The sequence below is a fragment of the Ranitomeya variabilis genome, chromosome 4 (genome assembly GCF_051348905.1).
Source record: "Ranitomeya variabilis isolate aRanVar5 chromosome 4, aRanVar5.hap1, whole genome shotgun sequence".
NCBI lineage: Eukaryota > Metazoa > Chordata > Amphibia > Anura > Dendrobatidae > Ranitomeya > Ranitomeya variabilis.
In genome coordinates this window covers 664,317,812-664,389,900 of record NC_135235.1, presented here as the reverse complement: position 1 = coordinate 664,389,900, position 72,089 = coordinate 664,317,812, and the positions used below count along the sequence as shown (strand labels likewise).

General features: G+C 44.5%; 1 protein-coding gene across 1 annotated transcript; it reads right to left on the bottom strand.

Moving 5' to 3' along the window:
* Positions 1-12,659: 12,659 nt before the first annotated feature.
* LOC143766227 (uncharacterized) lies at positions 12,660-67,846 on the bottom strand. The gene is made up of 7 exons (XM_077253739.1): positions 67,727-67,846; positions 59,321-59,477; positions 59,023-59,202; positions 58,819-58,942; positions 58,638-58,735; positions 51,915-52,005; positions 12,660-16,043 (listed from the first exon to the last, which is right to left on the bottom strand). The coding sequence occupies exons 2-7, from the start codon at positions 59,396-59,398 to the stop codon at positions 14,950-14,952; spliced, it is 1,665 nt and encodes a 554-aa protein (XP_077109854.1). The 5' UTR covers positions 59,399-59,477; positions 67,727-67,846; the 3' UTR covers positions 12,660-14,949.
* Between the last annotated feature and the right edge of the window lie 4,243 nt (positions 67,847-72,089).

Sequence of the window (72,089 nt, the reverse complement as noted above, 5' to 3'; positions counted from 1 at the left end):
TTGATTTTGATTAGTGGTATATTGTCCACGATGTATGTGTTTTTATCCTATACCTCTTACAAAGGTTTTTTGTACAGAGGGTTTTAGGTTTCACTTTTATAACTTTGCACCATGACAGTGTCCGTTTCACTATTTAAAATTTCCCCCCCCCCTTTTCTTGTTATCACTCCCTAGCACTAATAACACGATCGTTGTCTAGGGCTTCACTAATATGGATATCAAGGCGCGCACGCGCAGTTTAATCTGCACATTATTTACTTATTTATTCAATTGTGGTATGGGGTGATCTATTTAGAGTTGTGCACATTCCTTCACAGTTCCCCTCTCCCCCTTTCTTTCAGTGGGCGCACCTATTCGGACACTAATACTCTGCTTCTATTTATGCTTTGTCCTTTGCTTAAACCCATATATCCTTTTATGCCTTAGTGCGCATGCGCCATTCGATCAGCGCATTACTAAGCCATTCCTGTGGTTATCTCCTCATACGATGTGCGCCTGCTCCATGACGTCACTCGGCAAGCTTTTTTGCCTGCAGCCGCGCACCGTACTGACGGCCACAGTATGAGATGGACACTTCCGGTTTGCGCTCCTCGGGGCTCATGCGCCGCACCTGTTTGGCAATATGAGGTATTTCTATTTAAACTAAGGGGACACAACACACGCTACTCCCCTTCTTGAAGAAGCACTTACGCGAAACGCGCGTCAAGGGGTCACAGCAGGCGTGACCAAGGATACCTGTAACTATGGGTGAGTGTTGGCAACCTATTGATGTATGCAGGGGGTTTTGAGGGGTTTCATTGGTGGTGATATCCATAGGGCCTTATGTACAGAGCCTGGTCCTTGGTCTTATTTGGGACTTATTTGGAATTTATTTTCTCCTCCCCCCTCTCTTGGTTTTGCCAGACTAGCCCTTGCAATTTTTACCTTTTTGGTCCGTTTTTGCCTGCTGTGCTAGCAGGTTCCTTACTTTTTCCTCTTATTTGTAGATTGCCCATTGTTTGGGCTGTCTTTGTATTTTGTATATTTTAATGTATCAATAAAATTATTTCTTTTATTCTTGAAATTTGTTAGTTTTCTTGTGCTCCATGTTCTTTAATTTATTACATGCTTTGGGAGTAGTACACGCATGACCAGTGTAGTTTCATTTATGTATATACGGAGAGAGCAGGGCTTCGGCCCCTCTCAGTCTGGATATTTTGTTATATTTGTTGTGATTTCTGTTATAATAAAGTGAATACAACCTGGAACCCGGTCACACAGCCGGCATGGGAATGAGGACCTCAGGAAAAGCAGGAAGAAATATACGGTGCTTATAAATAAAAGCAACAAAAGTGCCAGTCCAGAAATCACCCGGGCACATCAGGGCAGAGAAGATCCCACACGTATCGCCAGTACCACCTCAATCTTTGGCCTGCAGAAAATCTTCTGTAATGAAAGAGGGGGTGACCGACGTAGACTCCTCCTCCAACATGAAGCCCGCTGGATCTTTCGCCTGAACTCTATGGCGCCTTCTGGATTAAACGAAGAACTATTATACACAGGATTCTTGGGCTGACTTGTATATTTTCATATGGCTCTGTTCCTCTATAGGTGTTCTTTGATCCTTGGACATTGCCTTCTTGTTGTGGTGCCCTGTTGTGTGATTCATCTAGGGAGCACATATCTCCTTGTGGGCAATTTTTTTACATTACTTGGGAAGCACTGCATCTCCTGGACTTGAATACACATATTTGATGCGCTATGGCTCCCTTCCTTTGGACCTCTATTCTGGAATATCCTTGGAATACACATGTGGACACTGTGCACCTTTTTATTACATACATATTTGTTAATGTATTTAACTACCAAAATTCTTGTGTGTATATCATGTATACCTTCATGTGGGTTTTTGAATGCATTTTTGCCTTCAGGTATTTATGTGCTCTTATTGTGAGCTTTATTCTTTATAATCTCTACCCCCTTTTATATATATTTTTTATATATATTTTTGTTTTGTGGGTATTATATATATGCATATTGTCATCTATATGGTGGTTCTGGCTACATTCAACAGCCACACGTATTTATCTAACAATCATGCAGTTTGTCCCCAGGTCTCTATTCATATGGAGTTTGCTTTTACTCTACATGTGTCCAGGTCTGCAGCACCACCCTCTTTCCATTCTCTTACTTTGCCCAGCTCTATTTTTTGTTGTGCGGCCGCACACTGCGCCAGCCTTCCTCTCTCGGCCGCAGCGCTTTTTTCAGCGGTCCTTCTTTCCTCATCCACGCAAGCGCATTTAATTGCTGGACTTTTCTCTGCATTTGCGCATGCGCCGCCCTCCCTGGCTGACTTCCGGTCCTTGCCCACGGACCCAGCACACCGGTAAATCATCTTCTCCATTATACCTAGTATATAAAGCGGATACTTTCCCATGGGTAACTACTTTCCCTGACGAAGCTGCTTTTCAGCAGCGATACGCGTGGGATCTTCCCACACCCCATATCTCTGCCCTGATGTGCCCGGGTGATTTCTGGACTGGCACTTTTGTTGCTTTTATTTATAAGCACCGTATATTTCTTCCTGCTTTTCCTGAGGTCCTCATTCCCATGCCGGCTGTGTGACCGGGTTCCAGGTTGTATTCACTTTATTGCCTGGTTTATTTGAGTCTTTCTCTCCATTCTCAGTGGTCCTCAGGGTATATTTGCAGGCTCGCATACTGCGATTTTTATCCTGTTTGCAGCTCCTTTCACCTTTATAGGGCCATCAGTACATTCCACATATCTACACGCCACATGCCTGCTCTGGGCCATTATTTATGACACATATAGGGACGCCTATAGTGTGTCTTGTACAGGACTTGATCTGGTTATTATTATTTTCTATTAGAACACTTCATGTTGATTCATTTTCTATTATTTGATATATTTTGTGGGTACCTTGTCCAATGTATATGTAGCGTGTTCATTACAGATTTTGCATCCTTTATATAGGCAGGTAGATAGGGGTGTTGTGTGTGTTTTTGGTACAAGTTTTAATTGATTTTATATTTGTATTGTGTCCTTGCTTATAATAAAATTTATTGTATATTTTGTTATATATTTTGTAGCAGGTGTGCATGTTTTTATGCATTGGCTCTTTTCTTCTTTTTTGGTCAGCCCTCTGACTGAACTGTCACAGGCAGAGGACCCGGAAGATGGAGCGGCACGCAGCACTGGATCAGGGCCAGGTGACTATAGCAAGTGCTGGGGGCCTGAAACAGCGGCGACTCCGGCACCTGACTCCCACAGTGCGCCGGTGTCCCCACCTGCTCAGGCCCCCCAAGACTTGGCGCCCAGCGATGATAGGTGAGTATGTTATTTTTTTTTTTATTGCATCAGCATACAGGGCATATAATCCTATGGAGCATCTTATGGGGGCCATCAACCATAATGGATCAGCATACAGGGCATATAGTACTATGGAGCATCTTATGGGGGCCATCAACCATAATGGAGCAGCATACAGGGCATATAGTACTATGGAGCATCTTATGGGGGCCATCAACCATAATGGAGCAGCATACAGGGCATATAGTACTATGGAGCATCTTATGGGGGCCATCAACCATAATGGAGCAGCATAAAGGGCATATAATCCTATGGAGCATCTTATGGGGGCCATCAACCATAATGGATCAGCATACAGGGCATATAGTACTATGGAGCATCTTATGGGGGCCATCAACCATAATGGATCAGCATACAGGGCATTATAGTACTATGGAGCATCTTATGGGGGCCATCAAACATAATGAAGCAGCATACAGGGCATATAGTACTATGGAGCATCTTATGGGGGCCATCAACCATAATGGAGCAGCATACAGGGCATATAATACTATGGAGCATCTTATGGGGGCCATCAACCATAATGGAGCAGCATATGAGGCATATAATACTATGGAGCATCTTATGGGGGCCATCAACCATAATGGAGCAGCATGCAGGGCATATAATACTATGGAGCATGTTATGGGGGCCATCAACCATAATGGAGCAGCATACAGGGCATATAATACTATGGAGCATCTTATGGGGGCCATCAACCATAACGGAGCAGCATATGAGGCATATAATACTATGGAGCATCTTATGGGGGCCATCAACCATAATGGAGCAGCATATGAGGCATATACTATGGAGCATCTTATGGGGGCCATCAACCATAATGGAGCAGCATATGAGGCATATACTATGGAGCATCTTATGGGGGCCATCAACCATAATGGAGCAGCATATGAGGCATATACTATGGAGCATCTTATGGGGGCCAACAACCTTTATGGAGCAGCGTATGGGGCATATGGATGGGAGCAGCAAATTACAGAACGGTGGCGCAGGATGGGAGCAGCACATTACAGAACTGGCGCAGGATGGGAGCAGCACATGACAGAATTGAGCAGCACATGACAGAACGGGGGTGCAGGATGGCAGCAGCACATGACAGAATGGGGGTGCAGGATGGAAACAGCACATGACAGAATGGGGGGGGGCGCGCAGGATGGGAGCAGCAAATGACAGAATGGAGGCACAGGATGGGTGCAGCACATGTCAGAATGGAGGCGCAGGATGGGTGCAGCACATGTCAGAATGGGGGTGCAGGATGGGAGCAGCACATGACAGAATGGGGCCACAGGATGGTAGCAGCACATGATAGAACTGGGGCGTAGGATGGGAGCCGCACATGACAGAATGGGGGCTCAAGATGGGAGCAGCGCATGACAGCATGGGGGCACAGGATGGGAGCAGCACATGACAGAACGGGGGGGTAGGATGGGAGCAGCACATGACAGAATGGGGGCGCAGGATGTCAGCAGCACATGACAATCGGGGCTCAGGATGGGAGCAGCACATGACAGAACGGGGCGCAGGATGGGAGCAGCACATGACAGAACGGGGAGCAGGATGGCAGCAGCACATGACAGGATGGTGAGCAGCACATGACAGGATGGGAGCAGCACATGACAGGAGCAGCACATGGCAGGATAAGGGCGCAGGATGGGAGCAGCACGTGACAGGATGGGGGCGCAGGATGAGAGCAGCACATGAAAGGATGTGGGTGCAGGATGGGAGCACCATATGACAGGATGAGAGCGCAGGACATGACAGCATGGGGGTGCAGGATGCAAGCACATGACAGGATGAGGGCGCAGGATGGGAGCACATGACAGGATGAGGGCTCAGGAAGATAGTAGCACATAACAGGATGGGGGTGGAGTATGGGAGCACCACATGACAGGATTGGGGTACAGGATGGGACCACCACATGACAGGATTGGGGTACAGGATGGGAGCATGTGACAGGATGAGTGCTCAGGAAGACAGTAGCACATCACAAGATGGAGGCACACAAAACAGGATGGGGGCTGCACATGACAGGATGGGGGCGCAAGATGGTAGCAGCACATGACAAGATTAGGGTGCAGGATGGAAGCAACACATACCAGGATGGAGACCATATACCAATATAAATGCTCGCCACCTGGGCGTAGAATGGGTTCAATAGCTAGTATATGTACATTATATATATATATATATATTGTATATATACTGTATATATATATGCTGTATATATGTTTTCAAGAATATTTGAGCCCATGGATCCATTCTATGTCCATTTTGCAAGCCGGCGAGAAAGTCTCGCTGTACGGATGCCATACGTATTACATACGGAGGTTTACATGTGCAAAATACACAGCCACACCTTGCCTACGGATGACATACGGATCACTGTTTTGGGATCATTTCTGTGTATTACGCCTGTAAAAAACGGATCGTATTTCCCTACGCTGAGTGTGATCCCGGCCTTAGTAAGATTGTTACACTGTGTTCCAAATTATTATGCAAATTGGATTTAAGTGCCTTAAAGATTTAATTGTTTTGTTTTTCAAATAAACTCGTGGATGGTATTGTGTCTCAGGGCTCAATGAATCACCGAAATCAATCTTAAACACATGTGATAATTAGTTTTCCAGGTGATTCTAATTAAAGGAAAACTACTCAAAAATGATGTTCCACATTATTATGCAGGTCAAAGGTTTCAAGCAATATGGGAAATAAAAAGGATCTCTCTGCTGCTGAAAAGCGTTAAATAGTGCAATGCCTTGGACAAGGTATGAAAAAATTAGATATTTCACGAAAACCTAAGAGTGATCATTATACTCTGATGAGACTTGTGACTGAAACAGAGCACAGACAGAGTTCATGCAAATAAAGGCATAATGAGGAAGTTTTCTGGCAGACAAATTCATTGGATTAAGAAGCAGCTGCCAAAATACCATTACAAAGCAACAAACAGTTATTTGAAGCTGCTGGTGCATCTGGAGTCCCTCGAACCTCAAGGTGTAGGATCCTTCAAAGGCTTGCTGTGGTGCATAAACCTACTATTCGGCCACTCCTAAACAGGGTTCACAAGCAGAAACGGTTGCAGTGGGCCCAGACATACATGAAGACCAATTTTCAAACAGTCTTGTTTACTGATTAGTGTCGAGCAACTCTGGATGATCCAGATGGATGGAGTAGTGGGTGGTTTGGTGGATGGCCATCATGTCCCAACAATTCTGTGACGTCAGCAAGGAGGTGGAGGAGTCATGTTTGGGGTCGGAATCATGGGGAAACAGCTGGTAGGGCCCTTTAAGGTTCCTGAAGGTGTGAAAATGACCTCAGCAAAGTAAATAGAGTTTCTGACTGACAACTTTCTTCCATGGTCTAAAAAGCAGAAACGTGCCTTCAGGAGCAAAATCATTTTCATGCATGACAATGAATACCTCTGAGTAATTGGCTGCTATGGGCATAAAAGGAGATAAACTCATGGTGTGGCCACCATCTTCCCCTGACCTCAACCCTATAGAGAACCTTTGGAGTATCATCAAACAAAAGATCTATGAGGGTGGGAGGCAGTTCACATCAAAACAGCAGCTCTGGGAGGGTGTTCTGACTTCATGCAAAGAAATACAAGCAGAAACTCTCCATAAACTCACAAGTTCAATGGATGCAAGAATTGTGAAGGTGATATCAATGAAGGGTCCTATGTTCACACGTAACTTGGCCTGTTAGGATGTTTTGGCGTTAAATAGCTTTTTGTTCAGTGAATGTGACCTCCTAATGCTGCAAAATCCACAAATGAGCATTTTCAGTTCTTTAAAACATATCAAATGTTTAGAAATTCTACTGTGCCTAATAATTTGGAACAGTGCATATTGAGTTTTTATTCATTTTGGAGATTATACTGTTATCATTGGGAGGTTTCTTCAATAAAAGTTGATGTATACTCTAACGGGTGATGACTTTTATTAGACTGACTGTCATTTGCACTGACCATTTAGGAAAATCCGAGAACAATGTCATTTGCATAATAATTTGGAACATAGTGTAGAGGGGCTGTCAGGAGCCTCCACTTCAGAAGTCCTTCCTCTCTCCTCTTCATTATACAACCAATTAAGTCATAACTATCTTATCCTAATCTGCCGCCCAATATCTATATATTATAATAACTATCTGATGCCGTGGAGTATGTGTTAATGCGTTACAACCATGACCATCATGGTGGTGCAAAGCCACCATGTCCTGATACAGTAAGACAAGAAGAGTTCCACCTGTCCCAAATCTTATCAATCTTCTTTAAACAGCCTGTTTTGATATAATGTCCGCTCATACAGTATGATTGAGTTTACCAATTCTATCCACGTCCGGAGAGAGGGTTGTACACTACCCATCCAACGCAATGCCAGCACCTTCCTAGCCAGAAAGAGTGTCTCACGTAGAAAAATTTTAACATAGTGTGCCCAGGCTTCATCATCTAGCACCCCAAATAAGCAAACTAAGGGATTGAGAGGAACAGGGGATTGTGCAGAAGTCACCAGCGACGTTATCTGGCTCCAGTAAGATTGAATAATGGGGCAACCCCATACCATGTGTATAAAGTTTGCTTCCAGTGAATGACATCTCAAACATTCTGATGTTTGAAACTGACCCATCTTAAAGAGCCGCAATGGAGTTAAATATGACTGATGTATGAAATATAATTGGGTCATTCTATTATTGACTGATGGGGACACTCCAATAGGAGATTCAAGAATTTCCTCCCAATCCTCATCTTGAGCATCAGGAATGAGAGCTTCCCACCTTCCCTTAATTGACACAATAGCAGAATTGGTTCACACTGATAACATGTATGTGTATAAAGCTGAGATGAGACCCTGGGGACCTTGTGATTTAAGAATTCCTATCAAAGGGAAAGATGAGATAATTTGAGTAAAACTCACAGAACGTAGATGTGACTGGATAGCTGATCTGAGCTGAAGAAAATGAAAGAACTGGGACCTCGGGACAACAGCACCGGAAAATAAGAGTTGTTCCACAGTGGCATCTCTGCTATGATATCTTCAATGTGGATGACTTTTTTGTCTCCAAACTGACCGTGCTAATTTAAGTAGAGGTAGTAATCTGAGTTGGGTAGGTGATTGTCGGGCATCCACTTACTCAAAGCCTTAATTTGTCCGGCTAGGTAATATAAATAAAAATCCGGCAATGCTGCTCCCCCCATCTGTTTGGACCTCTGTAGAGTAGAAAGTTTAAGTTTGGGTCTGCCTTTCCCCCATATAGCAACTTATATAGTCAATTATCATGGTAACATATAAATAATCCAATATCTGTACCACTAATAACAGGGACTATGGAGACCTATCATCAACTACTTGATACCAACACTAAGAAATAGATGACACATGGTCAGAACGATAATGTGCAAAAATATACTTTATTAATAATAATTAAAACAAGTGTACGGAGGGAGATATGGCTACACTGAAGAGACATTGTAAAAGCTGACAGGGAGGCACGTACACAGAATGACAGTCCTTCATGATTGTACCAGAATCATATGTTAATAATATATTGCCGTAGAAGAAATAATCAAAATATGCAAAGTAATCTAAAAAAAGAACAAACATAAAGAAAAATAGAAATATACGTGGAACAATCCTTTAAGGGTGGGAGCTTGGAATGCAGGCTGCAATAAAAGACAATCTATAAGCCATAGCAATCTAACCATAAATGGTACACTGAATCTCGAAGGTAATCCTGGTTTATAACCTGGTGATAGCGGAGATATTTAAATCAAAATGCCGCCACAGCAAAGTACCCACCGCAAAAAAGGACTGATGATCCTGGGGACGTGCCTCCACCCCAACGCGCGTTTTGGTGCTCACACCACACGAAAATCAAAGTGGAAAATGAAGTTACATGCTGATCCAACTTCAGTAGAAATGGCTCAAGACAAGGAAATGATGCTCAGTAGTGTGTGTGGCCTCCACGTGCCTGTATGATCTCCCTACAACGCCTGGGCATGCTCCTGAGGAGGTGGCGGATGGTCTCCTGAGGAATCTCCTCCCAGACCTGGACGAAAGCATCCGCCAACTGCTGGACAGTCTGTGGTGCAATGTGACGTTGGTGGATGGCTCGAGACATGATGTCCCAGATGTGTTCAATCGGATTCAGGTCTGGGGAATGGGAGGGCCAGTCCATAGCTTCAATGCCTGGCATTGAGGTCTGGCATTGTCCTGCATTAGGAGAAACCAGGGCCAACCGCACCAGCATATGGTCTCACAAGGGGTCTGAGGATCGCATTTCGGTACCTAATGGCAGTCAGGCTACCTCTGGTGAGCGCACGCAGGGCTGTGCGGCCCTCCAAAGAAATGCCACCCCACACCATTACTGACTCACTGCCAAACCGGCCATGCTGAAGGATGTTGCAGGCAGATCGCTCTCCACGCCGTCACCAGACTCTGTCACATGTGCTCAGTGTGAACCTGCTTTCATCTGTGAAGAGCACAGTGGCGAATTTGCCAACCCTGCTGTTCTGTGGCAAATGCCAATCGTCCTGCACGGACTCAGACCATCCTCGTGGTATCGGTTTCTAACCGTTTGTGCAGACACATGCACATCTGTGGCCTGCTGGAGGTCATTTTGCAGGGCTCTGGTAGTGCTCCTCCTGTTCCTCCTTGCACAAAGGCTGAGGTAGCGGTCCTGCTGCTGGGTTGTTGCCCTCCTATGGCCCCCTCTACATCTCCTGGTGTACTTGCCTGTCTCCTGGTAGCGCCTTCAGCCTCTGGACACTACGCTGACAGGCACAGCAAACCTTGCCACAGCTCGCATTGATATGCAATCCTGGATGAGCTGCACTACCTGAGCCACTTGTGTGGGTTGTAGAGTCCGTCTCATGTTACCACGAGTGTGATAGCACAACCAACATTCTAAAGTGACCAAAACATCAGCCAGAAAGCATTGGTACTGAGATGTGGTCTGTGTCCCCAAATGCAGAACCACTCCTTTATTGGGTGTCTTGATAATTGCCATTAATTTTCATCTGTTGTCTATTCCATTTGCACAACAGCATGTGAAATTGATTGCCAAACAGTGTTGCTTCCTGAGTGGACAGTTTGATTTCACAGAAGTTTGATTTACTTGGAGTTATATTCTGTTGTTTAAGTGTTCCCTTTATTTTTTTTGAGCAGTGTATATGTGTATATATATATATATATATATATATATACATACACATATATACTGTATATGAAATATTCAATGCACTTAGGATATTGCTTTTTATCTGCTTATGAGATGAAAGATATTAGTAACTGCAGATATCTTTAATTCTTATTATAATTCTGACTATAAGACACTATTTACCCTAAGGCTGCTTTCACACTAGCGTCGGTACGAGCCTGTCGCAGTACGTCGGGCCGAAGTACCGACGCATGCTGTGAAATGCCCGACGTGGGCAGCAGAAGCAGTCTTACGACGCTTCTGCTGCCCCATTGTAAGGTCCGGGGAGGAGGGGGCGGTCAAAAATGGCAGACACGACGCGTAAAAAAAGTTACATGTAACTTTTTTTGTGCCGACGGTCCACCAAAACACGACGCAACCGTTGCATGACGGTTGCGACATGTGGATATACGTCGCAATGTGTCGCTAATGTAATCTATGGGGAAAAAAACGCATCCTGCACACAACTTTGCAGGATGCGTTTTTTCTCCTGAACGACGCATTGTGACGTATTGTAAACGACGCTAGTGTGAAAGTAGCCTAAGGCCCCTTTCACACATCAGTTTTTTGCCGTCAGTCACAATCCGATGGCTGGACGGATCGGTCGACGATTGTGAAAAACTGATGCAACGGATCCGTTTTTTGGACAGATCCGACTAGCGGATCTGGCTAATTGGATCGGAGCATGTGCAGCGCCCCAGAGTCCTGGTCGTTGCAGTAACGTTGCTTCTCCACCAGGGGGAGTGAGAGTATGTCTGATTGCACTAAAAGAGTTCACCTGACCAGGTATCACAGTCACACAGTACATTTCACACTCTGGCCACCAGGGGGAGCAAAGGGTTCTATGTATTAGGCCACTCCTCACACTCTGGTAAAACTGGGGGTCGGATAGGAAGTTAGACAGAAAGCTGACTGGGTGAGAGCCAGGGAGGTCCTGTCAGGCGTGGGACCCTGACAGCGGCCTAGCACGAGACAGAGCGTTACGGAGCTGTGCCTGCACTTCATTGCGGTAGCATCCTAAGAAAGGACTGGAAGCGAAGTATATTGTGGAGAAGTGAGAAACGAGATCACAGCACAAAGGAGAAAGTACCAGGAGGAGTCGTGCCTTAAGATCGGCAACATCCTTCTGAGGCGCGTAGCCGGCGGCCGGAATGCCGAGGGAGTAATAGGCTCTACGCATTACTTCGAACTACAGCAGGGCAGTTGACTCTGCAACCCACACAAGTGGCTCAGGTAGTGCAGCTCATCCAAGATGGCACATCAATGCGAGCTATGGCAAGGTTTGCTGTGTCTGTGAGCGTAGTGTCCAGAGGCTGGAGGCGCCACTGCCAGAGCCCTGCAAAATGACCTCGAGCAGGCCACAAATGTGCATGTGTCTGCACAAACGGTTAGAAACCGACTCCATGAGGATGGTAGGAGTGCCCGATGTCCACAAATGGGGGTTGTGCTCACAGCCCAACACCATGCAGGACGCTTGGCATTTGCCACAGAACACCAGGATTGGCAAATTCGCCAATGGTGCACTGTGCTCTTCACAGATGAAAGCAGGTTTAGACTGAGCACATGTGACAGACATGACAGAGTCTGGAGACGCCGTGGAGAGCGATCTGCTGCTTGCAACATCCTTCAGCATGACCGGTTTGGCAGTGGGTCATTAATGGTGTGGGGTGGCATTTCTTTGGAGGGCCGCACAGCACTCCATATGCTCGCCAGAGGTAGCCTGATTGCCATTATGTACCAAGATAAGATCCTCAGACCCCTTGTGAGACCATATGCTGGTGTGGTTTTGCCTGGATTCCTAATGCAGGACAATGTCAGACCTCATGTGGATGGAGTGTGTGAGCAGTTCCTGCAAGATGAAGGCATTGAAGCTATGGACTGGCCCTCCCGTTCCCCAGACCTGAATCCGATTGAACACATCTGGGACATCATGTCTCGAACCATCCACCAACGTCACGTTGCACCACAGACTGTCTAGGAGTTGGCGAATGCTTTAGTCCAGGTCTGGGAGATCCCTCAGGAGACCATCTGTCGCCTCATCAGGAGCATGCCCAGGTGTTGTAGGGAGATAATACAGGCACATGGAGGCCACACACTACTGAGCATCATTTCTTTGTCTTGAGGCATTTCCACTGAAGTTGGATCAGCCTGTAACTTCATTTTCCACTTTGATTTTGAGCATCATTCCAACTCCAGACCGACCTCCGTGAGATATTAGTTGTGATTTACGTTGATCATTTTTAGGTTTTATTGTTCTCAACACATTCCACTATGTAATGAATAAAGATTTACAACAGGAATATTTCATTCAGTGATATCTAGGATGTGAGATTTTAGTGTTCACTTTATTTTATTTGAGCAGTGTATATATATATAAAAAAAAATACACATTTGATATCACTGCATTCAGAAATGTCCAATCTAAATATAAAATGAATTAATGTGAACGGACGGTAAAAGGCATAACGATAAAAAAATCAAAACACAAGAATTATGTTTTTTTGGTCGCTGCAACATTGCAATAAAATGCAACAGGTGATCAAAACATTGTATATACCCTGAAATGGTATCAATAAAAACATCAGCTCAGTGTGCAAAAAATAAGTCCTCACCTAGTCCCTGAAAAATGGAGACGCTATGGGGCTTGGAAAATGACGCCATTTTTAAATTTTCCTTGAAAAACAAGGGATTTTTTTAGGTCACTTAAGTAAATAAGAAACTATACATGTTTAATATCTGCAAACTCAAAATGACGCAAAGAATTATAGTGACAGGTCAGTTTTAGCATTCAGTGAACATGGTACAAATAAAAAAAAAAAAAAACACATTTGTTGAATTGCATTATTTTTTTTTTTTTGCAATTTAACCGCACTTGGAAATTTTTCCCTTTATTCCACTGCACTATATGGTAAAATCAATGGAGTCATTGAAAAACACAACTCATCCCGCTATAAATAAATCCTCATATAGCCATATTGACACAAACAATAAAAAAAGTTATTGCTTACGTAAAAAGGGGAGCAAACAACGAAAACGCAATAATGGAAAATTGCAAGATTGTAAAGGGGTTAACAAAATATGTTTTCTAGGAATTAAATTTTTACATTTCAGATATGATAATGGCTTCTCCTCATGAGGGATTTTAGATATTTAAGAAAATAGCATTATTGTTCCAACCAACCAACATTTCCCACATTGTTAATATGAACACTGCTTCTCACCTGTGTGAATTTTCTGGTGCTTAACAACACTTGATTTATCTGCCAAACATTTCCCATATTCTGAACATGAATATAACTTCTCTCCTGTGTGAGTTCTCTGGTGTCTAACAAGCAACGACTTCTGTATAAAACATTTTCCACATTCTGAACATGAAAAAGGCATTTGCCCTGTGTGAGTTCTTTGATGACTAACAAGCGATGATTTATGTACAAAACATATTCCACATTTTAAACATGAATATTGTTTCTCCCCTGTGTGAGTTCTAGTAACATAGTAACCGGTGCCCAAAACTGGACACAGTACTCCATGTGCGGTCTAACTAGGGATTTGTACAGAGGCAGTATAATGCTCTCATCATGTGTATCCAGACCTCTTTTAATGCACCCCATGATCCTGCTTGCCTTGGCAGCTGCTGCCTGGCTGTTCCAGGTAAGTTTATCATTAACTAGGATCCCCAAGTCCTTCTCCCTGTCAGATTTACCCAGTGGTTTCCCGTTCAGTGTGTAATGGTGATATTGATTCCTTCTTCCCATGTGTATAACCTTACATTTATCATTGTTAAACCTCATCTGCCACCTTTCAGCCCAAGTTTCCAACTTATCCAGATCCATCTGTAGCAGAATACCATCTTCTCTTGTATTAACTGCTTTACATAGTTTTGTATCATCTGCAAATATCAATATTTTACTGTGTAAACCTTCTACCAGATCATTAATGAATATGTTGAAGAGAACAGGTACCAATACCGACCCCTGCGGTACCCCACTGGTCACAGCGACCCAGTTAGAGACTATACCATTTATAACCACCCTCTGCTTTCTATCACTAAGCCAGTTACTAACCCATTTACACACATTTTCCCCCAGACCAAGCATTCTCATTTTGTGTACCAACCTCTTGTGCGGCACGGTATCAAACGCTTTGGAAAAATCGAGATATACCATGTCCAATGACTCACCGTGGTCCAGCCTATAGCTTACCTCTTCATAAAAACTGATTAGATTGGTTTGACAGGAGCGATTTCTCATAAACCCATGCTGATATGGAGTTAAACAGTTATTCTCATTGAGATAATCCAGAATAACATCCTTCAGAAACCCTTCAAATATTTTACCAACAGTAGAGGTTAGACTTACTGGCCTATAATTTCCAGGTTCACTTTTAGAGCCCTTTTTGAATATTGGCACCACATTTTCTCTGATGTTTAACAAGATGAGATTTCTCTACAAAACATTTTCCACATTCTGAACATGAAAAAGGCTTCTTCCCTGTGTGAGTTCTCTGGTGTCTATCAAGGTGTGATTTCCGTACAAAACATATTCCACATTCTGAACATGAAAAAGGCTTCTCCCCTGTGTGAGTTCTCTGATGTGTAACAAGATGTGATCTCTGTCCATAACATTTTCCACATTCTGAACATGAAAAAGGCTTCTCACCTGTGTGAGTTCTCTGATGTGTAACAAGATGAGATCTCTGTCCATAACATTTTCCACATTCTGAACATGAAAAAGGCTTCTCCCCTGTGTGAGTTCTTTGATGTTTAACAAGAGGTGATTTCTCTACAAAACATTTTCCACATACTGAACATGAAAACGGCATCTCCCCTGTGTGACGTCTCTGGTGACTAACAAGCAATGACTTCTGTAGAAAACATTTTCCACATTCTGAACATGAATATGGCTTCTCCCCTGTGTGAGTTTTCCGGTGTATAACAAAGTGTGATTTCCATGCAAAACATTTTCCACATTCTGAACATGAATATGGCTTCTCCCCTGTGTGAGTTTTCCGGTGTATAACAAAGTGTGATTTCCATGCAAAACATTTTCCACATTCTGAACATGAAAAAGGCTTCTCCCCTGTGTGAGTACTGTGGTGACTAACAAGTGATGCTTTCTGTACAAAACATTTCCCACATTCTGAACATGAATATGGCTTCTTTCCAGTATGCATTCTCTCATGCCTAATAAGATTTGATTTGTGGTTAAAATATCTCCCACATTTGGAACAAGAAAATATCTTCTCCTCTGTGTGAATTTTTTGATGTTTAACAAAAGAAGCTTCGAGGGCACAACTATTCCCATATTCTGAATGTGTGACTGGCTTCTTTGCTTTAAGAGCAATTTGTTTTTTCATGCCTCTTTTCTGACTTTTATTTTTCTTAGCATTCACTTCAATTGTATCCTGTGTGATCTCAAGTTCATCTGATTTAAAAACTGAAGATGTCAGCTGTCCCTCTGATCTCCTGGTACAGTCATCTGCCAAGAATAAAACCAATAATTTATTGATAAAATATCCTTTAAATTTATATTTTTGAACATTTCTACTCAAAATTACTATAGAAAAGAGAAGTTATGTAGCAAAATTTAATTATTCACTAAGACAATAACAGTTCGCAGACTAATAGAAGACGTCATAGCATGAACATGTAGAGCATGACGTTCAACTCTTTGTTCATTCTGCCTCCAAAATATTTTTTAAAAAGCCATCAAAAAATGTTAACCATGCAAAAAATTGATTTTTTTTTTACTTACCGTAAAATCTGATTCTCGTAGCCCTCATAGGGGTCGCAGAAACATGGGATAGTTTGCTGCCACCTGGAGGCTGACATTATTACGGCAATTAAATAAAAGTGACTCCTGCCCTGCATACTATTCCTCGCCTGTTGGAGCAGGCTTCCTCAGTTTTGTAAGAAAGCAGTAGAAGGCGAAAAGAAAAGAATTAAGGCAAGAAGAAACAAAACTGTTCCCCCAAAAGGAAAATCAAGGGAGGGAACTGTATCCCCCAGTGGCATAACTAGAGTCTTATTGACCCCCGCTGCAAGATTTGGACTGGGCCCCCTGCCATCCTGAATAAATTATAGATATGCACCCTCCATCCTGGTATATATGTGCCTTATCCTGACCCCATTCTGGTATATATATTGCCCATTCTGTTATATATCCCTTATCCGGTGCCCCATCCTGGTATATATGTGTCCCCCATTCTGCCATTGTTCTGTAATGTATAAAAGAAAATAAACCATTATACTCATGAGGGGCTTAGGCTACTTTCACACTAGCGTTTGTAGCAGCTGCGGACTTCCTCCGTGAAGCCCCGCCCTTGGCCGCACCTCAGCCGCTAGCTCCGCCTATTTCTGCATGCGGCCGGCATGCGGCCTGTGTACCTATCTTTAACATTAGGTACGCAGGTCGTGCCGCAGTATGCAGATGCTTCCGCATGCGTCGTTTTGACGATGCGGAAAAAAAATTGCTACAAGCTGCGTCCTACGCTGGTCGCCGCATTGTCAAAACGACGCATGCGGAAGCATCCGCATACTGCGGCACGACCTGCGTACGTAATGTTAAAGATAAGTACACAGGCCGCATGCCGGCCGCATGCCGAAATAGGCGGAGCTAGCGGCCAAGGGCGGAGCTTCACGGAGGAAGTCCGCAGCCCTCCGCAGCTGCTGCAAACGCTAATGTGAAACTGGCCTTACACAGAAGTCATGGGGATCCCTATAAGAAGGATAATGCACCCCCATAGTCCTCTATATAATATTATGCACCACCATAGTCCTCTATATAATATACTGCACAGTTCATAGTCATCCATGTAGTATAATCAAATGCACCTCCATAGTCATCCATAAAGTATAATGCACAGCCCATAGTCCTCAATAGAGTATAATGCACCCCGCAGAACTTCAGAGTAGTAAAATGCACTTCATAGTCCTACTACAAAGTATTATGCACCCACATAGTTATCTTATTAAGTATAATGCAATAGTCCTACAAAGTATTATGCACCCAGTCATCATATTAAGTATAATGCAATAGTCCTCCTACAAAGTATTATGCACCCACATAATCATCTTATTAAGTATAATGCACCCTGATAGTCCTCCATAGTAGTATAATGCACCCCATAGTCATATATAGTATAATGCAAAGCCCCATAGCAGTAAAAAATGCGGCAGCCCTATAGGAGTATAAAATGCGGCAGCACCATAGCAGTATAATGCATCCCCTTCCTCCCCCCCATAGTAGTATAATGCACCCCCATACCTGTATAATATGCCCCATACTGTGGCTTTACAAAAAAAAAAAAAAAGAAAAGTTTTTCCTTACCTGGCCGAGCTCCAGCAATGTCCTCACCCACGATTCGGCTGAGGCGCGTATCGTCGTTCCGGCATATGACAGTGACGTCCTACGTGCGCGCTGACATCAGCTGGCGGCTGTTAACTGTTGCCGTGCAGGAGGAATCTCCTGCACTTCAACAGATTTTAACTGATCGTGCGTCGGAGGACGTGCGATCAGTTACCGAAGCAGCAGAATCCGCTGCAGGCCCCCACTGCTCATCGGGCCCCATACGCCAGTAAGGACAGTAATGCCCTGATGGCGGCTTTTGCTGGTGTCGGCGTGCCTCTTACCAGCCGGGCCCCTGACCCACTGGGCCCAGTCGCAGTGGCGACCGCTGTGATCGTGGTAGTTACGCCTCTGGTGTCCTCCAATGAATACGAGAAACAAATTTTACTGTAAGTAAAAAAAATCAGATATTCTCATTTGTCTTATTGGGGGGGACAGAACCACGGAGCATCCTAAAGCTGACCCTAGTGTGGGATATTAAATTCCATAAGGTCCCCATCTGGTCTTCTGCCACAATTTAGAGGGAACCTGTCAGCACAATTGTGCACAGTAACCTACAGACAGTGTCAGACTAGCACCGTTATACTGATTAAAATGATACCTTGGTTGATGAAATCCATCTTATGATTGTTCTTTAATCTTTATTTTCAGTTTTTAGCTAACGATATGCTCGTGACCCAGGGTGGGCCAGGAGGGGGGGTGGGGGGGTCTTTATGTGGTGCTCTGATCAGATATTCATAATGCAGACTGCTGACAGGAACAGAAAACTGGCTGCGGGAAGTGGCTAAATCAAAGTATTTTGGTCGCTAATTGCTCTGGTAAAAAAATGACTACCGACAATAACACATCTACTGACATTATCACACTCAACAGACTTCATTAATAAAAAATAGTAACTAATGATGAAACCTCTCTAAAGAAATTAGAGTATGCGGTTCTGTGGCTTTTGGCAATCTAAACTATCTTAGGGCCAATAATTTCTGTCAGATGAGTTACTTGAAGAAATATATAGTTAAAGAGAACCTTTTAAAATATTGCAGAGCCGAGGTGTCTTAAATTTAGATCTTGGACATTTTGGAGAGACAAAGGAGACTTTTTTTTTTTTTTTTTTAACACCTTCAGTCCTCATCTTGTTTTCACATTCCTCAAGAGGCCAATTTTTTCAATTCTCAGTGTCAATTTATGAGGCTATACCTCTGGAATGGATCAACGGATCCCAGTGATTCTGAGAATATTTTCTATGACCTGTTGTACTTAACTCGTTTCTGCCATTCGACGTACTATTCTGTCCATGTGACTTGGGACTTAATCCCCATGGGCTGAATAGTACGTCCAATGTGATCCCAGGGGGAGTACGGCCGGGTGTCAGCTGATTCGCACAGCTGACACTAGCCACTTTAACCTCCGGAACACTGAGATCAAACAAGAATGCAGCTTTTCGGTGCCGGCAGAGGCATAGAGAAGCATCGCGCAGAGAGGGGGTTTCCTGTGTGCTTCCCTCAGAACAACGTGATGTGATCGCGTTGTCCTGAGGTTCTCCTTTCAGACCCCCGGCTCCAAAATGGACACGGGGTCCTTCCGGGTCCTGCAGGGAGGTGGCTACTCAGTGCCTGCTGAGAGCAGGCACCGGCAAGCCTACTTCACTGCCTGTCAGATCGCTGATCTGACACAGTGCTGTGCAAAGTGTCAGATCAGCCATCTGACATTATAGTGATGTCCCATCCTGGGACAATGTAAAAAGTTTTTAAAAAAATATTATAGTGTGTAAAAATATATATTTTTTAACCCCTTCACCCCCAAGGGTGGTTTGCACGTTAATGACCGGGCCAATTTTTACAATTCTGACCACTGTCCCTTTATGAGGCTATAACTCTGGAACGCTTTGACGGATCTTGGCGATTCTGACATTGTTTTCTCGTGACATATTGTACTTCATGTTAGTGGTAAAATTTATTCGATATAACTTGCGTTTATTTGTGAAAAAAATGGAAATTTGGCGAAAATTTTGAAAATTTTGCAATTTTCCAACTTTGAATTTTTATGCCCTTAAATCACAGACATATGTCACGCAAAATACTTAATAAGTAACATTTCCCACATGTCTACTTTACATCAGTACAATTTTGGAACCAAAATTTTTTTTTGTGACGGAGTTATAAGGGTTAAAAGTTGACCAGCAATTTCTCATTTTTACAACACCATTTTTTTTTAGGGACCACATCTCATTTGAAGTCATTTTGAGGGGTCTATATGATAGAAAATACTCAAGTGTGACACCATTCTAAAAACTGCACCCCTCAAGGTGCTCAAAACCACATTCAAGAAGTTTATTAACCCTTCAGGTGTTTCACAGGAATTTTTGGAATGTTTAAATAAAAATGAACATTTAACTTTTTTTCACACAAAATTTATTTCAGCTCCAATTTGTTTTATTTTACCAAGGGTAACAGGAGAAAATGGACCCCCAAAGTTGTTGTACAATTTGTCCTGAGTACGCTGATACCCCATATGTGGGGGTAAACCACTGTTTGGGCGTATGGCAGAGCTCGGAAGGAAAGGAGCGCCATTTGACTTTTCAATGCAAAATTGACTGGAATTGAGATGGGACGCCATGTTGCGTTTGGAGAGCCCCTGATGTGCCTAAACACTGAAACCCCCTACAAGTGACACCATTTTGGAAAGTAGACCCCCTAAGGAACTTATCTTGATGTGTGGTGAGCACTTTGACCCACCAAGTGCTTCACAGAAGTTTATAATGCAGAGCCGTAAAAATAAAAAATCATATTTTTTCACAAAAATGATCTTTTCGCCCCCAATTTTTTATTTTCCCAAGGGTAAGAGAAGAAATTGGACCCCAAAAAATGTTGTGCAATTTGTCCTGAGTACGATGATACCCCATATGTGGGTGTAAACCATTGTTTGGGCGCATGGCAGAGCTTGGAAGGGAAGGAGCGCCATTTGACTTTTCAATGCAAAATTGACTGGAATTGAGATGGGACGCCATGTTGCGTTTGGAGAGCCCCTGATGTGCCTAAACACTGAAACCCCCTACAAGTGACACCATTTTGGAAAGTAGACCCCCTAAGGAACTTATCTTGATGTGTGGTGAGCACTTTGACCCACCAAGTGCTTCACAGAAGTTTATAATGCAGAGCCGTAAAAATAAAAAATCATATTTTTTCACAAAAATGATCTTTTCGCCCCCAATTTTTTATTTTCCCAAGGGTAAGAGAAGAAATTGGACCCCAAAAAATGTTGGCCAATTTGTCCTGAGTACGCTGATACCCCATATGTGGGTGTAAACCATTGTTTGGGCGCATGGCAGAGCTTGGAAGGGAAGGAGCGCCATTTGACTTTTCAATGCAAAATTGACTGGAATTGAGATGGGACGCCATGTTGCGTTTGGAGAGCCCCTGATGTGCCTAAACATTGAAACTCCCTAAAAGTGACACCATTTTGGAAAGTAGACCCCCAAAGGAACTTATCTAGATGTGTGGTGAGCACTTTGACCCACCAAGTGCTTCACAGAAGTTTATAATGCAGAGCCGTAAAAATAAAAAATCATATTTTTTCACAAAAATGACCTTTTCGCCCCCAATTTTTTATTTTCCCAAGGGTAAGAGAAGAAATTAGACCCCAAAAAATGTTGGCCAATTTGTCCTGAGTACGCTGATACCCCATATGTGGGTGTAAACCATTGTTTGGGCGCATGGCAGAGCTTGGAAGGGAAGGAGCGCCATTTGACTTTTCAATGCAAAATTGACTGGAATTGAGATGGGACGCCATGTTGCGTTTGGAGAGCCCCTGATGTGCCTAAACATTGAAACTCCCTAAAAGTGACACCATTTTGGAAAGTAGACCCCCTAAGGAACTTATCTAGATGTGTTTTGAGAGCTTTGAACCCCCAAGTGTTTCACTACAGATTATAACGCAGAGCCGTGAAAATAATTTTTATTTTTTTTCTCAAAAATGATTTTTTAGCACCCAGCTTTGTATTTTTACAAGGGTAACAGAATAAATTGGACCCCAAAATTTGTTTTCCAATTTGTCCTGAGTACGCTGATACCCCATATGTGGGGGGGAACCACTGTTTGGGCGCATGACAGAGCTCGGAAGGGAAGGAGCGCCATTTGGAATGCAGACTTAAATGGATTGGTCAGCAGCCGTCACGTTGCATTTGCAGAGCCCCTGATGTACCCAAACAGTACAAACCCCCCACAAGTGACCCCATATTGGAAACTAGACCTCCAAAGGAACTTATCTAGATGTGTTTTGAGAACTTTGAACCCCCAAGTGTTTCACTAAAGTTTATAGCGCAAAGCCGTGAAAATAAAAATTCTTTTTTTTTTTCACAAAAATGATTTTTTAGCCCCCAGTTTTGTATTTTCACAAGGGTAACAGGATAAATTAGACCCCAAAAGTTGTTGTCCAATTTGTCCTGAGTACGCTGATACCCCATATGTGGGGGGGAACCACTGTTTGGGCGCATGACAGAGCTCGGAAGGGAAGGAGCGCCATTTGGAATGCAGACTTAAATGGATTGGTCTGCAGGCGTCACGTTGCATTTGCAGAGCCCCTGATGTACCCAAACAGTACAAACCCCCCACAAGTGACCCCATATTGGAAACTAGACCTCCAAAGGAACTTATCTAGATGTGTTGTGAGAACTTTGAACCCCCAAGTGTTTCACTACAGTTTATAACGCAGAGCCGTGAAAATAAAACATCTTTTTTTTCCCACAAAAATGATTTTTAGCCCCCCAAATTTTTATTTTCCTAAGGATAACAAGAGAACTTGGACCCCAGAAGTTGTTGTTCAATTTGTCCCGAGTACGCTGATAACACATATGTTGGGGTAAACCCCTTTTTGGGCGCACGGGAGAGCTCGGAAGGGAAGGAGCACTGTTTTACTTTTTCAACGCAGAATTGGCTGGAATTGAGATTGGACGCCATGTCGCGCTTGGAGAGCCCCTGATGTGCATGGACAGTGGAAACTTCCCAATTCTACCTGAAACCCTAACCCAAACACACCCCTAACCCTAATCCCAACGGTAACCCTAACCACACCCCTAGCCCTGACACACCCATAATTCTAATCCCAACCCTAATCCAAACGTAAATGTAATCCAAACCCTAACCCTAACTTTACCTCCAACCCTAACCCTAACCCTAACCCTACCCCTAACCCTAACCCTAAACGTGACTGAAATACGTGGCACTGAAATACGTGGCACTGAAATACGTGGCACTGAAATACGTGGCACTGAAATACGTGGCACTGAAATACGTGATACGTGGCACTTAAATACGTGGCACTGAAACACGTGGCACTGAAATACGTGATACGTGGCACTGAAATACGTGGCACTGAAATATGTGATACGTGGCACTGAAATACGTGGCACTGAAATACGTGGCACTGAAATACGTGGCACTGAAATACGTGGCACTGAAATATGTGGCACTTAAATACGTGGCACTGAAATATGTGATACGTGGCACTTAAATACGTGGCACTGAAACACGTGGCACTGAAATACGTGGCACTGAAATACGTGGCACTGAAATACGTGATACGTGGCACTGAAATACGTGGCACTGAAACACGTGGCACTGAAATACGTGATACGTGGCACTGAAATACGTGGCACTGAAATACGTGGCACTGAAATACGTGGCACTGAAATACGTGGCACTGAAATACGTGGCACTGAAATACGTGGCACTATGACTGTCAGAAAATGTTCATTAAACGGTTAGGGGTGAGGTTAGGGGTAGAGTTAGGGTTAGGGTTTGGATCCCTTTATCACCTTGATGGTGGTGGGTGGCTTTTCAGTGTGTTTTCTGTTTTTTTCGATAAAAATGCATGCGTTTTTAACGCAAACAAACGCATGTGCTTAAAAACGCAAGAAAATACTGCAGGTTGTATTTCTGAAAATGAACGCATGCAGAAAAAAACCGCATGCGTTTGAAAACGCGACCAAACGCGTACAAAAAAACCGCATGCGTTTTCAATGTTAAATATAGGGAAAAAACGCATGCGTTTTTTTGTGCAAAAAACGCTGCAGACAAAAACGCAAGTGTGAAACCAGCGACGCTTTTTATAGCAATAAAGTTTTTGCGTCTCCACATTTTGAGACCTATAATTTTTCCACATTTTGCTCCACAGAGTCATGTGAGGTCTTGTTTTTTGCGGGACGAGTTGACGTTTTTATTGGTAACATTTTCGGACACATGACCATTTTTGATCGCTTTTTATTCCGATTTTTGTGAGGCAGAATGACCAAAAACCTGCTATTCATGAATTTCTTTTGGGAGAGGCGTTTATACCGTTCCGCGTTTGGTAAAATTGATAAAGCAGTTTTATTCGTCGGGTCAGTACGATTACAGCGATATCTCATTTATATCATTTTTTTATGTTTTGGCGCTTTTATACGATAAAAACTAAAATATAGAAAAAATAATTATTTTGGTATCGCTTTATTCTCAGGACTATAACTTTTTTATTTTTTTGCTGATGATGCTGTATGGCGGCTTGTTTTTTTGCGGGACAAGATGACGTTTTCAGCGGTGCCATGGTTATTTATATCAGTCTTTTTGATCGCGTGTTATTGCACTTTTTGTTCGGCGGTATGGTAATAAAGCGTTGTTTTTTGCCTCGTTTTTTTTTTTTTTTTCTTACGGTGTTTACTGAAGGGGTTAACTAGTGTGGCAGTTTTATAGGTTGGGTCGTTACGGACGCGGCGATACTAAATATGTGTACTTTTATTGTTTTGTTTTTTTTATTTAGATAAAGAAATGTATTTATGGGAATAATATATATTTTTTTATCATTATTTATTTAGGAATTTTTTTTTTTTTTTTTTACACATGTGGAAAATTTTTTTTTTTACTTTTTTACTTTGTCCCAGGGGGGGACATCACAGATCATTGATCTGGCAGTGTGCACAGCACTCTGCCAGATCGACGATCTGCTGTGCAGGGCTGCAGGCTTACGAAGTGTCTGCTCTGAGCAGACACTCGGTAAGCCACCTCCCTCCCTGCAGGACCCGGATGCCGCGGCCATATTGGATCCGGGACCTGCGGCGAGGAGGGAGGTAGGAGACCCTCAGAGCAACGCGATCACATCGCGTTGCTCCGGGGGTCTCAGGGAAGCCCGCAGGGAGCCCCCTCCCTGCGCGATGCTTCCCTATACCGCCGGTACACTGCGATCATGTTTGATCGCGGTGTGCCGGGGGTTAATGTGCCGGGGGCGGTCCGTGACCGCTCCTGGCACATAGTGCCGGATGTCAGCTGCGATATGCAGCTGACACCCGGCCGCGATCGGCCGCGCTCCCCCCGTGAGCGCCGCTGATCGATGATGACGTACTATCCCGTCGGCGGTCATACGGGCCCACCCCACCTCGACGGGATAGTACGTCAAATGTCGGGAAGGGGTTAAAATTCCTAAATAAAGAAAAAAATAAATATTTTTCCAATAAATACATTTCTTTATGGGGAAAAAAAAAATCAATAAAAGTACACATATTTAGTATTGCCGCGTCCATAACGACCCGACCTATAAAATACTGTCCCACTAGTTAACCCTTTGGTGAACCCCATAAAAAAAAAAGGCAAAAAAAATGCTTTATCATCATACCGCCCACCAAAAAGACGGATATAAATAACCATGGTACCGCTGAAAACGTCATCTAGTCCCGAAAAAACAAGTCACAATACAGTGTCATCAGCGAAAAAATAAAAAAGCTATAGCTCTCAGGATAAAGCGATGCAAAAATAATTATTTTTTTATATAAAATAGTTTTTATTGCATAAAAGCGCCAAAATATTAAAAAAAATCATATACATGAAGTATTGCTGTAATCGTACTAACCCGAAGAATAAAACTGCTTCATCAATTTTACCACATACGGAACAGTATAAACGCCTCCCCCCCAAAAGAAATTCATAAATAGCTGGTTTTTGTTCATTCTGCCTCCCAAAAATCATAATAAAAAGCGATCAAAAAAAGTAATGTGCCCGAAAATGATACCAATAAAAAACATTAACTCATACCGCAAAAAACAAGACCTCACATGACTCTATGGGCCAAAATATGGAAAAATTATAGCTCTCAAAATGTGGTGATGCAAAAACTATTTTTTGCACAAAAAAGCGTCTATTAGCGTGTGACAGCTGCTAAACATAGAAACCCGCTATAAATAGTAAATCAAACCCCCCTTTATCACCCCCTTAGTTAGGGAAAAATAATAAAATTTAAAAAAAAAAATGTACTTATTTCCATTTTCCTATTAGAGTTAGGGCTAAAGTTAGGTTTAGTGTTGGGGCTAGAGTTGGGGCTAGGGTTTGGATTATGTTTACGGATGGGATTTCTGTTAGGGTTGGGATTAGGGGTGTGGTTAGAGTTATGGTTAGAGTTGGGGTTAGAGGCGTGTTTGGGTTAGGGGTGTGGTTAGGGTTATGGTTGGGATTAGTGTTAAGCGCATGTTGGGGTTAGGGTTGGAGTTAGATTTGGGGATTTCCACTGATTAGGCACATCAGGGACTCTCCAAATGCGACATGGCGTCCGATCTAAATTCCAGCCAATTCTACATTGAAAAAGTTAAACGGTGTTCCTTCCCTTCTGAGCTCTGCCGTGTGGCCATACAGTAGTTCTCTCACATGTGGGGTGTCAGTGTACACAGGACAAATTGGACCACTTTTGTGGTCCAATTTCTCCTGTTACCCTTGTGAAAATAAAAATTTGGGGGCTAAAAAAAACATTTTTGTGGGGGAAACAAATGATTTTTTATTTTCACGGCTCGGTCTTATAAACTTTAGTGAAACACTTGGGGGTTCAAAGCTCTCACAACACATCTAGAAAAGTTCTTTTGGGGTCTAGTTTCCAATATGGGGTCACTTGTGGGGGGTTTCTACTGTTTAGGCACATCAGGGGTCCTGCAAACGCAACGTGACTCCCGCAGATCATTCCATCAAAGTCTGCATTCGAAAACGGCGCTCGTTCCCTTCCGGGCTCTGTCATGCGCCCAAATGGTGGTTCCCCCCACATAAAGGGTATCAGCGTACTCATGACAAATTGTACAACAAGTTTTGGGGTGTAACGCAGTCGGTTAATGCTGCCATTAACCCTGTAAGTGTGCCCAATTTTTTACTATTATACTGCCTATGCAGCATCAATAGTAAAAACATATAATGTTAAAAATAATAATAAGTATTATCACAAGATGGAGGCACACAAAACAGGATGGGGGCTGCACATGACAGGATGGGGGCGCAAGATGGTAGCAGCACATGACAAGATTAGGGTGCAGGATGGAAGCAACACATACCAGGATGGAGACCATATACCAATATAAATGCTCGCCACCTGGGCGTAGAATGGGTTCAATAGCTAGTATATGTACATTATATATATATATATATTGTATATATACTGTAAATATATATGCTGTATATATGTTTTCAAGAATATTTGAGCCCATGGGTCCATTCTATGTCCATTTTGCAAGCCGGCGAGAAAATCTCGCTGTACGGATGCCATACGTATTACATACGGAGGTTTACATGTGCAAAATACACAGCCACACCTTGCCTACGGATGACATACGGATCACTGTTTTGGGATCATTTCTGTGTATTACGCCTGTAAAAAACGGATCGTATTTCCCTACGCTGAGGGAACGTGACTCCCGCAGATCATTCCATCAAAGTCTGCATTCGAAAACGGCGCTCGTTCCCTTCCGGGCTCTGTCATGCGCCCAAATGGTGGTTCCCCCCACATAAAGGGTATCAGCGTACTCAGGACAAATTGTACAACAAGTTTTGGGGTGTAACGCAGTCGGTTAATGCTGCCATTAACCCTGTAAGTGTGCCCAACTTTTTACTATTATACTGCCTATGCAGCATCAATAGTAAAAACATATAATGTTAAAAATAATAATAAAAAAATCATTATATTCTCACTGTCCGCGCCAGCCTTTCCCGCTCCTCGAGACGCTCCGGTCCCAAGAATGCATTGCGGCAATGACCGGAGATGACGTAGCGGTCTCGCGAGACCGCTACATCATCACGTGTTATTGCCACAAGGCATTACTGGGAACCGAGCATCGCGAGGAGCATCATTAAAGACCTGGGCTGGATCCGGGGGCCGCCAGAAGGTGAGTATATAACTATTTTTTATTTTAATTCTTTTTTAACAGGGATATGGTGCCCACATTGCTATATACTACGTGGGCTGTGTTATATACTACGTGGGCTGTTATATACTGCATGGGCTGTGTTATATACTACGTCGCTCTGCTATATACTACGTGGGCTGTGCTATATACTACGTGGCTGTGCAATATACTATGTGGGTTGTGCTATATAATACATGGGCTGTTATATACTCCATGAGCTGTGCTATATATTACGTGGGCTGTGCTATATACTACGTGGCTGTGCAAAATACTACATGGCTGTGTTATATACTACGTGGGCTGTGTTATATACTGCGTGGGCTGTGCTATATACTACATGGCTGTGCAATATATACTACGTGGGCTGTGCTATATACTACGTGGGCTGTGCTATATACTACGTGGGCTGTTATATACTACGTGGGCTGTGTTATATGCTACATGCGCTGTGACACTCTTTCACCCGGGGCCCTCAAAAACCTGCAGCTGGCCCTGGCTTCACTAATTGTTCGTGGCCGGCCGGGCACCACCAATCAGCGACAGACGCAGTCTAGCTGCGAATTGACACGGGATTTGAACCACGCTTCGCTAATTGGTCGCACCAGACCGGCCGAATACTGTGTATTCATTGCATTATTCTGCAATCTTCATAAATAAACTACATACATATTCTAGAATACCCGATGCGTAAGAATCGGGCCACCATCTAGTATCACATAAATTAGTTAATAAATGACATTTACCACATGTCTACTTCACATTAGAATTATTTTTTAAACATTTTTTTGGTTAGGATTTTAGAAGGCTTAAAATTTTATCAGCAATTTCTAATTTTTCCCAAAAAAATTACAAAAGCAATTTTTCTTAAAGGGACCACATCCCTTTTAAAAGTGACTTTCAGGGGCCTGTGTGCCAGAAAATACCCAAAAGTGATTTTTTAAAATACACCCTCAAAGTGCTCAAAACCACATTCACCGAAACTAAAGCAACGTTGAAGGAAAAAAAAATGAAATTTTATCCCCACAAAAATATTGATTAACCTCAAATGTTACATAAGAGTAAAACGAGAAAATGGACTGTACACTTTGTTGCACAGTTTTTCCTGAGTAGACCGATAAACCATACGTGGTGCAAAATTGCTGTTTGGGCGCACGGCAAAGTTTGGAAGGAAAGGAGCACCACTCAAATTATGGAGTTTAAAAGTGGCTGGAGTAGACAGTGGACGCCACGTTGCGTTTGCAGAGCCTCTGATGTGCCTAAACAGCGGAAATCCCCCACAAGTGACCCCATTTTGGAAACTACACCTCTCAAGGAATTTATATAGCAGTGTGGTGAGCACGTTGAACCCACAAGTGTTTCACAGGAATGAAGGGCATTTGGCTTTTGGAATGCAAAATTGGCTGGAATAGATAGTTGATGCCATGTCACGTTTGCAGAGCCTCTGATGTGGCTAAATATGTAATGGTAACCCCCCACAAGTGACCCCATTTTGGAAACTACACCACTCACTGAATTTATCTAGAGGTGTAGTGATCATCTTGAATGCGCAGATGCTTCACAGAATTTTATAAGGCTGAAAATAAAAAATACACTTTTCCCACAAATGTTCATTTAGCCACTATTTTTTTTCCATTTTCAAAAAGGTAATAGGAAAAATTACACAACAGATTTTGGGGTCCATTTTATGCGGAGTACGTAGATACCCCATATGTGGTGGAAAACTACAGTTTGTGTGCACGGCAGGGCTCAGAAGGGAAGGGTGCCAATTGAATTCTGAAGCGCAATTTTGGCTGGAATAAATTGAGGATGCCATGTCACATTTTAACAGCCTCTCACATGCCAAAACAGCAGAAACCCCCACAAGTGACATTTTGGAACTTACACTCCTTGAGGAATTCATCTATGGATGTAGTGAGCATTTCTAACCCACATGCAAGTCACAGGATTGTATAACATTGGGTTGAGTTATTGAAAAAAAATACCATTTTTTTCCACTAAAATGTTGTTTTAGCCCCAAGTTTTCAATTTTCAAAAGGTAAAATAGGAGAAATGAATGGTACTATTTGTTACGCAATTTTTCCCGAATACTTCAATATGTGGTTAAAAACTACTTTTGGAGGCACAACTGAAAGCTCAGAAGGGAAATATTTGAGTTCAGATTTAGCTGGAATGGTTTAAGGGTGCTATGTCACAATGGCAGAGCCCCAGAGGTGCCAGAACAGCATTAAATTCATCTAGCGGTGCAGTGATCATACCGACACCATAGGTATGTCACAAAATGTTATATAATTGGGGAGTGAAGAAAAAAAATAATTTCATGTTTGCCGCAAAAATTTAGTTTTAGCCCCAGATTTTACATTTTTACACTGTCAAATGGGTAAAAATAGCACCAAATTTGTCACACAATTTCTATTGAATGTGAGAATACCTCATATGTGGCTGTTTAGCCACACAGCAAAGGATAAAGCGCTATTTGACTCTTGGAGAACAAATGATCATAAAATAGTTTGCGGACTCCATATACAAAGCCCCTAAATGCCAGAAGAGCAGAATCCTCTACCTCAAGTGACCCCAGGTGGAAAAATATACCCCTCTGTGAATTTATCTGCAGGTGTAGTGACGATTTTGACTCAATGGGTGTTTTCCAGAAACAAGCAGCAGTAGATGTTGCGGAGAGAAAATTTCAAATCTGCCATTGTGGTACTCATACATTGCACTGCCCAGTATGTCGTAGTGTTCATACATTGTGCCCAGCTCATGCTTTTGGAGACATGCACCATGTAAATTAAGCGGGCTCTCATCGCTACAGAAATAGCAAACATTTGGACGCTAAATGTGGTATAGGCACATTGTGGGGCTTAGAAAGGAGGGGGGCATTTGGATTTGGAAACACATAATTCTCTGGATTTTTTTGAAGGAGACAAGGAGCCATAACGCTTCTCAAGAGCCGTTGTGTTACTAGTAACGTGGAAGCCCCCTATATTTCCAATAGCAGACGACAGACCTTAGTGGGGATTTTTTTTATATATGTGGATTGAGTTGAAGCTTTTTTGGGAACATTTTACATAAAATTTTGGATCACATTTATCCGACGCTCTATGCTGAGCACTTACATCGGGGTTTCCATCGAAATCTCCAAACGTGATTCAGATGAAACCCCCGATGGATTCATTTACTATAATGAGGCAGCATAGTTACTCTGGACTTCATCTGGTCTCTGTTCAGTGGTGTCCTTTTCAGAGGTGCAAAAAAACTGTGGACAAACATGCTTTTACACAGAAACCCTGTTGTAAGTGCTGTGACTTGTAGGATCGCTACTTCCAACAGGTGGCGCTATAGAGTTAAGTCCTCTTTTTCTCAGAAGAGGCAATTTGCATATTTAATTTCCCAGAGGAGCATTGTACGGCAAATAAGCCTCCTTACCTTGACAAGCCAGAGATGGTATGTCACTCTCCATAAGGAGAAACCTTACCCCTTAGACCCCAGTCCAGAGCCTCTCACCTAGCCAAATCAGTTCTCATGCTTCGCACTGACGAGGGCCAACAGCCCGAAACACCGTGTCTGCGAATTGAGATACTGATTTGGCTTTTATCCTAAGTCATATTGCACGACTCGTTAGAGGGTTGATTGTGACTTGTAGGATCTCTACTTCCAACAGGTGGCGCTATAGAGTTAAGTCCTCTTTTTCTCAGAAGAGGCAATTTGCATACAGCATAAAGCATAGAATAAATGAGAGCTTTGGGAGGCAAAATAAACAAATCAACAGCAGGTGAAGAATTGGTTTTATTTATTTTTACGCCGTTCCTAGTGCGGTATAAGTGATCAGACGACTCTATTCTTTGGGTTGGTGCGATTACAGAGATATCAGATTAATTTATTTTTTTTTTATGTTTGGTTGCTGTCACACACTAAAATTCCTTATTTTTTCAAAATAAAGTTTTTGCATTGCCATATTTTGAAAGCTATAAGTCATGTGAGAGTTTGTTTTTTTGTGGGTCGAGTTGTTGTTTCTATTGGTACCATTTTCAGACACAACATTTTTTGATTGCTTTGTATTCTGATTTTCAAGAGGCAGAATGAACAAAAAACGACCAATTCAAAATAGTTTTGCCACTGTGTGGTAAGAGTGATAAAACAGCCTTATTATTCGGGTCAGTACGATTACAGCGATACCACATTTTTATTATTTTTTTTACGTTTTGCCGCTTTTACAAAATAAAAATTATTTTATAGAAAAAAAAAAAGTTTTTGCTATATTCTGAGAGCAATAACTTTTTATTTTCCGATGATGCCATTTTTATTTCCATTCAACTTTTTGATCGGGTTATATTCCTCTTTTTGTTAAGCAGTATGATGAAAAAGCATCGTGTTTAATTTTTTTTTTTTTTTACAGCATTCACTGAAGAGGTTAACTAGTGTGACAGTTTTACAGCTCAAGTCATTCTGGACGTGGTAATACCAAATATGTGCACTTTTTTGTTTATTTTTGTTTTTACATAAATGTACCTATTTTTATAATTTTCTTTTCTTTCTTTTTGACTGTCTTACTTAGTGTCCCTCTAAGGGACTATACCTTTTATTACTCTGATCGCTCACATAATGCATTGCAATGCATTATACCTGTCAGTATTACACTGACAGAAGCCCCTTAGACCATGTTCCCTGACATGGTTTTTTTTTAATCAGATACATTTTTATTAAGAAAAATCAATGATAACAAATTACATCAAGCTGTTATTCACAGATAATCATATATTTTATGAACATAACTCCCCCACCTTTTCCCTCCCTATCCCCCCCCCCTTCGAGACCCCTTTAATGCTTTCCCAAATTCCCATCCGAAAGTCCTTCCCCAATTCAAATACAATTGTTTAGTATGAACATCATCTATACCATTATGCATCCTCCCCACAATTCTAATTCCATTCTATCCATGGCTGCCATATCTTTTGAAATAAATCTAGTTTATTTCTCTTAGTATAGATACTTTTTTCCAATAAAATTATATGGTCCGCCTGCGTAAGAAAGTCTCGTCTAGTCGGAGGCTCCTCCCTGATCCAGAACCGAGTTATCAATTTCCTTGCTATGAATAACAATCTAGCAATCGCCAGTTTAACCATAGATACCACTGCTATTTCTTCCACATAGCCTAATATACAGACCAAAGGGTCTCTGGGAATGACACACCTATATACCAATTCAATCCGATTCAATACAATTGTCCAGAAGGCAGACAATCTAGGGCAGTGCCACAGCATGTGTAACATGTCTGCCTGTTCCTGCGAACATCGTGGACACTCGGAATCAGACCTCAAACCCATCTTGAACAGTCTATCGGGAGTTCTGTAAGCTCTATGAATCACATATAATTGAGACATCCTCCCAGGTTTGCTCATAGAGATCTTAGTCACATATTCTAAAATAGATTCCCATCTATCACCATTTAACTCTCCCATTTCAGCTTCCCATTTCACTCTAGACTTGATGGGATGTTTGGCTAGAAAGGTGAATAATAAATCTCTATACACTTCTGAAATTGCCCCCCTTGTCCCACTGTTCTCCAAAATGGAAGCCAGCGTGATATCAATCTGCATCTCAATAAGTTTTCTCCGACATTGCGACCGATATGCATGCTGAATTCTTTTATAATGATATAAATTTAAATGTGATAACTGGAATTCTGTTTGTAACTCCACAAATGACTTAAGTCCCCTTTGACCCAGTAGCTGACCCATCTTTCTAATTCCTGCCTCTCTCCATGGCCCATATCCTTCCATTTGCTTAAATTCTTGTAAGTTTATATTATCCCATATAGGTGAGTATTTGGTAAGGCCTGTGACACCCCTAATCTGTTTAACTTTTTCCCATACCTTATGAATTAGAATAGTAGGAAACCGAGAACCCAGTTTCAAAAATTGCCCCCCTTCCAAACTCTCACCCAGAGGCCATTTTCCCATCAAATATCTCAAACTACTGGGCGATTGCCCCTTTACCATCTCCTCCCCCCATCCTCCAATATGCTGACATTGTGCTGATAAAAAATATACCCAAGGGTTAGGGAGCGCCAAGCCCCCTTCCGCCTTTGGCCTCTGCAAAGTTTCTTGTTTAAACCTTGGGCTTTCCCCCCCATATTAGTTCGCCAAACAGCGATTTGATTTTGCGGAACCTACTCTGCGGAATCCAAATTGGAGAATTATGCAGTACATATAACAACTGCGGCATCACAATCATCTTCAAAAGGTTCACTCTTCCAATTACAGAGAGATGTAGTTTGTTCCACGCCGAAATTTTGGTACGTATTTTTTGTAGCAGAGGGCTTAGATTAAGTTCTTCAAACCTCGTCAGAGGAAGGGAGATTTGTATCCCCAAATATTTAAATTTCGAAACTACCTTCAATTTTGCTGACATTTCCACCTCCCCAGTACCCCTTTCTACCTCATCAATGGGCATAATGCACGATTTGTCCCAATTTATTTTGAGTCCAGAGAATTACCCAAATTCCTCAATTAATGCCACCGCGTTATCCAGATTCTCCCGAGTCTCCCAAAAATAACAAAATATCGTCAGCATACAGAGACACCTTCTCCTCCTTCATTCCATACACAAATCCTTTTATCTCTCGTGCCTCCCTCATTTTAGCGACCAAGGGTTCCACAGCTAGGGCAAATAGCAACGGAGACAATGGGCACCCCTGCCTTGTACCCCTATGCAATGAGAAACTATCAGATAATTTATTATTTACTCTAATTTTTGCCATTGGAGAGGAGTATAGCAACCCCACCCAAGATATAAACTTAGGCCCGAACCCAAGGCACAACAGAACCGACCACAAGTAATTCCATTCTACACAATCAAAGGCCTTATGGGCATCCAAAGACACCACCACTCTCTTTCCAGCATTTTCGGCTGGAATTTGCATATTTAAATATAGTCTCCTTAAATTGATTGCTGTAGATTTGTTGGGCATGAATCCAGATTGATCTGGGTGGATTACTTTATCAATCACATGAGTTAGTCTGTTGGCCAAGGCCTTCGCCAAAATCTTTATATCCGCTGTAAGGAGTGAGATTGGTCTGTAGGACTCCGGATTCAGTGGATCCTTATCAGCTTTAGGAATGACCACAACAATGGCCTCTCTCATAGATGTAGGTAGTATTCCCCTCTCCAACGACTCATTAAATACCTTCTCCAATTTAGTTATTATTTCTTCATTAAAAATTTTGTACACCTCTACCGGAATGCCATCCGCCCCCAGGGCCTTATTACCCAACATATCCGCCAGTGCCACCCTCAGTTCCTCCGCTGCCATCGGCCTATCCATCCTCTATCTTCCTCACCTAGTCTAGGAAGCTTAATCACACTCATATACCTATTCATCTCCTCTTGACCTTTATGTATCTTAGAGTATAACTCACTGTAAAATTGTTTAAATACATCCAAAATTTGATCCCCTTGTGTAACCACATTACCTTCCTTTGCTTTAATTGCGTATACATGCGAGGATTCCCGTTGTGCCGAAGCTACGACTGAGAGCAGGTGCCCCACTTTCTCACCCTCCGCATAGAATGCCTCTTTCTGAAATGCCCGCAATCTCTCTGCCTTACGGATGTGAAGTTTATTAACCTCCGACTGGGCCACTCTCATGCGGGTCTGCGTAGCTTTGGAACACTGCGCACCTAATGCCTCCTCCGCTGCCCTTAATTCCTCCATCACTGCTTTATCTAGTTTTTGGGACCTAGTCTTATATCGAGACACTTCTCTGAACAAGATCCCTCTCAAAAATGCCTTCATAGTATCCCAAACTATATGACCCTCTGCACTACCTTCGTTTATCCTAAAGAATTCACCCAGTTCCTCTCCTATCTTTCCCATATCCAGCAACCGTAACCAAAAGGGGTGAATTTTCCATCCCATACCTGCCAACCTCCCCTGTTCTCCCAATTGTAGAGATACCATCACAGGACAATGATCCGATAGAACTCTGGGCAAATATTCCACTTCCTGCACCAAGTTATCCATCCCTTCATTTCCCAAAGCCACATCAATGCGAGACAAGGAACCATACGTCGCCGAGTAGCACGAGTAAGTGTAGTTCTCCATATTCCGAACTCTCCACAAGTCTATCCATCCAATTTCCCTCATGTAGTTTCCAAAAGGTGTTACATTCCCTTCCTCTCTGTTCCCTGTATGTTTGCCCCTATCCCAATGATCATTTGCAATATTATTCACGTCTCCTATTACAAGCAACGGGACTCCAGTCCATTTCCCTGATATGTCCAGAATTTCCTGTATCTTTTTTCCTGAAAACGGTGGAGGGATATATAAAGACACTATACATAATAATCTATGCAATATCTTACATACAATAAACACGTATTGCCCGTCTTTGTCTATTATAACCTCCACTTCTTCATATGGAGTAGAAGTGTGGATTAATACCGACACTCCCCTAGCATAGGCTGAGTACGTCGAGTGATAAGCCTTCCTCACCCATCTTTTTTGTAACATAGCTACTTTGTCTTCTACCAGGTGTGTTTCTTGAAGGCATATCACTGAGGGCCTCAGTTTCAGCAGATATTGTAGAATTGCGGCCCGCTTTGAGACACTTGCGAGACCCCTAAGGTTCCAGCTTAGAATTTTAATTCTACCCCCCATGATATATCACAGTACCAAACGTTTGACTCATTAAGAAAGGAGGTCTCGGTCCTCCCCCCCCCCTTGCCCTTCCCTCCCGCCCCCCCACCTTCCCAACCTTCCAACTGAAATAACTCCCAACCTTCCCTTCCATCCCCCTCCCAAAAGATTGATTGTCTCCCACAACTTTTAAGCTGATAAGAATTCACTCTCCCTCTCTATTTGAGATCTAGGAGGGCGTTTTTACACCCTAACAATACAAGCTCAATGCTCCAACTACTCTCCCATCCACATTTATCAAACTGCGATGTCCGTTGCGCCGCCGAACACAACCCACATATACCAGCATAACATTATGTCATCTCAGAGATGACCATTAACTTATCAAATCCAAACTGAATGACAGGTAATCACTGTTTCCACTTCACTCAGAGTCTGCTTCAGCGGGACCGTTCCGCTCTGATATTTTTGGTGGTAGAATCCAGCCAGTGTGTCGCCTCCTCTGGATTCTGAAAAAAGTGCACCCGATCCAAGGCAGCGACTCTCAGCTTAGCTGGGTAAATCATTGAATAGCACAAATCCAAGTCTCGTAGTCGCCTTTTGACTTCTCCAAACGTCATTCGGAGCTTTTGGACGGCTGCAGAATAATCTGGGTAGATGGAGATGCGATTGCCGTCTATGGTTAGTTCCGCACAGTTCCTGGCTTTCCTCAGCAGGGTATCCCGGTCCCGATAATTCAGAACTTTAGCCAAGATGACTCTTGGGGCTGATCCTGGGGGCAGGGGTCTAGTGGGCACACGATGTGCCCTTTCAACGGAAAACATTTTCGTGAGACCATCCCCTCCTACAGTGTTTTTCAGCCATGACTCAATGTACTCAGTGGGGTTATTTCCTTCCACTTTTTCTGGCACCCCCACAATCCTCAGGTTACTCCTGCGGGAGCGGTTCTCAAGATCATCAGTTTTATATATCAGTTCAGCTATACGCTGCACATACTTTTTTTCCCTTTTCAACAGTTCATTAACCTGGTCTTCAGCGCTCCCCACACGTTCTTCCACCACCTCCACTCTCTGTTCAACTTTGCACACTGCAGCATTAATAGCAACCATCTCTCCCTTTAATTCATCCACACGACTGTTCAGAGCTGCAAGGGCAGACTTGTTGTACATCACCACAGAGAATATATCTTTGAGCGTCGGCTCTGCTATGTCTAGTGTGTCTGATGTTCAAGCTGGTCAGCACATGCATCAGGGGATCTCTGTTCCTCCCTACTGCTCTGCGACTGGCCCCCTTCTTCTTGTTGTTCCCCAGGGACATATGTTGTTTCAGGTCTCTCACCTTCAGCCGCTGACCGCTCATTAGCAGCCACCTCTGACCTCGCAAAGCGTTCCAGCCGAGCGATCACCTCCATCTTCCTTAGATATGCTGCGCTCGCCCTTGCCGCCTCCTCTGCAGTCTCGGCGCCATCTTGGGCCTGAGAGCTTCCAGACGCTGCCGGCTCCTTCTGTCTCCTGCGCGTCATCCTCATGCGGGACTCCTCTCCACCTGACCGCACACTGCTGCTCCCCGGGTCCCTGCACACTCTTAAGGCGGCGCCTCAGGTACCAATGTTTAGGGAGAGTGTGGCAGGAGAGCTCAGCCGCACGTCTTCTCACATTGCACGCTAGGCCTCGCCCCCCCCTGACATGGTTTAACAGGCTTGCCGTAGGTCTCTGATTTGGAGGGAGTCACAGCTTCCCAAATGCTGCAATCGATTGTGCAATTTAGGGGATTAAAGGGAACCTGTCACCCCCCCCAGGCGTTTTTAACTAAAAGAGCCACCTTGTGCAGCAGTAATGCTGCATTCTGACAAGGTGGCTCTTTTAGTTCTGTGTGCTGTAACTGCCGAAATAATCAGTTTTATAATTTGTCCAAAATACCTTGTCTTCCGTCAAGGAGGCAGGCCTTTCCCCCCTGCTTTAGACGCCACACAGCCGTCACTCAAATCTTCTTGGCGCTGCCTCCTCACCGCTGTTTTGAAATGATGCGGCGCCTGCGCTCTTTTCTCCTGCCTTGGGCAGGCGCAGTGAGCGCTGGCCGTCTGTCCTCTGTGCGTACTTACGCCCTGCCTGTGAATCCCAGCCCCGCCGTGTCTTATGATTTATTCATACTACGGGGCTGGGATTCCTGGGCATGCGCATTGCGTGTCTAAGCCTCTCATCCTCTCCCACCGCCTGCTACACACACACACACACACACACCAGCTGTGAGGATTTGGCAAGGTTCCAGGCGATTGCACGGAGGAGGGATCATCTGAGGATGCACACGCTGTAGCAGGCGGTGGGAGAGGGTGAGAGGCTTAGACACACAATGCGCATGCCCAGGAATCCCAGCCCCGTAGTATGAATAAACCATAAGACACTGCGGGGCTGGGATTCACAGGCAGGGCGTACGTACGCACAGAGGACAGACGGCCAGCGCTCACTGCGCCTGCCCAAGGCAGGAGAAAAGAGCGCAGGCGCCGCATCATTTCAAAACACCGGTGAGGAGGTGGCACCCGGCGCCAAGAAGATGTGAGTGACAGCTGTGTGGCGTCTAAAGCAAGGGGGAAAGGCCTGCCTCCTTGACAGAAGACAAGGTATTTTGGACAAATTATAAAACTGATTATTTCGGCAGTTACAGCACACAGAACTAAAAGAGCCACCTTGTCAGAATGCAGCATTACTGCTGCACAAGGTGGCTCTATTAGTTAAAAACGCCTGGAGGGGGGTGACAGTTTCCCTTTAAACAGCTGGGGCTGTAACATAAACCAAGCTCCTGAAGGCGATCACGAGAGCACAGTTCCTGTTCTGCGCATGATCGCCTTGACTTATACCTATTTCAAAGGTCAGGAACACCTATTTGACCATGACAAACGTGTACATAAAAGGTCATGAAGGGGGTAAAAACTACCCTTGTGACCAGAAGAGTAGAGAAGTTATTAGTACCCCCATTACAGGAGCGATTGTGCAGTAATCTGAATTCTTTAGTATCGAAAACATAACAGAATTAATGAAGCGGAGTGATGCCATGAAACCAGGGCTCCAGCCATGCCAACACTCTCCTGCAGGCCATAATACATATATATGTAGCCATCAGCCACGTACAGCTTAGAGACACTACCGTTCAAAAGTTTAGGGTCACTTAGAAATTTCCTTATTTTTGAAAGCAAAGCACAGTTTTTTCTCAATGAAGCTAACATTAAGTAATTCAGAAATATACTCTATATATTGTTAATGTGGTAAATGACTATTCTAGCTGCAAACGTCTGGTTTGTAATGCAATATCTTCATAGGTGTATAGAGGCCCATTTCCAACAACCATCACTCCTGTTGTGGATTCTGTTTTTGGGCTCCCTCTGGTGGTTACAACTGGTACTGGGTGACTTTGGTGGGTTGCGGTCTCTGGTTTCCACCTGTCCATCAGTGGCTGGGTGTTTCCTATTTAACCTGGCTTTCCTGTCATTCCCTTGCCGGCTATCAATGTATCAGTGTGTGTCTCTGTTACCTGCTCCTAGGCCTTCAAGACAAGCTAAGTCTGGATTTCTCTGTTTCATGATTGCTTTCATGTTTTTTAGTCCAGCTTGCAGATATGTAATTCTCTGCTGCTGGTTGCTCTAGTGGGCTGAAATTACCACTCATGTACCATGAGTTGGCACATGAGTTCAAGTAATTTCAGGATGGTATTTTGAAGGGTTTTTCAGCTGACCGCGCAGTTCACCTTTTGTATCCTCTGCTATCTAGCTTAAGCGGGCCTCATTTTGCTGAATCTGTTTTCATAACTACGTTTGTGCCTTCCTCTCATTTCACCGTCATTATATGTGGGAGGCTGCTATCTCTGTGGGAATATTTCTCTGGAGGCAAGTGAGGTCTGTTATTCTTCTGATAGGGGAAGCTAGATCTCCGGCTGGCGCGAGACGTCTAGGGGCCCCCCAGGAACGTCCCCCGGCTACTGTTAGTTGAGTGTTGAGGTTCAGGATCGCGGTCAGCTCAGGTTCCATCACCCTAGAGCTCGTCCTGTTTTTGCCCGTGTTACGTTGACAAATTCCCTGCCATTGGGAAACATGACACACTCCAGTGTTCTTATGTTACTTTGTGTTTGCTAACTGTGTAAAAAGGCTAATGGATGGTTAGAATACCCTGGAAAACCCTTGTACAAGTATGTTAGCACAGCTGAAAACAGTTTGGCTGATTAGAGAACCTATAAACCTGACCTTCCTTTGAGCTAGTTGAGAATCTAGAGCATTACATTTGTTGGTTCCATTAAACTCAAAATGGCAAGAAAAAAAGAACTTTCATGTGAAACGCGACAGTCTATTCTTGTTCTTAGAAATGAAGGCTATTCCATGCGAGAAATTGCCAAGAAACTGAAGATTTCCTACAACGCTGTGTACTACTCCCTTCAGAGGAGAGCACAAGCAGGCTCTAACCAGAGTAGAAAGAGAAGTGGGAGGCCCCGCTGCACAACGGAGCCACAAGACAAGTACATTAGAGTCTGTGTTGTGAATTCTGCTCTTGGGCTCCCTCCGGTGGTTATAAGTGGTAGTGCTGCTGTTTTTGGATCGCAGCATTCATCAGGTGTGTCCACTTATTGCAACTTGACTGGGCTATTTAGTCTTGCTTGATCCTTTAGTCAGTGCCAGTTGTCCATTGTTTCTGGAGGATTCACATCCCTTCCTGGTCTCTCCTGCTTTGCTGTTCATATCATCAAAGATAAGTTCTGGCTTGTTTTTTGCAGTCCACATGCTGTGGGCCTTACAGTTCAGTACATTTCCATGTATTGTTTTGTCCAGCTCTGTCTGTGTAAGGATTTATGCAGCCAAGCTGGTATCTCTGGAGTTGCAGATATACCCTCCATATCTTTAGTTAGATATGGAGATTTTGTATTTTCTGTGGTGGATATTTTCTAGTGTTTTAATACTGACCGCATAGTACTCTGTCCTCCTTTGCTAAATCCTGATTTCAGTCTGCGTATGTTATTTCCCTCTCCTCTCACAGTCAATATTCGTGGGGGGCTGTCTATCCTTTGGGGATTTTCTCTGAGGCAAGATAGTTTTCCCGTTTCTATCTCTAGGGGTATTTAGTCCTCCGGCTGTGTCGAGGTGTCTAGGGAGTGTTAGGTACATCCCACGGCTACTTCTAGTTGCGGTGTTAAGTTCAGGGTCTGCGGTCAGTACAGGTACCACCTTCTCCAGAGTACGTCTCATGCTGCTACTAGGCCACCAGATCATAACAGTACAACTGGCCAACAATGAGTTAAACGCATCTCAGAAGAAGGGAGGGAAAGTGCTGAGCCATTTTTTCTTCTGTAGCCTGTTGTGTCTTTCCCTCCCTCTTTTCCTCTGGGTGGCTCAGGAGTTTGGCGCTGGCATGGATGTTCAGGGATTGGCTTCTCGTGTGGATCAACTTGCTGCTAGAGTACAGGGTATTTCCGATTATATCGTTCAGACTCCGGTTTTAGAGCCTAGAATTCCAACTCCTGATTTGTTTTTTGGGGACAGGTCCAAGCTTTTGAGCTTTAAACATAACTGTAAACTGTTTTTTGCTCTGAAACCCCGTTCCTCTGGTGATCCCATTCAGCAGGTTAAAATTGTCATCTCTCTGCTGCGTGGTGATCCTCAGGATTGGACATTTTCCCTGGAATCTGGGAATCCGGCTTTGCTTAATGTAGACACCTTTTTTCAGGCGCTAGGGTTATTGAATGATGAACCTAATTCAGTGGATCATGCAGAGAAGAACTTGTTGGCCCTGTGTCAGGGTCAAGAAGCGGCAGAATCGTATTGCCAGAAATTTAGAAAATGGTCTGTGCTGACTAAATGGAATGAGGATGCCTTGGCGGCAATTTTCAGAAAGGGTCTTTCTGAATCCGTTAAGGATGTTATGGTGGGGTTCCCCACGCCTGCTGGTCTGAGTGATTCTATGTCTCTGGCCATTCATATTGATCGGCGCTTGCGCGAGCGCAGAGTTGTGCACACTATGGCGTTGTCCTCCGAGCGGAGTCCTGAGCCTATGCAGTGTGATAGGATTTTGTCTAGAGCTGAACGACAAGGATTTAGACGTCAGAATAGGTTGTGTTTTTACTGCGGCGATTCTGCTCATGTCATTTCTGACATGTCATTCTAAGCGTACAAAGAGAATCGCTAGTTTCGTTACCATCAGTACTGTACAATCTAAATTTCTGTTATCTGTGACCTTGATCTGCTCATTATCGTCATTTTCTGTCATGGCATTTGTGGATTCAGGCGCCGCTTTGAATTTAATGGACTTAGAATTTGCCAGACGTTGTGGTTTCCCCTTGCAGCCTTTGCTGAACCCTATTCCTTTAAGGGGCATTGATGCTACACCGTTGGCTAAAAATAAACCTCAGTTTTGGACACAGCTGACCATGTGCATGGCGCCAGCCCATCAGGAAGATTGTCGTTTTCTGGTGTTGCATAATTTGCATGATGCTATTGTGCTGGGTTTTCCATGGTTACAGGTACATAATCCGGTGTTAGATTGGAAATCTATGTCTGTGACTAGTTGGGGTTGTCAGGGGGTTCATTGTGACGTTCCTTTGATGTCAATTTCCTCTTCCCCCTCTTCTGAAATTCCTGAGTTTTTGTCAGATTTCCAGGATGTATTCGATGAGCCCAAATCTAGTTCCCTTCCACCGCATAGGGACTGTGATTGTGCTATTGACTTGATTCCAGGCTGTAAGTTCCCTAAGGGCCGACTTTTCAACCTGTCTGTGCCAGAACATGCCGCCATGCGGAGTTATGTTAAGGAGTCTTTGGAGAAGGGGCATATTCGGCCATCTTCTTCACCATTGGGAGCAGGTTTTTTTTTTTGTTGCCAAGAAGGATGGCTCCTTGAGACCCTGTATTGATTATCGTCTCTTGAATAAGATCACGGTCAAATTTCAATACCCTTTGCCTTTGGTTTCTGATTTTTTTGCTAGGATTAAGGGGGCTAGTTGGTTTACTAAGATTGACCTTCGAGGGGCATATAATCTTGTTCGTATTAAGCAGGGTGACGAATGGAAAACTGCGTTTAATACGCCCGAAGGCCATTTTGAATACCTTGTGATGCCATTCGGGCTCTCTAATGCTCCATCTGTGTTTCAGTCCTTCATGCATGATATCTTTCGGAATTATCTTGATAAGTTCATGATTGTATATTTGGATGATATTTTGATTTTTTCCGATGATTGGGAGTCTCATGTGAAACAGGTCAGGATGGTATTTCAGATCCTTCGTGATAATGCTTTATTTGTGAAGGGGTCTAAGTGCCTCTTTGGAGTGCAGAAGGTTTCTTTTTTGGGCTTCATTTTTTCTCCCTCATCTATAGAAATGGATCCGGTTAAGGTTCAGGCCATTCATGATTGGATTCAGCCCACATCCGTGAAGAGCCTGCAGAAATTTTTGGGCTTTGCTAATTTTTATCGCCGTTTCATTGCCAACTTCTCCAGTGTGGTTAAACCTCTGACCGATTTGACGAAGAAAGGCGCTGATGTGGCGAATTGGTCCTCTGCGGCTGTTTCTGCCTTTCAGGAGCTTAAACGCCGATTTACTTCTGCCCCTGTGTTGCGTCAGCCGGATGTTTCTCTTCCATTTCAGGTTGAGGTTGACGCTTCTGAGATTGGGGCAGGGGCCGTTTTGTCTCAGAGAAGTTCTGATGGTTCCTTGATGAAACCGTGTGCCTTCTTTTCTCGAAAGTTTTCGCCTGCGGAACGCAATTATGATGTCGGCAATCGGTAGTTGTTGGCTATGAAGTGGGCATTTGAGGAGTGGCGACATTGGCTTGAGGGGGCCAAGCACCGTATTGTGGTCTTGACCGATCATAAAAATCTGATTTACCTCGAGTCTGCCAAACGGCTGAATCCTAGACAGGCTCGATGGTCCCTGTTTTTCTCTCGTTTTGATTTTGTGGTCTCGTATCTTCCGGGTTCTAAGAATGTTAAGGCTGATGCCCTCTCTAGGAGTTTTTTGCCTGATTCTCCTGGGGTCCTTGAGCGGGTCGGTATTCTGAAGGAAGGGGTGATTCTTTCTGCCATCTCCCCTGATTTACGACGGGTTCTTCAGGAATTTCAGGCTGATAAACCTGACCGCTGTCCTGTGGGGAAACTGTTTGTTCCTGATAGATGGACTAGTAAACTGATTTCTGAGGTTCATTGTTCTGTGTTGGCTGGCCATGCTGGGATTTTTGGTACCAGAGATTTGGTTGGTAGGTCCTTTTGGTGGCCTTCTTTGTCACGGGATGTGCGTTCTTTTGTGCAGTCCTGTGGGACTTGTGCGCGGGCCAAGCCTTGCTGTTCCCGTGCTAGTGGGTTGCTTTTGCCTTTGCTGATCCCTGAGAGGCCTTTGACGCATATTTCTATGGATTTTATTTCGGATCTTCCGGTTTCCCAGAGGATGTCTGTTATCTGGTTGGTTTGTGACCGGTTTTCTAAGATGGTTCATTTGGTACCTTTGCCTAAATTGCCTTCCTCTTCTGATTTGGTTCCGTTGTTTTTTCAGCATGTGGTTCGTTTGCATGAGATTCCGGAGAATATTGTGTCTGATAGAGGTTCCCAGTTTGTTTCTAGGTTTTGGCGGGCCTTTTGTGCTAGGCTGGGCATTGATTTGTCTTTTTCTTCCGCATGTCATCCTCAGACAAATGGCCAAACCGAGCGAACTAATCAGACTTTGGAAACTTATTTGAGATGCTTTGTGTCTGCTGATCAGGATGATTGGGTGGCTTTCTTGCCATTGGCCGAGTTTGCCCTTAATAATCGGGCTAGTTCTGCTACCTTGGTTTCGCCCTTCTTTTGTAATTTTAGTTTTCATCCTCGTTTTTCTTCAGGGCAGGTTGAGCCTTCTGATTGTCCTGGTGTGGATTCTGTGGTTGACAGGTTGCAGCAGATTTGGGCTCATGTGGTGGACAATTTGGTGTTGTCTCAGGAGGAGGCTCAGCGTTTTGCTAACCGTCGTCGGTGTGTTGGTTCCCGGCTTCGGGTTGGGAATTTGGTTTGGTTGTCTTCCCGTCATGTTCCTATGAAGGTTTCTTCCCCTAAGTTCAAGCCTCGGTTTATTGGTCCTTATAGGATTTCTGAGTTTATCAATCCAGTGTCTTTTCGTTTGGCCCTTCCAGCCTCTTTTTCCATCCATAATGTTTTCCATAGATCTTTGTTGCGGAAATATGTGGTGCCCGTTGTTCCCTCTGTTGATCCTCCTGCCCCGGTGTTGATTGATGGGGAGTTGGAGTATGTGGTTGAGAAGATTTTGGATTCTCGTTTTTCGAGGCGGAAGCTTCAGTATCTTGTCAAATGGAAGGGTTATGGCCAGGAGGATAATTCTTGGGTTGTTGCCTCCGATGTTCATGCTGACGATTTGGTTCGTGCCTTTCATTTGGCTCGTCCTGATCGGCCTGGGGGCTCTGGTGAGGGTTCGGTGACCCCTCCTCAAGGGGGGGTACTGTTGTGAATTCTGCTCTTGGGCTCCCTCCGGTGGTTATAAGTGGTAGTGCTGCTGTTTTTGGATCGCAGCATTCATCAGGTGTGTCCACTTATTGCAATTCTGACTGGGCTATTTAGTCTTGCTTGCTCCTTTAGTCAGTGCCAGTTGTCTATTGTTTGTGGAGGATTCACACCCCTTCCTGGTCTCTCCTGCTTTGCTGTTCATATCATCAAAGATAAGTTCTGGCTTGTTTTTTGCAGTCCACATGCTGTGGGCCTTATAGTTCAGTACATTTCCATGTATTGTTTTGTCCAGCTCTGTCTGTGTAAGGATTTATTCAGCCAAGCTGTTATCTCTGGAGTTGCAGATATACCCTCCATATCTTTAGTTAGAAATGGAGATTTTGTATTTTCTGTGGTGGATATTTTCTAGTGTTTTAATACTGACCGCATAGTACTCTGTCCTATCCTTTCTATTTAGCTAGATTGGCCTCCTTTGCTAAATCCTGATTTCAGTCTGCGTATGTTATTTCCCTCTCCTCTCACAGTCAATATTCGTGGGGGGCTGTCTATCCTTTGGGGATTTTCTCTGAGGCAAGATAGTTTTCCCGTTTCTATCTCTAGGGGTATTTAGTCCTCCGGCTGTGTCGAGGTGTCTAGGGAGTGTTAGGTACATCCCACGGCTACTTCTAGTTGCGGTGTTAAGTTCAGGGTCTGCGGTCAGTACAGGTACCACCTTCTCCAGAGTACGTCTCATGCTGCTCCTAGGCCACCAGATCATAACAAGTCTGTAGTTTGAGAAATCAACGCCTCACAGGTCCTCAACTGGCAGCTTCATTAAATAGTACACACAAAATGCCAGTGTCAACGTCTACAGTGAAGAGGCGAATCCAGGATGCTGGCCTTCAGAGCAGAGTGGCAAAGAAAAAGCCATATCTGAGACTGGCTAATAAAAGAAAAAGATTAATATGGGCAAAAGAACACAGACATTGGACAGAGGAAGATTGGAAAAAAGTGTTACGGACCGACGAATCCAAGTTTGAGGTGTTTGGATCACACAGAAGAACATTTGTGAGACGTAGAACTGAAAAGATGCTGGAAGAGTGCCTAACGCCATCTGTCAAGCATGGTGGAGGTAATGTGATGGTTTGGGTTTGGTTCGGTGCTGGTAAATTGGGAGATTTGTACAAGGTAGAAGGGATTTTGAATAAGGAACGCTATCACTCCTGTCGCGGAGTTACCGCGACAGAGCAGTGCCAGAAAACCGCAGCGTCTGATGGCTCCTACTTTGCCGCTGAGAAGAAGCACTTCTCCAGTGTATTAAATGTGCTTGTTTTCTTTCAGCAGGACAGGGGTTAATCGGCCATGTGGAAATCCCTGCATTCAGCTGTGCTTGATTAGCCACTCCTCTCTCCTATAAAAGCTAGGCTTTCTGGCCAGATCCTTGTCTTGAGTTAGCACTTGCTAGATAGACCTGGAGAGTGAGGAGCTGGTGTCTGGAAAGCTGGAGGTGTTTATTGTGCGACTGTTGCTTGGTTTGTATGCTTGGACATTCCTCATCTTTACCTGCCTTATTTTCTTCCCTGTCCCTCACACCCTGGTGAATACCTCTGTTATTTGTGAAAGTATATTTGTGTGAGTGGAATTTTCTTTTACCCTTGTCTTTGTTCCCCTGTCTGTTGGGTTGGTGTACTGCGGTACACGGTAGTGCCTCTCTTCCCCGGATGGGGAAGGGGGACAGACGCAGTCCTGCAGGTAAAAAGGTAAAAGAGAGGGCAAGGGCGGAGGCCCCGGCATCCTCGCCATCTGAGGTATCCCGGGGAACAGGGCGAGTTAGGGCGCCTCCTAGTGCTAGGGCCATGGAAGGTGCCCCTGGTCCCAGTTTACACGCCAGTCATATCGTGACAATTCCATTTTGCAACGCCATGCCATACCCTATGGACAGCGCTTGATTGGAGCAAATTTCATCCTACAAAAGGACAATGATCCAAAGCACACCTCCAAATTATGGAAGAAATATTTAGGGAAGAAGCAGGCGGCTGGTATTCTATCTATAATGGAGTGACCACGCAGTCACCAGATCTCAACCCCATTGAGCTGTTGTGGGAGCAGCTTGACCGTATGATACGCAAAAAGTGCCCATCAAGCCAAACCAACTTGTGGGATGGGCTTCTGGAAGCATGGGGTGAAATTTCTCTAGATTACCTCTGCAAATTAACTGCTAGAATGCTAAAGATCTGCGATGCTGTAATTGCTGCAAAGGGAGCATTCTTTGAAGAAAGCAAAGTTTAAAGGAGAAAATTATTTCAAATAAAAAAAAAAATTTGAACCTTGTCAATGTCTGGACTAGATTTTCAATTCATTTGGCAACTCATTTGATTACCGTATATACTCGAGTATAAGCTGACCTGAGTATAAGCCGAGCCCCTTAATTTTGCCACAAAAAACTGGGAAAACTTAATGACTCGAGAATAAACCTAGGGTGGAAAATGCAGCAGCTACTGTTAAATTTCAAAAATAAAAATAGATACCAATAAAAGTAAAATTAATTGAGACATCAGTAGGTTAAGTGTTTTTGAATATCCATATTGAATCAGGAGCCCCATATAATGCTCCATACAGTTCATGATGGGCCCCATAAGATGCTCCATACAGTTTATGATGGGCTCCATAAGATGCTCCATATTAAAATATGCCCCAAATAATGCTGCACAAATGTGGATTATGGCCCCATAAGGTGCTCCATAGAGATATTTGCCCCATATAATGCTGCACGTGGCCCAATAAGATGCTCCATAGAGATATTTGCCCCATATAATGCTGCACATGGCCCCATACAGATATTTGCCCCATATAATGCTGCACATGGCCCCATAAATATTTGCCCCATATAATGCTGCACATGGCCCCATACAGATATTTGCCTCATATAATGCTGCACATGGCCCCATACAGATATTTGCCCCATATAATGCTGCACATGGCCTCATACAGATATTTGCCCCATATAATGCTGCACATGGCCCCATATAGATATATGCCCCATATAACGCTGCACATGGCCCCATAAGATGCTCCATACAGATATTTGCCCCATATAATGCTGCACATGGCCCCATAAGATGCTCCCTACAGACATTTGCCCCATATGCTGTTGCTGCGATTAAAAAAATAAAAAATCACATACTCACCTCTCAGGCCCCCGGCACTTGCTATACTCACTTTTCCCGTTCCACCGCCGACCGCCGCTGTGTCTTCCCCGTCATCTGCACTGACGTTCAGGCAGAGGGCGGCGCGCACTAATCGCATCATCGCACCCTCTGACCTGAACGTCACTGCAGAGGATGCGGAAGACGCAGCGGCGCCGACGGTGGAACGGGGAGCAGGTGAATATCGTGCACTGCCCTCGCCATACTCACCTGCTCCTGGCGTGTCCCTGCACATCTGTTCTCCAGCGCCGGCAGCTTTTTCCTGTAGTGAGCGGTCACATGGTACCGCTCATTACAGTAATGAATATGCGGCTCCACCCCTATGGGAGTGGAGTCAGGCCCATATTCATTACTGTAATGAGCGGTACCATGTGACCACTCACTACAGGAAGAAGCTACAGGCACCGGGAAAAAGACGTGCAGGGACCACGCCAGGAGCAGGTGAGTATTATTACACAGCTCCACTCCCCCTCCCCTGCTGACCCCTGGGTGTGACTCGAGTATAAGCCGAGAGGGTTACTTTCAGCCCAAAAAAGTGGTCTGAAAATCTCGGCTTATACTCGAGTATATACGGTAATAAAAGTTTTCATGGAAAACACAAAATTAACTGGGTGACCCTAAACTTTTGAACGGTAGTGTATATCATGACACAGGTGTAATGTTTCTGTGTAGTTTACCACAATCCTCTTTGAAATTAATTGATTTTAAAATAAATTGAAAATTCAGGATTAAACTCTGTTGTTATTGTAGAGAAATTCACACTTGGCCCTCACGGCACATTTCATTTTGTGGATCATAAAAGCAAAGTTTGGTCAGAAACAATGGACCTAGTCTTGTAGTGACTAGTGATAAGCGAGTGTGCTCGTTACTCAAGTTTTCCGAGCATGCTCGGGTGATCTCTGAGTATTTTAGGCTCGTAGATTTTGTGTTTTTGTCTCCGCACCTGCATGATTTGCGGCTGTTAGTCAACCTGAACACATGCCTGTTTGTTAGGGAATCCCCTCCCCACATATATTCAGGCTGTCTAGCAGACCAAATCATGCAGCTGTGGGGACTCAAACACAATTTACGAGTACCGTATTTTCCGGCGTATAAGACGACTTTTTAACCCCCGAAAATCTTCTTAAAAGTCGGGGGTCGTCTTATACGCCGGGAATCGTCTTGTACGCCGGTGTATATGGTGGGTGGGGAGGGGGAGTGATCCTGATGACGAGGGGGCGTCTCACAGGAAAGTGAGTAATCCCCCATTACCTTATCCTAGCGGTGCAGCGTGGGGGTGTCAGTGCTGGGAGCGGCGGCGGCTGCTGTGTTCTGGTGCGGCGGCTCCTCTTCTGTGTGGGGCCTCTGTGCTGTGGGGTGGCGGCGGCAGCGGCGTATCTTTATCCAGTTGGGGCTCCTCCGGCATCTCCTTAGCCCTGGAGGACCCGCCGCAACTCCATCGGTGCAATGTGGTGGCCTCCGGGAAAATGGCCGCTGCTCAGATTCAGATCTCGTGTCCCGAGATTTCGGGACGAGATCTGAATCTGAGCAGCGGCCATTTTCCCGGAGGCCACCGCATCGCACCTATTGAGCTGCCTCCGGGAAAATGGCCGCTGCATTGCACCGATGGAGTTGCGGCGGGGCCTCCAGGGCTAAGGAGATGCCGGAGGAGCCCCAACTGGATAAAGATATGCCGCCGCCACCGCCACCCCACAGCACAGAGGCCCCACACAGAAGAGGAGCCGCCGCACCAGAGCACAGCAGCCGCCGCACCAGAGCACAGCAGCCGCCGCTCCCAGCACTGAGACCCCCACGCTGCACCGCTACGATAAGGTAATGGGGGATACTCACTTTCCTGTGAGACGCCCCCTCGTCATCAGGATCACTCCCCCCCCCCCCCCCAAAAGGCACATATTCACCGGCCCTATAAGACGACATAGGGTGTATAAGAAGACCCCCGACTTTTAAGAAGATTTTATATTTTAACTGGTAAAGTTGGGGGGTCGTCTTATACGCCCAGTCGTCTTATACGCCGGAAAATACGGTACTCCCAAAATACTCGGAGAACACCCGAGCATGCTTGGAAAACTTGAGAACGAGCACACTCGCTCATCACTAGTAGGGGCCATATGAGCATATTCAGCTGCACAGAAGGGAGAGATGCTACATTCATACAATAAGATATAAGAATTCTAGGAAGTGAACAGCATCATTACCCTCTGCTTTCTCTTAGAGAGCCCATCATAGAAAATCAGTAAAAGAAAATTATTAAATGTCAGCACATTCTACGTACGCTGGCATTTTGCTTTGTAGTTTACAGATCTGGGCCTGGTCAGCATCTTCTGATTCCAGAGGGAAGGTGGATCCTCCAGGTTTTAAGCTCTATAGAAGAAGAGCTTTCAATGCCCAAAGTAATTTGAACAGTTTCGGGTGGAGGAACATGCAGGGATTTAAAGGCAGAATGGTGACCACATGATTGTGATATGTCCGAACTACACCACAGATAAAGCAGGTTAAGCTGATGACTGAGAATAATCTGTGACTTTTCTGCATTTAGTGGTTACCACTCACCTGGGCAGTTATCTTTAGGAATCTCCTCTTTACACTGCTCATCACTCCTCACATATGTCTCTGTAGTATTAATATGGGTCAGATCTTCACCCTGAAATAAATATTGTAAAAGTCACAGACAGATGGAGAAGTCACATCTATGATCTGCTCTAATCCTGCCATCTCCACCGTTCTCATTACACAAGTATAAAAGATACTAGATGGAAGCCCGATGCCATCGCATCGGGAGGGCGGTAATGTCACGATGGGGGCAGACTTTGCAGAGTTGAGAATCTCTCCACCCCATGTGCTCACCCACCTATCCACTCTCTCTTTCCCTTTTGTGAGATAAAATATTGTATAAAAACAGTCAGTGAAATATTTTACCTGACAAAATGAATCCTCTGTGATCCCCCGCTGTAATGTCAGCATTGTCTTTTGCTTCCTCCCTGCCCAGGAGATATGTGTCATGAATCCCCAATGGCTAGGGATAGCACAGGATGAGCAAAGTATAATAAATATCGGACGAGCTCTAGGGTGATGGAACCTGGGCTGACCGCTGCCCTACGCCTGACAAACGCAACTAGAGATAGCCAGGGAGCGTCCCTACGTTGGTTCTAGACGCCACGCACCAGCCTAAGAGCTAACTAGTACTGCAGAGAAAACAAAGACCTCACTTGCCTCCAGAGGAATTAACCCCAAAGATATAGTTGCCCCCCACATGTATTGACGGTGAAATGAGAGGAAGGCACACACATAGAGATGATGTATATAGCTTTAGCAAATAGAGGCCCGCTGAAAACTAGAAAGCAGAATGACACAAAAGGGGACTGAGCGGTCAGCAAAAAACCCTAATCAAAAAAAACATCCTGAGATTACAAGAACCCATGTGCCAACTCATGGCACATGGGGAGAACCTCAGTCCACTAGAGCAACCAGCTAACAAAGAGACATTCTAAGCAAGCTGGACAAAAAACCAAACAACTGAAAATCAGCACTTAGCTTATCCTGAAAGATCTGGGAGCAGGTAGGCAGGAACCAAACAGAGCACATCTGAACACATTGTTAGCCGGCAAGGGAAATGACAGAGAGGCCAGGTAAAATAGGAAACACCCAGCCTCTGATGGACAGATGGAAACCAAAGGCCGCAACCCACCAAAGTCACCCAGTACCAGCAGTAACCACCAGAGGGAGCCCGCAAACAGAATCCACAACAGTACCCCCCCCTCGAGGAGGGGTCACCGAACCCTCACGAGAACCCCCAGGGCGATCAGGGTGAGCTCTATGGAAGGCGCGGACCAAATCAGTCGCATGAACATCGGAGGCGACCACCCAGGAATTGTCCTCCTGACCATAACCCTTCCACTTAACCAAATACTGGAGTTTGCGTCTGGAAACACGAGAATCCAAGATCTTTTCAACAACATACTCCAATTCTCCCTCCACCAGCACCGGAGCAGGAGGCTCGACCGAAGGAACAACAGGCACCTCATACTTCCGCAACAACGACCGATGGAACACATTATGAATAGCGAACGATGCTAAGAGATCCAAACGGAAAGATACAGGGTTAAGAATCTCCGAGATCCTATAAGGACCGATGAACCGAGGCTTGAACTTAGGAGAAGAGACCTTCATAGGGACAAAACGAGAAGACAACCACACCAAGTCCCCAACAAGAAGTCGGGGACCCACGCGGCGACGGCGATTAGCAAACTGCTGAGTCTTCTCCTGAGATAACTTCAAATTATCCACCACCTGATTCCAAATGTGATGTAGCCTGTCCACCACCAAGTCCACTCCAGGACAATCCGAAGACTCCACCTGACCAGAGGAAAAACGAGGATGAAATCCCGAATTACAAAAAAAAGGAGAGACCAACGTGGCCGAACTAGCCCGATTATTAAGAGCAAATTCGGCCAGTGGTAAAAAAGCAACCCAGTCATCCTGATCAGCAGAAACAAAACACCTCAAATAAGTTTCCAAGGTCTGATTAGTTCGCTCCGTCTGGCCATTCGTCTGAGGATGGAATGCAGACGAGAAAGACAAATCAATGCCCATCTTGGCACAAAACGTCCGCCAAAATCTAGACACAAACTGGGATCCCCTGTCAGAAACGATATTCTCCGGAATCCCATGCAAATGAACCACGTTCTGAAAAAACAAAGGAACCAACTCAGAGGAGGAGGGCAACTTAGGCAAGGGCACCAAATGAACCATCTTAGAAAAGCGGTCACACACAACCCAGATAACGGACATTTTCTGTGAAACCGGGAGATCAGAAATAAAATCCATGGAAATGTGCGTCCAAGGCCTGTTCGGGATGGGCAAGGATAACAACAACCCACTAGCCCGTGAACAGCAAGGCTTAGCTCGAGCACACACTTCACAAGACTGCACAAAGGTACGCACATCCCTAGACAAGGAAGGCCACCAAAAAGACCTGGCCACCAAGTCTCTTGTACCAAATATTCCAGGATGACCAGCCAACACAGAAGAATGGACCTCGGAGATGACTCTACTGGTCCAATCATCCGGAACAAACAGTCTTTCTGGTGGACATCGATCCGGTTTATCCACCTGAAACTCCTGCAATGCGCGTCGCAAGTCTGGGGATACGGCGGACAATATTACCCCATCCCTAAGGATACCAGCAGGCCCAGTGTCTCCAGGAGAGTCAGGCACAAAACTCCTGGAAAGAGCATCTGCCTTCACATTCTTTGAACCTGGCAGGTATGAAACCACGAAATTGAAACGAGAAAAAAATAACGACCAACGAGCCTGTCTAGGATTCAAACGCCTGGCAGACTCAAGGTAAATGAGATTCTTGTGATCAGTCAAGACCACCACGCGATGTTTAGCACCCTCAAGCCAATGACGCCACTCCTCAAATGCCCACTTCATGGCCAAAAGCTCCCGATTACCCACATCATAATTGCGCTCGGCGGGCGAGAATTTTCTAGAGAAGAAAGCACATGGCTTCATTACCGAGCCATTAGAACTTCTCTGTGACAAAACCGCCCCCGCTCCAATCTCGGAAGCATCAACCTCCACCTGGAAAGGAAGTGAAACATCTGGTTGACACAACACAGGAGCAGAAGAAAACCGGCGCTTAAGTTCCCGAAAGGCCTCCACGGCCGCAGGAGACCAATCAGCAACATCAGCACCCTTTTTAGTCAAATCAGTCAAAGGTTTAACAATACTGGAAAAATTAGCAATGAACCGACGATAAAAATTAGCAAACCCCAAGAACTTCTGAAGGCTCTTAACAGATGTAGGCTGTGTCCAGTCACAAATAGCCTGAACCTTAACGGGATCCATCTCAATAGTAGAAGGAGAAAAAATGTACCCCAAAAAAGAAATCTTCTGGACTCCGAAGAGACACTTTGAGCCCTTCACAAACAGAGAATTGGCCCGCAAAACTTGAAACACCTTCCTGACCTGTAGAACATGAGACTCCCAGTCATCAGAAAACACCAAAATATCATCCAAATACACACTCATAAACTTATCCAGATATTCACGGAAAATATTGTGCATAAAGGACTGAAAGACTGACGGAGCATTGGAGAGTCCAAAAGGCATTACCAAATACTCAAAATGGCCCTCAGGCGTATTAAATGCGGTTTTCCACTCATCACCCTGTTTTATCCGCACCAGATTATACGCACCACGAAGATCTATTTTAGTGAACCACCTAGCCCCCTTAATGCGAGCAAACAAATCAGTAAATAATGGCAATGGATACTGGTATTTGACTGTAATCTTATTCAGAAGGCGATAATCTATACAAGGCCTCAGGGAACCATCTTTTTTTGCCACGAAAAAAAAACCTGCTCCCAGAGGGGACGAAGATGGACGAATATGTCCCTTTTCCAAGGACTCCTTAATATAATTCCGCATAGCAGTATGCTCTGGCAGTGACAGATTAAATAAACGACCCTTAGGGAACTTACTGCCAGGAATCAATTCTATAGCACAGTCACACTCTCTATGGGGAGGGAGCGAATTGAGCTTAGGCTCCTCAAAAACATCCCTATAATCCGACAAAAACGCAGGGATCTCCGAAGGAGTAGATGAAGCTATAGAAATCGGAGGTGCATCATCATGAACCCCGTGACATCCCCAGCTTAGCACAGACATTTTTTTCCAGTCCAGGACAGGATTATGAGTTTGTAACCATGGCAGACCAAGCACTAGTACATCATGTAAATTATACAGTACAAGGAAGCGAATCACCTCCTGATGAACGGGAGTCATGCGCATGGTCACTTGTGTCCAATACTGCGGTTTATTCATAGCCAAAGGTGTAGAATCAATTCCTTTCAGAGGAATAGGAACTTCCAGAGGCTCTAGACTAAAACCGCAGCGTTTAGCAAATGACCAATCCATAAGACTCAGGGCAGCACCTGAATCCACATAGGCATCGACGGAAATGGAAGACAGTGAAAAAATCAGAGTCACAGACAAAATGAACTTAGACTGCAGAGTATCAATGGCAAAAGATTTATCAACCCTTTTTGTGCGTTTAGAGCATGCTGATATAACATGAGCTGAATCACCACAATAAAAACACAAACCATTTTTCCGCCTATAATTTTGCCGTTCACTTCTGGACTGAATTCTATCACATTGCATAGTCTCAGGTGCCTGTTCAGAAGACACCGCCAACTGGAGCACGGGTTTGCGCTCCCGTAAACGCCGATCAATCTGAATGGCCATAGCCATAGACTCATTCAGACCTGTAGGCGCAGGGAACCCCACCATAATATCCTTAATGACCTCAGAAAGACCATTTCTGAAGTTTGCAGCCAGGGCGCACTCATTCCACTGAGTAAGCACCGACCATTTCCGAAATTTCTGACAATATATTTCCGCTTCATCATGCCCCTGAGAGAGGGCTAATAAAGCCTTTTCAGCCTGAATCTCTAGGTTAGGTTCCTCATAGAGCAATCCCAATGCCAGAAAAAACGCATCCACACTGAGCAATGCAGGATCCCCTGGTGCCAATGCAAATGCCCAATTCTGAGGGTCGCCCCGTAGGAACGATATAACAATCTTGACCTGTTGAGCAGGGTCTCCAGAGGAGCGAGATTTCAAAGAGAGAAACAATTTACAATTGTTCCTGAAATTCAGGAAGGTAGATCTATCTCCAGAAAAAAACTCTGGAATAGGAATTCTAGGTTCAGACATGGGAGTGTGAACAACGAAATCCTGTATGTTTTGAACCTTAGCCGCGAGATTACTCAGGCTGGAAGCCAAACTCTGGACATCCATGATAAACAGCTAAGATCAGAGCCATTCAAGAGTTAAGAGGAGGTAAGAAGCAGCTAGACAGCAATTAAGGGCTAGGCAGCAAACCTCTGAAGGAAAAAAAAAAATAAAATTTTCCTTGAACACTTCTTTTTCTCCTGCTTCAGCCCAAACAATTAACACTTTGTGGGCCGGCTATACTGTCATGAATCCGCAATGGCTAGGGATAGCACAGGATGAGCAAAGTATAATAAATATCGGACGAGCTCTAGGGTGATGGAACCTGGGCTGACCGCTGCCCTACGCCTGACAAACGCAACTAGAGATAGCCAGGGAGCGTGCCTACGTTGGTTCTAGACGCCACGCACCAGCCTAAGAGCTAACTAGTACTGCAGAGAAAACAAAGACCTCACTTGCCTCCAGAGGAATTAACCCCAAAGATATAGTTGCCCCCCACATGTATTGACGGTGAAATGAGAGGAAGGCACACACATAGAGATGATGTATATAGCTTTAGCAAATAGAGGCCCGCTGAAAACTAGAAAGCAGAATGACACAAAAGGGGACTGAGCGGTCAGCAAAAAACCCTAATCAAAAAAAACATCCTGAGATTACAAGAACCCATGTGCCAACTCATGGCACATGGGGAGAACCTCAGTCCACTAGAGCAACCAGCTAACAAAGAGACATTCTAAGCAAGCTGGACAAAAAACCAAACAACTGAAAATCAGCACTTAGCTTATCCTGAAAGATCTGGGAGCAGGTAGGCAGGAACCAAACAGAGCACATCTGAACACATTGTTAGCCGGCAAGGGAAATGACAGAGAGGCCAGGTAAAATAGGAAACACCCAGCCTCTGATGGACAGATGGAAACCAAAGGCCGCAACCCACCAAAGTCACCCAGTACCAGCAGTAACCACCAGAGGGAGCCCGCAAACAGAATCCACAACAGATATGGTATGCTCCATACATGGTAAGACACAGACAATTTTTAAAATGAAATTTCGTTCATGGGAAAACCCCTTTAATGTGACCGGCTTCCTCTGCCTGTAGACACGTTGCGCATCTGCCGCCGGGATCAGCCAAATGATTCACTGCGCCTGTGCGGAATTCACGCAGGCACAGTAAATCAGACCACCGCCATCTATCTGCAGACAGACAGCGGCGGTCACATTTAAACTGCACAGGCGCTCCTTCTGTACAAAGATGGCGGCGGTCAGTGAATTATTCAGCTGATCCCGGCGGTGGCGTGTTCGCAGCGGTGCTCTGCTGGTGGTACCGCGCAAGAGGCTGCGTATGGTGTATAGTGTGTGTGTGTGTGTGTGTGTGTGTGTGTGTGTGTGTGTGTGTGTGTGTGTGTGTGTGTGTGTGTGTGTGTGTGTGTGTGTGTGTGTGGTGCGTACTGGTGGATAAAACAATACTGAGCACAAGACCTTCACAGCCATCTACACATCATAGGGGAGATCTCATGACACCTTCTCTCCATCTACCTGATAATCCTGAGGAACATTGGGATCTTCTTGTTTACAGTCCTGTGGAAGAAGAGAACAGGGACAACTCTCTGGTGTTGTCCTCTTATTGGATAGAACTGGAGGAAACACATACAGGGATCGAGTTAATTCTTTACATACAGAAAATTATAGGCAGTATGCATTTAGTTCTGACTATTACCTGGTGATGTGAGGTGCAGGGGAACCTCCATCATGAAGTCCTTGTACAGATCTTTGTGTCCTTCTAAATACTCCCACTCCTCCATGGAGAAATAGACGGTGACATCCTGAAACCTTATAGGAACCTGACACATACAATGATACCGTCATCACCCTATTCCCTTCATAGCGTTACTGTATGTCCCAGCATTCCCAGCAGTGTCACCTCTCCAGTCAGCAGCTCAATCATCTTGTAGGTGAGTTGTAGGATCTTTTGGTCATTGGTATCCTCATGTATCAGGAGGTGAGGTGGAGGCCCCATGATTGAGCTCAGGGGTCTTCCCCATCCCTCAGAGACAGGGTACTGACAGCGCTCACTAGAGGTCGTTTTCACCAATGTGTAATCCTGGTTAAGAAGAGAGACACATTAATAAATCTCACTACAGACATTTCCAGAGCCCTCACCTCTCCAGTTCTGTTCATCTGTTATAGATAATAATCGTGACGTCATCTGAATGGCTCACCTCTCCAGTAATCCGAAAGAGGATCTCCAAGGTGAGTTGTAATAGCCTCTCCGCCATTTTGTTCTGGTCCATATGCATCCTTGATGGGTAAATCAGAAAAATTGTCTGAACATAGAAGATCCCCACTGAAAAGATCCGATATTGTAGGGACCTGAATCTGAAAAAAATGAGCAGATGTAACATCATAAAGAATCCCATGTAATAATACAATTAAAGGAGTTAATAAGAAGAAATATATGATGAGACATAATTTGTAGGTTTTCTATTCTCTTGTCTCTTACGGAATGGAACATCATTTCAATCATTTCAATTGCTGACCAAGTCACCTCCTCCATGCTCCTAATCATTAGATATGGTGGTCATTGCTTCAGCAACTAATTGGCCATAGATATCACAAATTTGTTGGGTCTGACCAGGAAATACAGAGACTAGTGGAGGACTGAAGCAGTGGTGGGACAAAAAGTAATGTAGAATCATTCATGGGTTACTATCTTTACTAAATTCTGTTTTTTTAATTCCTGACATCTACTAATAAAACCTATATACTAGTTTAGACCACACATCAAAGAAAAATCAAAAGAAATGGTCATGAGTCCACAGCTATGTAGAAAGCAACTAAATCTTAATTAGGTAAAAGAAGTCTAGGTCCAAAAGATGAAAGCAACAGTTTAAACGGCGTCATCCACAGCCTACCCCTAGAGGAAGGCAGGACTGGCGCTATTCCAGCAAGAAAGGACACTAAGGTTATGTTTCCATGGTCAGTAAACGCTGAGGGTTTGATGCTGCGTACAGCCGCAGAGTCAAACCCGCAGCGTGCAAATGTTACAGCATAGTGGAGGGGATTTCAAGAAATCCCATCTCCACTATGCGTTAAAAGATGCCTGCGGCTCCCTGCATAAATGGACATGCGGCGCGTCTTTCCAGACAGCAGCATGTCTATTTGTGTTGTGGAGACGCTCAGTCTCCACAGCATAAATTTACCAAAGACTATCATTAGAAGCGGTAACGTCACATGCGTAGTAAGTGCGGAAATGCAGCTAACTACGCATGCAAACTAATTTAAATAATGTATTTCCTTGTTTTAGCTGGAAATTCGCGTACACTGCAGTTCTCGCGATGAGATCAGCGGATCGCGAGAACTGCCGTGCACGTGACCGCCGGGGTTATCTCTGTTCACTAGCAAAGTTCTCACGGTCAGCTGATCATGAGAACTGCAGTGCAGGTGACCGCCGGGGTTATCTCTGTTCACTAGCAAAGTTCTCACGGTCAGCTGATCATGAGAACTGCAGTGCAGGTGACCGCCGGAGACAGAGTTATCTCCTGTGGTCATCTACAAGCTCTGCTCTGTCTGGATGTCAGGCTGGATGGTGGCATATTGGTGGCATAAAGGCATCCAGATGTAGCAGAGCTGGACTCGTTGTGGGACACTCGGTAATTGGACTACGTCAGACAGGGAGTATTTGTGTTGGTTTATTATTTTATTTTTTTGCAGAAGATCAAAGGTGTTGGGGATTAGGCCATGCAGAAGTATGGTTAATTAAGATTATTAAAGGACTTTATTCTTGCTGTGTCCTTATTGACCATATAACTGTAGCATTAGTAATGGATGGGTGTCTTACAGACGCCTCTCCATTACTAATCCGTGGGCTTGATGTCACCAGACAATACAAAGGTGACATCAACCCCACAAATAATACCCCACTTGCCACCGCTAGAGGGCAAGTGGGAAGAGCCATGTAAAGTGCCACAATTGTCGCATCTTTGATGATAAAAAGTTCTACTTCTGGGATAATCTGTCCCCAGAATGTCTCCATTATATGTACAGCTCATACCGCAGATAACAGCCGCTCATACACCTATAGCACCGACCAGGGGCCACATCTCCAGCCCCGGGAAACTGATCCAGGAGGTCGGTGCTGGGTTCCAGGGTCTTCTGTATCTGCACCAGGATTGGGGAGAAGGGAGGATTTATTTATTAGGAGGTGGATGGTGCCATATTGTGGAGGCAACTTGTACCATCATAATGTGTGTGGGATAGCGGTACTGTAGGAACATTATACTGTGTGGGGGTGATGGCGGTACTGGGGGAACATTATACTGTGTGTGGGGGATGGCGGCACTGGGGGAACATTACACTGTTTGTTTTAGGAATCTTATATTGTGTGTAGGATGATTGCAGTCCTGTGGGATCATTATACTGTGTGTGGGTGATTGGGGTACTGGGGAACATTATAGTGTGTGTGTGGGGGGATGGCAGTACTGGGGGAACATTATACTGTGTGTGGGTGATTGCGGTACTGGGGAACATTATACTGTGTTTGCGGCAAGAAAGGGTCAATATACTATGTGAGTAATACGTTTCTTTACATCCTGTTTCCATAGTTCCTATGTAGCTATCAGGGAAAAATAGAATTGATTCTTATAAAGTGACAACAGAAAAATACCAAAAGGTGAAGTTTATGTGTGGGGTCAGGAGGTGCTTACAGTGTGAATGTTGCAGAGCGGCGCGTGAACGACGTGTACTGAGCAGAGCCGCGCGTGAACGGCGTGTACTGAGCAGAGCCGCGCGTGAACGGCGTGTACTGAGCAGAGCCGCGCGTGAACGGCGTGTACTGAGCAGAGCCGCGCGTGAACGACGTGTACTGAGCAGAGCCGCGCGTGAATGACGTGTACTGAGCAGAGCCGCGCGTGAATGACGTGTACTGAGCAAAGCCGCGTGTGAACGACGTGTACTGAGCAGAGCCGCGCGTGAACGACGTGTACTGAGCAGAGCCGCACGTGTACTGAGCAGAGCCGCACGTGTAGAAATCCAAAACTACAGGGCCCTGTGTGAAAAAGTGATTGCCCACTAAACCTAATATCTGGTTGGGCTACCCTTAGCTGCAACAACTGCAATCAAGCGTTTCTGATAACTGGCAATGAGTCTTTTACAATGCTCTGGAGGAATTTTGGCCCACTCATCTTTGCAGAATTGGTGTAATTCAGCCACAATGGAGGGAATTCCAAGGATGAACTGCCTTTTTAAAGGTCATGCCACAGCATATCAATCACATTAAGGACTTTGACTGGGCCACCCCAAAGTCTTAATTTTGTTTAGCCATTCAGAGGTATACTTGCTGGTGTGTTTTGGATCATTGTCCTGCTGCATAACCCAAGTGCACTTCAGCTTGAGGTTAATGAGTTGTAATAATTATGTGGGTACTATGGAATTTGATAGTGTGGGATAAAACAAACCTGAGACCAAAGCTCGACGCAAACAAGAATAGAGATCTTCCTGCAATTGTAACGAAGTACACAGCACAATATATAAATATTCAGCAAATTGAAAGGCGGTGCGCGACTGCTAATACGAACCAGTCCAGCAGTAATATAACGTAGGAGTGCACACAGCACTTAAACGAGGAAGTCCAGCAGTAATATGAGTGAGAATGCACACAGCACTTAAACGTGGAAGTCCAGTAATAATATGATGAGAAGCGCGCACGACACTTATATGTGGAAGTCCAGTGATAATATGATCACTAGCGTGCACGGCACTTATATGTGGAAGTCCAGTGATAATATGATCACTAGCGTGCACGGCACTTATATGTGGAAGTCCAGTGATAATATGATCACTAGCGTGCACGGCACTTATATGTGGAAGTCCAGTGATAATATGATCACTAGCGTGAACGGCACTTAAATGTGGAAGTCCAGTAATACACCGATGGAGTGTTAACAGGAGAAAGCCTCTAAATGTACCTTTAGGCTGAAAAGTCACGCTCAAGTCCAACACCGCAGCACTACAGACATAGTCCGATAAGAGATAATGTCAGGATTTCTTACTGACCACAGTAGATCCAGAGGCGAGTAGGTCATCACTGGAAGTCCGGACAATAGGAGACAACGGTCAGAATTAAGGTGGACTGAAGGCAGCTGAACGTGGAGAGGTAGAGCACCAAGTAACAAGCAGCAGCAGCAGGGAGTCCAAAAGCAAACAGGCAGAAGCTCAGGAGGAGCCAACAGCAAAATACTCAGGCAAGGAGGATCTCCTGACCTGGGCTAAAATAGCAGGACAGACAGGAAGTTCTAGGGCAGTGAAAAGTACCAGACTCTATCTTGGACAAGGACAAAACAGGCTCCAAGGAAAATCCGGAACCCTTATATACAGGTCCTTCTCAAAAAATTAGCATATAGTGTCAAATTTCATTATTTACCATAATGTAATGATTACAATTAAACTTTCATATATTATAGATTCATTATCCACCAACTGAAATTTGTCAGGTCTTTTATTGTTTTAATACTGATGATTTTGGCATACAACTCCTGATAACCCAAAAAACCTGTCTCAATAAATTAGCATATTTCACCCGTCCAATCAAATAAAAGTGTTTTTTAATAACAAACAAAAAAACCATCAAATAATAATGTTCAGTTATGCACTCAATACTTGGTCGGGAATCCTTTGGCAGAAATGACTGCTTCAATGCGGCGTGGCATGGAGGCAATCAGCCTGTGACACTGCTGAGATGTTATGGAGGCCCAGGATGCTTCAATAGCGGCCTTAAGCTCATCCAGAGTGTTGGGTCTTGCGTCTCTCAACTTTCTCTTCACAATATCCCACAGATTCTCTATGGGGTTCAGGTCAGGAGAGTTGGCAGGCCAATTGAGCACAGTAATACCATGGTCAGTAAACCATTTACCAGTGGTTTTGGCACTGTGAGCAGGTGCCAGGTCGTGCTGAAAAATGAAATCTTCATCTCCATAAAGCATTTCAGCCGATGGAAGCATGAAGTGCTCCAAAATCTCCTGATAGCTAGCTGCATTTACCCTGCCCTTGATGAAACACAGTGGACCAACACCAGCAGCTGACATGGCACCCCACACCATCACTGACTGTGGGTACTTGACACTGGACTTCAGGCATTTTGGCATTTGGCAAAATTTGCTTTCATCAGAAAAAAGTACTTGGGACCACTTAGCAACAGTCCAGTGCTGCTTCTCTGTAGCCCAGGTCAGGCGCTTCTGCCGCTGTTTATGGTTCAAAAGTGGCTTTACCTGGGGAATGCGGCACCTGTAGCCCATTTCCTGCACACGCCTGTGCACGGTGGCTCTGGATGTTTCCACACCAGACTCAGTCCACTGCTTCCTCAGGTTCCCCAAGGTCTGGAATCGGTCCTTCTCCACAATCTTCCTCAGGGTCCGGTCACCTCTTCTCGTTGTACAGCGTTTTCTGCCACATTTTTGCCTTCCAACAGACTTACCATTGAGGTGCCTTGATACAGCACTCTGGGAACAGCCTATTTGTTGAGAAATTTCTTTCTGGGTCTTACCCTCTTGCTTGAGGGTGTCAATGATGGCCTTCTTGACATCTGTCAGGTCGCTAGTCTTACCCATGATGGGGGTTTTGAGTAATGAACCAGGCAGGGAGTTTTTAAAAGCCTCAGGTATCTTTTGCATGTGTTTAGAGTTAATTAGTTGATTCAGAAGATTAGGGTAATAGGTCGTTTAGAGAACCTTTTCTTGATATGCTAATTTATTGAGACAGGTTTTTTGGGTTATCAGGAGTTGTATGCCAAAATCATCAGTATTAAAACAATAAAAGACCTGACAAATTTCAGTTGGTGGATAATGAATCTATAATATATGAAAGTTTAATTGTAATCATTACATTATGGTAAATAATGAAATTTAACACTATATGCTAATTTTTTGAGAAGGACCTGTAAGTCTTCGCTTCACTCTTTGGGCAATTTTGATCGGCCAGCCACTCCTGGGAAGGTTCATCACTGTTCCATGTTTTTGGCATTCGACGATAGTGGTTCTCACTGTGGATCACTGGAGTCCCAATGCTTTAGAAATGGCTTTATAACCTTCTCCAGACTGATAGAAACAAGGTAATTGAGATCTAATTTGTTCCAAAATTTCTTTGGTGCGCGGCATGATGTCTAGCTTTTGTCAGGCAGGTCCTATTTAAGTGATTTCTTGATTGAGAACAGGTGTGGCACTAATCAGGCCTGGACGTGGCTAGACAATTTGAACTTTGCTTCCAAAAGATGTGATAAACCACAGATAATATATGTTTTAAGTGGGGGTGGGGGGAGAAACACTTTTTCTCACAGGGCCCTGTATTTTTGGATTTCTTTTCCCCTTAATAATAAAGACCTTCATTTAAAAGCTGCATTTTGTGATTACCTGTGTTATCTTTGTCTAATATTTAAATTTGTTTGGTGATCTGAAACATTGAACTATAACACACATGCAAAAGAATAAGAAATCAGGAAGGGGGCAAACACTTTTTCACACAACTGTATATAGCGGAGCAGGATTGCCAAGTTCACAGATAATATTTTTTACAGGCACATTAGAAAACTATAATAAATCCTTCTGATTATCAGTGATCCATGTCTACAGCCCAGAATTCTGATATCAGACTTCAGCTGCAGTCACTGTAAACATGCCTGCCTTTCACTTTTTTTTATAGACAGGGCAACAAAGTACAATTTTTACAGACTGTCCAGGAATTTCTGGATGGTTAGCAACTGTGTAGCGGTATTATGTATGCGCATGCTATGTACGGAGCGGGATGGTGAGTGTGTAGGAGGTGTAAGGAGCAGGATGGCGAGTGTGGATGAGGTGTAAGGAGCAGGATGGCGAGTGTGGATGAGGTGTAAGGAGCAGGATGGCGAGTGTGCATGAGGAGTAAGGAGCAGGATGGCGAGTGTGCATGAGGTGTACGGAGTGGGATGGTGTGAGCGCAGGAGTTGTACAGATTTGGATGGTATGTGTGTGAAGGTGTACGAAGCGGGATGGTGAGTACGCAGGAGGTACGGAGCGGGGCCATCTGTGTATGATGAGTGTCACGGAATTATGTGACGTGCGAGTGTGCTTGGGGCCGACCACTACAAAACCACCTGATCGGTCTACAATTAATTTAACCTCCAATGTACCATACATCTAGTACTTACAAATAATAATCACAGCAGACAGCCCCACTAATGTTTGGCTCAGGAGTTGACACTAATGCCTCGTGTACACGACCATATTTTTGGGCCGAGTGCTATCCGTTAAAAAAAAACTCGGACTTCTGCTATTCAATGGGGCCATGCAGATGAGCAATTTTTTTCAGTGACCAAATCTGTGTGTGAAAAAAATCACAACAAAGACGATTTTACTCCGGAAATCGGATGAGACTGACCCATTCAAGTCTATGGGTGCGTGAAAAAAAAAATCGAATGAGGCACTGAGCCACAGTATAGCATCCTGTTATTACTGATACATTGCATTTCTGTAAGAGGAAATAGTAAATGGTTAATAGCTGCTGACTTGAAAAACGGATTGTATACGGACTGCACACGGATGACAAGTGAGAAAAAATCATCCCACTTTTCTGGTTGAAAATGGGACCGTTTTTTATTCTGTGGTGTGACCCCGTCCTCACAGGAGCCTTCAGTGACCCCTCACTTCTCACAATCACACTTCGCACATGGATCATTGAGAACGAGACAGAACTTATCAATTGTAGCTTGTTGCCGAAACAGTCACAAGGATTAATTACTACAGAGAAAAAAGACATCGTTGAAAAATTAGCAATTTTTAATCTTTTAATTTTGATGGTTCGGTAGGGAGGAATCATGGTTTGGCTTTTGGAGTGAAAATTTGGCTGGAATAATGTGCAGCTGCCATAACAGCAGAAACCCCCCAAAGTGACCCCATTCCAGAAACAACATTCCTCTAGTAATTCATCTCGGGGTGTGAGGGGCATTGTGTAACCCACAATTGCTTCATACATTTTTATTAATGCTTGGTTGTGAAATTGAAAAATTGTTTTTTTCCCACTAAAATGTTGTTTAAGGCCCAATTTTTTCAATTCCACAAATAGTAAAAATGGACCCCACAATTTGTAAAGAAATTTCTCCCAAAATCTGAGATCAGAAGCTGCTGCAGATGGCCGGGCTCGGAGGGGAAGAGTCACTACTTGGCCTTTAGAGCAGTAGTCTGTCAGTCCGAGATTGTGGGGGCCAACTGCAGAGCCCCCGAGGTGTGACCAGCAGAAGACCCCAAAGGTGACCCCATTTATCACAGTATACCCGTCAGTGATCATCTCAGGCAGTAACGGACATTTCTATCCCACAGATATTTCACTGCTGTCTTTACATTTGGCTGTGAGAGAATGATATATTCCATCTGTTACAGGAAGAAGTAGCGTCACGGCCTCCATCGCTTACCCTGGTGTGACTGGGGGGATCCACTACAAGACCACCGAGTCTGAGGAGATTACACCCCATGTACATCTCACACTCCTGAGTAACTGCCCTCACTAAGGTTTGGTCCAGGAGCTGCACTCTTCCCCCTCCGCCGCCATTTTATCTGTAAGGGGTTACTGCCCCCGCCCAGTAATGGGGAATCTCCAGCACCTACCTCCACCTGCAGAGCCGCACACCACAGATATGGCTGCTCTGTGCGCACAGGACCTGTGATGAGGTCACAGGAGGGGAGGAGTCAGGGGTCACATGATCAGGGGCCTCAGTGTATGCAGGACTCTGCTGTGCTGGTTGTCATGGTGCTGGATGAGGGCAGCGTCGGACTGGAGTACCTTGGGCCCACCAGAGAAAAATCATTCTTGGGGCCCACCTTGCAGTTATATAGAAATAATACCAATTATGTTGCAAAATGATGTAATATCAAACATAGTGTTTATTAACCTCTATACACTACACCACACAGGACACATCCTCTATATACTGCACAGCAGCGGACACATCCTCTATATACTGCACCACACAGGACACATCCTCTATATACTGCACAGCACAGGACACTTCCTCTATATACTGCACCACACGGGACACATCCTCTATATACTGCACAGCAGCGGACACATCCTCTATATACTGCACCGCACAGGACACATCCTCTATATACTGCACCACACGGGACACATCCTCTATATACTGCACCACACGGGACACATCCTCTATATACTGCACAGCACCGGACACATCCTCTATATACTGCACAGCACCGGACACATCCTCTATATACTGCACCCCACAGAACACATCCTCTATATACTGCACAGCATAGGACACTTCCTCTATATACTGCACAGCACAGGACACATCCTCTATACACTACACCACACAGGACAAATCCTCTATATACTGCACAGCACCTGACACATTCTCTATATACTGCACAGCACCGGACACATCCTCTATATACTGCACCACACAGGACACATCCTCTATATACTGCACAGCACAGGACACTTCCTCTATATGCTGCACAGCACCGGACACATCCTCTATACACTACACCACACAGGACACATCCTCTATATACTGCACAGCACAGGACACTTCCTCTATATACTGCACAGCACAGGACACATCCTCTATACACTACACCACACAGGACACATCCTCTATATACTGCACAGCACCGGACACATTCTCTATATACTGCACAGCACAGGACACATCTTCTATATACTGCACAGCACAGGACACATCCTCTATACACTACACCACACAGGACACATCCTCTATATACTGCACAGCACAGGACACTTCCTCTATATACTGCACAGCACAGGACACATCCTCTATATACTGCACAGCACAGGACACATCCTCTATATACTGCACCACACGGGACACATCCTCTATACACTACACCACACAGGACACATCCTCTATATACTGCACAGCACAGGACACTTCCTCTATATACTGCACAGCACAGGACACATCCTCTATACACTGCACAGCACCGGACACATCCTCTATATACTGCACAGCACCAGACACATCCTCTATACACTACACCACACGGGACACATCCTCTATATACTGCACAGCACCGGACACATCCTCTATATACTGCACAGCACAGGACACATCCTCTATATACTGCACAGCACAGGACACATCCTCTATACACTACACCACACAGGACACATCCTCTATATACTGAACAGCACAGGACACTTCCTCTATATACTGCACAGCACAGGACACATCCTCTATATACTGCACAGCACCGGACACATCCTCTATATACTGCACAGCACCGGACACATCCTCTATACACTACACCACACAGGACACATCCTCTATATACTGCACAGCACCGGACACATCCTCTATATACTGCACCACACGGGACACATCCTCTATACACTACACCACACAGGACACATCCTCTATATACTGCACAGCACAGGACACTTCCTCTATATACTGCACCACACAGGACACATCCTCTATATACTGCACAGCACCGGACACATCCTCTATATACTGCACCGCACAGGACACATCCTCTATATACTGCACCACACAGGACACATCCTCTATACACTACACCACACAGGACACATCCTCTATATACTGCACAGCACAGGACACTTCCTCTATATACTGCACCACACAGGACACATCCTCTATATACTGCACAGCACCGGACACATCCTCTATATACTGCACCACACGGGACACATCCTCTATATACTGCACAGCACCGGACACATCCTCTATATACTGCACCACACGGGACACATCCTCTATATACTGCACAGCACCGAACACATCCTATATACTGCACAGCACAGGACACATCCTCTATATACTGCACAGCACCGGACACATCCTCTATATACTGCACAGCACCGGACACATCCTCTATATACTGCACCACACGGGACACATCCTCTATACACTGCACAGCACCGGACACATCCTCTATATACTGCACCACACGGGACACATCCTCTATATACTGCACAGCACCGGACACATCCTCTATATACTGCACAGCACCGGACACATCCTCTATATACTGCACCACACGGGACACATCCTCTATATACTACACCACACGGGACACATCCTCTATATACTGCACAGCACAGGACACATCCTCTATATACTGCACAGCACCGGACACATCCTCTATATACTGCACAGCACCGGACACATCCTCTATATACTGCACAGCACAGGACACTTCCTCTATATACTGCACCACACGGGACACATCCTCTATATACTGCACAGCACAGGACACATCCTCTATATACTGCACCACACGGGACACATCCTCTATACACTACACCACACAGGACACATCCTCTATATACTGCACAGCACCGGACACATCCTCTATATACTGCACCACACAGGACACATCCTCTATATACTGCACAGCACAGGACACTTCCTCTATATACTGCACAGCACCGGACACATCCTCTATATACTGCACCACACGGGACACATCCTCTATACACTACACCACACAGGACACATCCTCTATATACTGCACAGCACAGGACACTTCCTCTATATACTGCACAGCACAAGACACATCCTCTATATACTGCACAGCACAGGACACATCCTCTATATACTGCACAGCACAGGACACATCCTCTATATACTGCACAGTACCGGACACATCCTCTATATACTGCACAGCACAGGAGGTCCTCTATATCCCACTGGCCATATTCCACTGCGTGTTCCGTCTGTGTGTGTGTATACAGTATATATATACACACAGCCCTCCAGAATCAGGCTTATAACTCTCATTGATTCCAATTACCTGTACAGAACCCAACACTGTGGAATGGAATGTCATTTTACAGCACTGGCTCCAGTACGGCTATGGAAATAAAGAAGACAGAGCAGGACACAAGACTAATGCAGAGTTAGGCCTCATTCACACGTTCTTATTTTGGTCACCATTCAGCACTGGGATTTGTAAGACAAAACTCAGAGCTGAACCCACACAGAATATAATAGAAAGATTCACATTTATTCTTCAAATTACTGACGAAAACATAATATGCAAATTGCCTCTTCTGAGAAAAAGAGGACTTAAACTCTACATGTCAGTGCAGATGAGGCCTAATATGCAGCTCACCGCACAGACCAGGAACTATATTTTATGGGTTCGCTCACACGAGCGTATGACATGGCCGAGAGCTATGTGATGTTGTATCGGATAGCACTAGGCCCAGTGTTCTACTATGGGATAGTGCAGATGTACAATTATGGCAGCAAGGTGCAAGTGTATCTGATATTCGGATGACACGTGCCCATACAAGTCTATTGGTGCATGCAGTAGTGTAACTAAGGATAGGGGTCAGAGGGTGCTGTTGGCCTGGGCCCCGCGCTCTGAGGAGCCCACCTGGAGCTACACTACATTTAACTATCGGTGTGCACAGCGGGCCATTACAGTTAAACTCTGAGACAGAGCGGGGAGAGTTTGAGTCGGACCAATTCTTTTGAATGACAGAACTGATGGCCGTGTGAATGAACCCTAAACCTCACATGATTGAAGATGTAGAGAACCCTGTTCCTAAATGTGAATATCAAGAAAACAATGACATCCCATCTATAAAAACATGAATGATCATTAATAATGGAAACAGGGGCACTACTCACAATTCCGAGGCTGAGATCTCAAAATTGAACTCACCCGTTAGATTGTCTTGTGTCGGCTCACTATAGCAAGAAAAATATAGAAGTGAGCGGAAAACAAAATACAGGTTAAGCTCCTGACATAATGACATTAGGCTTCCTATACAGGGTGGGCCATTTATATGGATACACCTAAATAAAATGGGAATGGTTGGTGATATCAACTTCCGGTTCGTGGCACATTAGTATATGGGAGGGGGAGAACTTTTCTCCCACTCTTGACACACTGATAGCGACACCGCAGAGGAAATGCTAGCACAGGGTTCCAGTATCCGTTGTTTCAGATGCTGCACATC

Bases quoted from the DNA above. Each gene is read 5' to 3' on its own strand.
- LOC143766227 (XM_077253739.1), bottom strand. From the start codon at position 59,398: ATGCATATGGACCAGAACAAAATGGCGGAGAGGCTATTACAACTCACC. The intron at 58,943-59,022 runs GTGACACTGCTG...TGTATGTGTCAG, and splicing joins TTGAGCTGCTGACTGGAGAG to GTTCCTATAAGGTTTCAGGA. The intron at 58,736-58,818 runs GTAATAGTCAGA...TGTTTCCTCCAG, and splicing joins CCTGCACCTCACATCACCAG to TTCTATCCAATAAGAGGACA.